General features: G+C 39.7%; 2 protein-coding genes across 6 annotated transcripts; one reads left to right on the top strand and one right to left on the bottom strand.

Moving 5' to 3' along the window:
• The first annotated feature begins 22,109 nt into the window (after window positions 1-22,109).
• Window positions 22,110-45,689, top strand: LOC131245917 (adenosine kinase 2). Its single transcript, XM_058245696.1, has 13 exons — window positions 22,110-22,358; window positions 31,070-31,123; window positions 31,946-31,992; window positions 32,110-32,141; window positions 32,241-32,342; window positions 32,463-32,530; window positions 34,669-34,745; window positions 34,838-34,935; window positions 35,020-35,090; window positions 35,177-35,243; window positions 35,330-35,452; window positions 35,532-35,592; window positions 45,294-45,689. The coding sequence occupies exons 1-13, from the start codon at window positions 22,276-22,278 to the stop codon at window positions 45,434-45,436; spliced, it is 1,026 nt and encodes a 341-aa protein (XP_058101679.1). The 5' UTR covers window positions 22,110-22,275; the 3' UTR covers window positions 45,437-45,689.
• A 5,800-nt stretch (window positions 45,690-51,489) lies between these two features.
• On the bottom strand, window positions 51,490-58,890 carry LOC131245916 (pentatricopeptide repeat-containing protein At2g13600-like). 5 transcript variants are annotated; one of them, XM_058245695.1, is made up of 5 exons: window positions 55,184-58,890; window positions 53,978-54,077; window positions 52,595-52,669; window positions 52,079-52,171; window positions 51,490-51,913 (listed from the first exon to the last, which is right to left on the bottom strand). In XM_058245695.1, the coding sequence occupies exon 1, from the start codon at window positions 58,281-58,283 to the stop codon at window positions 56,712-56,714; it is 1,572 nt and encodes a 523-aa protein (XP_058101678.1). In that variant the 5' UTR covers window positions 58,284-58,890; the 3' UTR covers window positions 51,490-51,913; window positions 52,079-52,171; window positions 52,595-52,669; window positions 53,978-54,077; window positions 55,184-56,711. The 5 variants fall into 5 exon arrangements, with proteins under 5 accessions (XP_058101678.1, XP_058101675.1, XP_058101677.1 ...); XM_058245692.1 differs by having other exon boundaries at window positions 52,595-54,077; window positions 55,184-55,446; window positions 55,578-58,890; XM_058245694.1 differs by having other exon boundaries at window positions 52,595-54,077; window positions 55,184-55,226; window positions 55,578-58,890.
• Between the last annotated feature and the right edge of the window lie 13,199 nt (window positions 58,891-72,089).

Genomic DNA, 72,089 nt, shown 5'->3' with positions numbered 1-72,089 from the left:
GTTGATCTCACAGAGAGATGATTTAGGAGAATGAAAAAATCAAATACAAAACTAATTAATGGGAAGTAAACAGATGTAATGATTTTGAAAGTTTGGAAGGTATGTCTTTTAAATGGAATTTAATTAAATTAAAAACAACACCCAAGCTTCAAAGTTCCACGCATAGGTTAATAATTCATAAATTATTATGACTTTAATAATATAATTAGGATCCGAATACTATGGTCAGCCTAATCGAAAAATAAAACAGTTCAAATATTTTTAGTAAATGATATAAGAGATTAGAGAATCATGGATTAACATCATTAACAAATATTCTCAAGCGCCGGTGATTTTAAGCATTCAATATCTATGAGATAATGAATCAAAGAAATGTACCAGATTGAAAACATCTCCCATCTAAAAAATCTAATTAAACCAGGTTAAGCCTATCCATCAATATGGATCTCACATGATGGAAATATATGGATCTCACATGAGAATAAAAAACATAAACCTAAATAATTAATAACATGCATACATCATTCATCTCATCATTAAAAACAATCAATCATCATAATTTATAAAATTATTAAACCAATGTGCTTCCCTTCTAGCTTGGGCTAGAGGGAACTAAAAACACATAACTAAATGGCAAATAGAAAGCAATAAGAAAGCAAGAAAAAATGAATAAAGATCTAAAAAATTTTAAAGAAAAATAATTTCAAAAACTATGAAACTTTAGAGCTCTTTAAAAAAAAACCCTAGATATCCTCAAAAGTCTTAGGGAACCCATATTTATAGGCTAGTTTTCTCAAAATCGCAAAACCGCCTCAAATTTATACACTTCGCGTAAATTTTGTGTAACTCTTCGATGTCATCGAAAACTGCATCTAATTTGTCTAACAACCAAACTTGATTTTCCTGTAATCCTTCAATGTTATCTAACAATGTTCGATATCATCGAAGACTTGTTTTAATGTCATCGAACTAGTTTGATGTCATCTAAACTCAGATCCTGCGAATTTCTGCACTTCCTTCCTTTTCTACTTAGTTTTCTTGAATCTTAAGGTATTGAAATCTCCAATCTTGGTCTCCAAAGGCTCATTCTTTGCCTTGGTGATTCTTGAGCATCAAATCCATGCTTTTAACATTCTTTTCAATCTAAGCTCTTAAACTCACCTTATGACACAAACATGTATAAAATATACCATTAAGCATTATCATGTTCATAAAACCAAGATATAAATGGGGAAAAATATGCAATATTTGAGTCTCAATATTGTGCATGTCCTTTAAACGCACAATACTTGGAAGCGATACGGTAAAGCCGGCAAAATTAGAAATGTATATCCATATCTATACAGGCCGGGTACCAGGGTAAGATATCAATCAAAGCCGTCCATCTTGTTTCCATTACTATGGATGGAAATGGTTCAAAATAATTAGATAGATTGATGTTGGTCATTTGATCAATGGCTATGGGAGAGATGGAGAGCCATGGCTATGGTTTAATATGCCAGGTTTTGGTAATACGTTTATGCTTGATACACAAGTCTGGCGACAATGGCAGTCTATGCCACTGTTATTACTGGATGCCGAAAATAATTTCGAAATCATGCCCTATGACCTAGATCTAAGTCTGAAAATCTATACGCAGACTATACAGATCTTGTCCTTAGGATTCTAGAATAGATTTAAAACTGAAACGATCTGCCATAAGCAATGCATAGATCACTCTAATACTAACTGTAAACTATAATGCAGAATTGCTAAGGATCGTGCTATGCATCAAGTATGGATATCAAATAACTAAATAAATGACGCACCTGATTGGGACGTCATCGTTGTATGCTTAATTCCATAGTCCTCCCCACCTTACATCCTTTAGAGAAACACCGGGACGGAAATAAAAGCTTTGGTCATATGTAGGCTTGGGTACTCAGCCATTTATATAATATACATGGGTGAAGAGTTTGAAACTCATCAAAACTCTTCTCCCTTCGCTCCACATGAATTTGACCATCTCAATCCAACCGAAGCATTGTGCATGTGACTATGTTTCAGCACATTATCCCTTATACTATTTTAAGTGTATCACAACTTCGCGGGGTCATCTAAACCGTAGATCAACAATGCGCATCTCATCGAAATCTTACATCAACATCGGAGTAATAGTGTTTTCCTCCGTAATGGGTTAGCCACTGCCTGTTGTGCGTCTCCTGTCAACGCCGTTGAGGGATTTCCTCGCCGCATGCCTGTTACAAAACTATCACAAAAGTTTCTGGTAATTACTTCAATGCCACTGCTCGCTGATAACGAAATTCTCGAACGCTGACTGGAGAACAACGAAAAGCGGGATAAACGCACGATACTGGGAAACGATACGATAGAGCCAGCAAAATTACCAATGCATATCCATATCTATACAGGCCGGGTACTACGGTAAGATATCAATCTAAGCCGTCCATCTTGTTTTCATTACTATGGATGGAAATGTTTCAAAATACTTGGATAGATTGATGTTGGTCATTTGATCAATGGCTATGGGAGAGATGGAGAGCCATGGCTATGAGACAGAGAGGTCAAAAGATGAGGAGAAATGAAAGGTAGCATCATGATGGAGCACTAAATAGTCAATACAGGCGGTGTAGTTAAGAAATAATATCGCTAGCAATAACCATACTGAATCCTCGTCTGTGTGTAAACAAGGCATTTTAGGGTGCGTTTGGGTGGCACCTACTTTTCATTTTTCATTGAACCTGAAAGTGACATGCATATGCAGGGAAAAGACGTTTTCGGAATATGAGGTTGGTGAGGCATTGAGGTTGGTGAGGCATTTCATCCTCTTGCAGGCCCTATTTTTTTTCACACGCGCACCCACATCGTAAATGTCGAAGCGCAAACTGCCCGAGCCATCGAATTGGATACACCACGACATGCCAGATAAAATGCGAGATGTTTTTGCAAATCCAAACTGTTCATCAGACTCAGGGTCCCAAATAAACACATTAATTGAAACACATTAGATGCTTTATGTGGGGCCCACTGTGACTAATGGGTTTTATCCATGTTATCCATCAAAATTTTCCAAATCCTTTTATGGTAGGAGCCCAAAATTGAGATAGATCCAAGGCTCAAGTGGGCCACACAATGGGAATTGAATGTCACCATTTATTTTTTTAGGCCCCACGAAAGTTTTCATGCAGATGATATTTGTATTTTCCTTGCAAATATGGTGGATGGCTAATAAATATTGGCACGGGTGAAAATGGACCGGTCAAAATTGTAAGGTCAGCTCAGACATCTATGTACTCCGCATGGAGCACAAATATAATTCTGAACAGGGAGCTCCTCAACTGCTAGAAGTGAAAGCCTACTGTTGAGAAAACTTAGTGCACATTAACCTCGATTATAAGATGATGAATTATCTCCGCTTCTACCACCGAGTTCATTCCAAGCTCTTATTCATTTCTAAGCTTCGGCTCAGATTATCTATTGGAAAGAGCCCCCGAGTTGTGATCCATCTTAAATATTTATTTTTAATAAGTCACTATAATTTAGCATAGAATCATGTAAATTTTAAAACTTGGATTTTGAAATCGCTCGATCCCCATGCAATTTTATCATTTAATGAATTTTCATATGTAAAAAAATAACAGTGATAGTTTCAAAATCTGGACTATATCTGTGTTAACTCCTTTTATATCCGTTATCTCGTTTTTTTTCTAGTGGAGAATTCCATTTCTAGTATCTTTTGTTCTCCCAGCAGAATATGTGCCCATGAGAGGAAATCAGATTACTTCCCACGAGATTCCAACGGGAATTAACATTCTACACGGAAATGTAATGAAAGGCGATTGATTAGAATGTCCACTGACTTGGATTTTGGGACGATCCTTGAATGCAGGGACTAATGTGATGTATATGACTTATATCCATGCCGTCCATCGGTTTTGAAAGTTTATTTTAGGCATGAACCCAAAAACGAAGAAGATATAAAACTCAAGTGAACCACACGACAGGAAACAGTAGTGATTGACCATTAATAACTTCTCGTGGGCCACAAAAGTTTTGGATCAAGCTGATCATTGTGCGGTCCCTTCATTCATATCCTTGTAACCTTATTAACAGGTTGGATGTCAAATAAACATTCCAGTGACCCCTAAGATGTTTTTAATGGTGAGTATTCAATCACCAATGTTCTGTCGTGTGATCCACCTAAGATTTGAATCTGCCTCGTTTTTGATATTATGCCTAAAATTAGCTTTGAAAACGGATGAAAGGAATGGATATGAGGCACGTAAATCACAGTGGTCCCTTCAGTGATAAGGATGAGAGCCACCCATACCAGAAGTGGGGGCCACCGTTTCACATGTGGGCCTTATCGGGAGATAAAATGCGAGTCCGTTCCGTGAAAAGATCCGCGTCATGCTCGGGAGACCGCATCTTATACCAGACGCGGAAGCGGATTGGTTGGTGTACACCACACCAGTGTAGGTACGTATCGTGCGAAGACGAGCATTGACCCTCCTCGAGCTCCTGAGTTGTACGAACGGTTCAAATGAGATCAAAATTACATGGGCGCACAGTTAAGTATTTATTATATTTATGTTGTTGATTTATTTTTACTGGTATTTCAAAGCATTATCCAAAAAACAAATCATATGCAAAGATCACCTGGATCACACTACAGATAGCCATGGGAGAAAATGATTTTCACTATTAAAATATTTGTAGGGCCCATCATAACCGTTTATTTTCCATCCAATCTGCGCATCAGGTCACGAAGACCTGAACGAAGAGAAAAAACCAAATTTCCTATTAATCCAAAACTTTTGTGATCCCAAAAAGGGTTTCAATGGTAGATGTTCAATCCCCTCGCTGCTTTTTGCAGTGTGGTCCACTTGATATGTTATATCTGTCTTATTTTTTGTCTCAAGCCTTAAGAAGATCTCGCCAAATGGATGGACGGTTTGGATTTAACACATATCTCATCATCAAACCCACATAACTTGCTAACGTCAACTCAGCAGCTATATACCTGATGTGAGGTACACCAGCCAATCCGCTTACGACGGACGCACGGTAGGTAGCCTCTCTGACTTTCACCAACCACGACATTCGGTAGTTTGCCCAACCATCTCGATTGGTGGCCTGTCTAATTCCCACCGTCCACGCACAGCGTCGGGCAACTCAAAACATTGGCCAACGTATATTTGTAGTAGGACGGTTGGGACTATTAAATCGGTGGTGCAATCTTGCATCATGCCTTACCCGTTGTGTGCCCCACCAAACGAACAGCCTCGATCACTTCGTCCATGCATCCAACAGTCCAAGTGTTACAGCGGCCTGGCATGTACTTTCCTTCCCTGCACTGGCAGAGTGTGATGGATAATACTCTTGAATTAATAAATGTCACTTGTACCTTCTTTAAGTGGCTACATGTCAAGCGTCCAGGGTATTACCACCCTTTTCATCTACTCAAGCCATTGAGAGATTTTTCTTCCGTAAATATTACCTTTTACCGCGGCTTTTCAGAGCCATCCAAACTTTACCGTCTCTACCTAAACCAATGCCTGTTTTTCGGCCGTAAATACCTTCACAATACAAATTTATTTTTTTAAATCTTCTCTCTTCTCTTCTTTATATCAAAACATCCTATCATTAAAAAAAAAAAAAAAAATTTAATTCTCTCTCCTCTTCGCAGCAGAATACCCTACTACCGAAAACCTATTTCTTAAAATCTTTTCTCATCTTCAAATTGTAATACCCTTATATATAAAACTCATTTTCTTAAATCTTCTCTCTTCTTCATACAAGAATACTCTTCTACCAAACTATTACTTCTTTTTCATTATTTTATTTTGTCAACAAAAGGCAAAAATAGTGCCTCAATTGAAGAAACAACGCACTGCAAGTATATTTAAATAAATTGTCATAAACCCTAAATCCTAAATTGAAAAAATTTGCACTTGCGATGCTCGGTTAATTTCATTTGAAAGATCGGTCAATTTTCCATGACAACAAACCTAAATGCAACATATTATTACTTATCTACTCTTTGATATCTCTTGTATTTACAAGTATTATTCAATTGTTTTGGTAAACATAAGATCCACTCTTTCAAGGTCGTTTTCCTTGCCTCTTTGAAATTTCATATCTCTAGTATGACATATCATCCACTTAGATTTTATTCATTCATATCCATCTAAGCTATAGTTGTAAATTTGAAAACTTTAACGCCCCACTTATTCTTTAGTTCCTTTAAATTTACATCATCCTCATATATTATTTCAGTGTGTTCTCGGTCATCTATTATTCAACTGACTTGTATCTTATGGTATGCTTCTATTGTTTAGAGATTCGTTGAGAATATGTCATTTTGTTTATTTTCAAATAATGGCTACGAGAATCATTATATGCTCTTATGGTAGGGAGTTAGCATGTGAAAATAATCGATACACATACAAGGGTGGAAAGTCAAAAAATATTGTTATTAGGGTCGAGACTACATATGAGGAGCTTGTATTTAAAACGTACATGATTATTAAGAGTACACCAACGGATTGTGATATTAATATGAAAGAATTATGCCCTTACTCAAACCAATCAATTTCTCCAACTAAAATCGAAGACGACGAAGATGTGAGAATGTTCTTGATAGCACAGTTGGAGCATTCGGATAAATTTATTCCTTTAATCATCGAGACCGTGCAACGCATTAATGAGACAATACACGAAGACCCTATGAGTGAGTAACATGGCGTGAAATTGGAATATATGGCATCACATTTACAAGTGGGACTAAGAAATACTCCACTGCTCGAGCCGCTTCAAATATCAAACTTTGTGACTGGTCAAGTGAGCTGGGCAGGTGACCTTAACCTCAAATATGAATACATGGCACCACCTTTATTTACAAGAGCAAATTTTTCTTCATCATCCACCACCAAATATGTAGTGTAAGCGACATTCCACTGCCCGAGCTTGCTAGAATATCAAACTTCATCACGGGTCAAGTTAACGTGCCTTTCAAAGATGCTGCATTCACCAATGCAGATCTGTCGAAATATTCGGATTCATTGGATAAGCCAATTATATAGCCGTTGGCCAAACTTTTAAGGACAAGAGTCGATGCCAGTATGTTTTTGTAAGTACTTATACTTAAGCACAATTAAGATTATCAAACTTCGTAGTCTTGAAAGGAGCACAAGAATTCATGAATATACACTTCGACAACTCATGAGACGTCATAAAGACTCGATCAACATCTCAATGAAGACTCAACATCTCAAACCTTTAAAGTCTTACTTGGTTTGAAGATCGGAACACTTTGTATATGTTAACCATTAGGTGGTATTATCTTAGATTGACCCTAGGTTAGGTGTATTTCACATAATCTTACGATAACATATTATTCTAAGTAAAATACACTAGAGTTAGGCCAACCCAACCTCAGGTTCGGCCAGCTTAACTACATTCGGCCAACCCCACATTATTCGAGCAAGTATACATCAAGACAGAAATTTTCCAGAGCAAGTTTGGCCGGCCCAACCTTGGGTTCGGCTAGCCCGAAGGATGTTCGTTCAAGTTTCTCGCGATATAAGATTTCAAATCTCATTGACATTCGTCCAACCGAACCATGTATTTGGCCAGCCGAATTTTGGCTTGGGCCAATCGAAGTTTTGAAAGATTTGATACCGTGAAATCCAAAGATCCGTTGGAACGCAATCGCTGAAATTCAGTCATCCAAATTTCCAATACCTTTGGCTATAAATGGAGGATTTCTCTCACTCTTTCATAGAACGAAAAACACAGATCTATCTTCTCAAAAAAAAAGTGAAACTCTAAGCCTCTTTAAGCTATTTGAGCAGTAATTCTTATATTTGATTTAGCTAATTATATTCTCTTTCTCAAGTTTGTTTAAATTATTTTAATAGAGTAATCTACACTCCACTTGAAACTTAGAGAATTGAATTTGCAGCATTAGGGTCTTGTTCATTTCATTGAAAATATATTAGATCCCTACATTCTTTTTAGGTTGAAAATATACACGGCCTCATCTATATCCCAAGAAAGAAGATCGCTACATTTAAAGCTACGAAGATGTGATATTAAATTTAGCTATAATTTAGATATATGCTCATATGCTAGATTCAGTTCTAGCATCAAAGTTTTCCATCAAGAAAAGTGTTTTGCAGCTATTCTTTATGACCAACTATAAGAATCTCTTTCTTGTTTCTCTTTTATATGTATTGAAAAGTCTTTTCGTATGGAAGGCAAATGTGTAACCAATTATCAGAGGACGAACCCTACCCTCTAACTAGCGCCTGATCATTTTAACATACTTGTGTGAGTGGTTGAATAAGTGACCGATCTTATTTGATCTTGGTCACATACTACATATTTACCTATCTTGCTGGAGTCATAGGTGTTCAATTTGAATTGAGCCACACATTCAATTCTAGCACACCGGCACTTATCACGTGACAAAAACTGTAAATGGAACCACAACAGGTATTTGACACACCTGGTGTGACCCTATCTTTAGATTATCGCCACGACATTGCCAATTAGGAATACAAATAGAAGGAGTAATCAAATTGCTAGGGTCAAACCCTCCACACCGATCACACTACCTCTGACTGAGGATGTGTCAGTTCAAGTGGCACCCGAAACGTCAAATTTGAATAACAGTCCGACATTCAGTACCGGAAATCAGGAAGGGGCCTTGACCTCTTGGACCATCTCTCCTTAAGAGATAATGATCGCACTCCGAGATGTACAACGGAGTATTTATCACATTTAAGAATATGGGAGAGTTAAGGCGGAGTTGGCGCATACTCATGCCGAGCAATTCTGTATTCAAACTGATAACACTAGTAGATGAATGGCTAACCAGACCGAGGCCATGCATCAGTTGACGGCCATGATCACCGAAAGTGCACATATAGTAATGCAACATAATGTTGAAGGGAGTTCTATCGGTAACGTGATACAGTCGACATCTATGCCTCCCCTGCAGTGAAATCCACTGTCGATTCCAATTCGGGAAGTAAAAAATGTTCTGTTACCTATTGAGTTTAGGCGACCAGCAAGGGAGGCTAGGAATTTCATTCATAAGATTCGAAATCATGGATTACTGGGAGAACAACCTTTCCAGCAATTCCTAGGAACCCGTTGTTCCACGAGGGACAAAATCGAATAGGTTTTGATCCACTGCTGATGGTTGAACCTCAGCGTGTGGATCGCAACCAAATCATGTAGATGGTTGAAGAGGTAGCAAGCCAAGTCCTTAGTCGTAGCACTATCCTGAATGGATTGATCGACAACACCCGTTACCAAGGAATTATCGATCGGATTTTGCCCCATTTTCAGGTGATCTTGGTCAATCGACCATCAAGCGCGTTGGTCGATTCACAATGCAGTGTGGTGAACTGGCTAATAACAATTATCATAAACTATAATTATTCGGTCATTTACTGACGGTAGTAGTCTTTACATAGTATTTTAATTTATTGCCAAATTCAATCTATACCTAGTAAGAGATTAAAGAAAATTTTCATGCTCAGTTCTTTTCTAAGGACAAGGAAATGATCATGGCCAATCTTGCACATTTCCAACAGTAACCAAGAGAATCTTGCAAGAGCTACATTGACTGGTTCAAGAGAGCGAAGAGCCGATGTAAGTTTATTATGAATGAGGTCGAATTTGTGCAAATTGCACCAAATAGCTTGGAATATAAATTTCATAAGAAATTTATCGGAACGAGTTCATGGATCTATATAACCTAACTAGGAATGTCTCCAAATATGAAAAACTTCTTCAAGAAGGAGCTAGGCAAAAGAATTTGTCAATTGAGACATATTATCATGACCTAAATTACGAAGTTGCAATTGCCGAAGTTAAGGTGAAAAAGCCGTTCATATGCTCGGCGCTAGTCAAGGCAAAATTAACCACGTTGGCAACACAAAAGGCCCAAAAATATATACTTTCGACATTACTTGGGCCAGTGAAATATTCAAAACTCTGATGGCCGGGAAGTTCATTAAGGTTCCTATTAACCATAAGATACCCTCGGCTGATGAATTGAAAAGGCCTGAATATTATAAATGGTATGGAACTCGTTCCCATTCAAGTAACAAATGTATTGTGTTCAGGAACATTATTAAGAATAACATCGATCGTGGGTTGCTAAAGTTTCCTGAGAAGGGTGAGGAAGCAATGTTGATCGATACTAATCTATTCCTGCCTAACCTGGATGTCAATATGGCTACAACAAACCTACAGAAGGCCGATTGACCACGATAAAGGGTTGATCTTGGGCCAAGTACAGTGATGAGGCACCGCGACAGCTAAGGTTGGGGTGACACCAACCTCCTACGTCGATCGTCAAACAGCCGAACATGGCTTTGCAAGACAGTCAATGTTCACAATTATATGACAGATGTGCCAAAGGACCATCCTGGGTTAAAGAGGACCACCTTGACCGGTGAGGCAAGTTCGACACGTAACACCGATGATGGCTGCAAAAGGTAGCAACCATCAACCGCAAGAAGTGTTCCTACCAACATTGTATTTGATGTTTCTAGAAATAACTTGTTATCAGCCAACACCAACTCAACCTTATCCTGGTTCTAGAAAATTTTGAATTAGTGCATAAATGACGAGATACATGGAGAAGAATGTATCCAATTTCTCCCTAATAAGGTATTGCAATTGAATAAGGTGTCAACCACGAAGAAAGTTACCAACACTTTCTTAGTCTCTTTCATCAACTCGATAGGCAAAACACCACGTGTTTTTGTTATTTCACCAGTAAATTTGCTAACGGTGACCTCAGTTGGAATTAAGTCAGCCTCAGTTTTCTTATTTTTAGCATAATTCTAGTAGGAAGAATACTCATAGCTGCCCCATTTCGACTAGGACTCTAGTACTAAACAACCTCCTAAATAAACTGAGATATACAACGGTTTCAAGTGTTGGGTCATAATAAATGCAAGCCTTTCTATAAGCACTTTTTCAAAAGATGCACCTGGTTCAACAGCCACTGTCGATGTATTTTTTGGCTCTCTCCTATGGGTAGAATAAACCATGTTGTATTATTACTGAAAGACTGATCTCCTTCATGTCTCTTACCATTTTATTAGGCTAAGATGGCTTGGCCCAAAAACTGGATAGCAGTGTGAGAACCATATTCCATTCCATCACCACTTGTGGTAGTGACCCAAATCTCATGACAGAATTTGGACATTTTCCCTCAGGCGCTTTCAAATTCAGTTTCCCTTCAGCATTTGTGCTAGTGGGTACGGTATTTGAACAATTCTCTGTCAGAGCAACCCCTGCCTTTTCAGGTTTAGGTGGAATTTCTTCCAGTAATCTTGCTATGGTAAGGAGCTCTTCGATCAACAAGTCGTTGTCCGAGAAGCACTCGTTACTAAGATACTTAGTCGAGCCCTCGAGATTTTCAATGTCTTTCCCATTTTTCATATCACTTTGTTAGCTTTCCGCAACCAAATTTCCCAAGACAGGTTTCACGACCAAATCAATCATGTTCATGTCCAAATCACCTCATGCAAGCCTATTCTCTTCACTTGACAGCTTATTGTCTTTACCAATACCGCTTCTGAGTATGAGTCATCGTTTTAGGTACATTCATGACCTCCTCCAATACTCTTATTAAGTAGGGAGAGGTCTGACCATCCTTTGTCTTGGGGATGGAATCGGCCAAGACTAGTAAATATGAGGGTGATATGTTCTCTACAATTGACAAGAGATCGATCCTTCGACTCTCTGCGAAAAATAGGGCTTGATCTACCTAGTCAAACTAGGTGGCAACTTGGTTGACCGGATTGCCCTTTGCGCATTGGCTGCACAAGTGTGGTTCGCGGTTGGTGTACGACATTGCTCTCGGCCACGCCTTTGTGCTTCTGATCGTTCGCCAAGACGTGTAGCATCTCTTGATGGATTGTCGTGCCATAACCTGGCGATCACATGGACCAAGGTCGACTTTCTGTCGCAATTAAGCTAGTTGCCAAAAATTGACCATGGTCACGTTGACCTTTAGATTAGGTGGAAACGAATCGGTATTGATCAACATTGTTTCCTTATCTTTCTTAGGGAATTTTAGCAATCCCCGGTCAATGCTATCCTGTATGATATTCCTGAAAACCACATAATTGCTAGTGGAATGGAAACGGGTTCCATGCCACTTACAATATTCGGTCTTATTTAACTCTTCAACCGTAGGTATTTTTTGGTTAATGGAAACTTTAATGAACTTTCCGACCAACATGATATTAAAGATTTCATCATCCTGAGTAATATCAAATGTGTACATTCCATGAGTTTTATATGTATTCGATGCATTGGCCTTAATTATAACTGATGATGAACATACAAATGGCTTCTTTGCCATTACCACGGCCGTAACCACCTCGTAGTTAGGATCATAGTAATATGTCTTAGCTAATGAGTTCTTTTGTATTACTCCCTCTTGAAGAAGAACCTCATATCAAGACACTTTCCTTATCAAATCGTGCAAGTCTACAAATTCCGCCCCAATAAACCTTTTATAGAGTTTATATTCCAAACTATCATGGGCGAGCTGTACGAACTCGATCTTAGTCATAATTACCTTATATCAACTTTTTGCTATCTTAAATTGGGTGATACATTTTTGACCAATTCACTAAATAGTTGCTGGAATCATGCAAGATAGGCCATAGAAATTTTTCTATCTTTGTAAAAGAAATAGGCATGAAATTTCTCTTTCATCTCTTACCAGGTGTAGATGGAATTTCTCTTTCATCTCTTACTAAGTTGGGATGGAATTCGACAACAAATTAGAATACCAAGTGAAAGCCACTGTAGTTAAAGAATGGTCAAACAATTATAACTTATGACAGACATTGTTAGCTAATTTACCACATTGCTTTGTGAATCGACCCATGTGCTTTATGGTTGATTGACCAGTATTGCCACTGAAAAGTGTAAAATCTAGTTGATATTTCCTGGGTAATAGATACCGTCGGTTGATCCATTCCACATATGGTTTATGATATATTGGGGTAGTAGTGCGGCCAAGAACTTGGCCTACCACCTCCTAGACCAATTGCATAACTTGGTCATGATTCATACGTTGAGGTTCAACCATTGGTGGCAGCTCTAAACCTACTAGATATTGGGCCCTATGGTAAGGCAGATTCCTAAGGAGAGGTTGCCTCCCCAGGCATTCCTTGATTTCGAACTTTAGGAATGAAGTTCCTAACTTCTTGCTCATATCACCTGAATTCAGCAGGCGGAGGCACAGTCCTTATACCCTGTATTGGAGCAAGATGTGCATTCCATGGTGGGGGAGGTATCAATGGTACTGGCAGTATCGACACCAATTTACCAACAAAATTACCCTCAATGTTCTGCCGAGGTGTAATAGGTGCCATTTCAGCAAGGATAACCACCATCTGATTCAAGTTATCGGTTTAACTGGTTATCCATCTATTGAAGGATTCTACCTAAATTTGTGATTGCTTTGCTTGAGCCTTTCCTTACTTCATGATATATTAGATTTCCAATTGCATATCATGTAGTCCAATCGAAATCATCTCAAGAGGATCAATTCAAGACAAGGATATCCGATCCTCATTTGGAGGATTGGGTATTGGGTTTGATGGTGACCCTAGGCGTTCAGGTGTTGGTTGCTCATGCATCTCCTCAAACGCAAGTAATACTGAAGGTGTTACACAATTGTTAGCCCCAAAAGAGTTTTGAGTAACTCTTCGATTCATATTTCTATAGTTGGATTGATTACACTTATATCATATTGGTATGTATATCAAATCAGATGTCCCACTGGGTGTGCCAAAAAATTGTTATCCCTCGGATCCAAAATTTGGTCACGTGTAGTACTTCCAGGCATGCCAAAACCGATTGTACAACTCGATTCCAACTAAAGAACTTTAACCCCAAGCGCTAAGATAGGCAGATGTGTTAAAACTGATAATATTTTACCGAGATTCGATAAGACCTATTGCCCATTCAACCACTCGCAAGATGATGTTTAAAATGATCAGGCGATTACCATAGGGTAAGGTTCATCCTCCGAGAATGGGTTACACCTTGCCTTCCGTACGAAAGAACTTTAAAATACTAAAGTAAATGAAAAGGAAACACTTACAGTCAACCGCATGAACTAATTACGAAGCACCTTTCTAGAAGAAGAACTGGTTATATTATAATAAAAATCTTCTAGCGTATGAGCATAGACTTGGATTATAATTGAGTATTACTGATACTCATAATGTAAGATTAGGCTACTTGGTTATGCTAAGGAACGTAAAAGATTGATTATGCTAGGGAACATAAAGGATAATTAAAAAATAGATTTGATTTATTTGTTTAATTGGGTTGATATGAGACACTTTGCTTTATTGAAATTTTTTGTTATTTATATTTTTCTTGGTGGTACTCATTTAGATGCTCCTCCTCCACGTTCAATTGATAAAACTCATTTCGGCACTACTTTGGTCTTTAATACCCTTCCCTAATAACTGCCTTAGCACCACTTTTCTCTCCACCACTTTTCTTAGACGTGTTGTATACTTCTTTCATTACACGTATTATTTTTTTAATTAGTTGTTCTAGTAACGATAAAAAATAGGATACAATATATCTAACCTCTTAATTAGAGGTGGGCATTGAGTCGAGTCGGACCGGATTGGGTCCAACTCGACTTAGTCCAAAACTTTCAATGCCTTGACCCGAACTCGATCCGATCCGGGACCAAGTACGGGTCCTCTGACTCGATCCGATCCGTCGCACTGCTGGCCTGACCCGAACCAAGTCCAACTTGATCAAGGAAACCGAGTCGAATTGGGTTGGGTATGGTTCGGATCGAATCCTTTTGTTTCAATGATAGATGTTCAACCCCTCACTACTTTTTGTAGTGTGGCCCACTTGATCTTTAGATCTGTGTTATTTTTTGGCTCAAGCCTTAAGACGAGCCCGCCAAATGGATGGACGGTTTGAATATAACACATACCTCATGATGGGATCCACAGAACTTGTTAACATAAATACACCAACTGGCCTGATGCATTGGTACACCTGTCAGTCTGCTTCACATACAAACGTTGAGAGGGGTTACGGGTTACCCTCCCATTAAAATATTCATGATCATTTTTTGGGCCTACCAAGGTGTGGTTCACAAATTAGACCATCCATTATATGTGTCCCACTTGGATGAGGGGTCAGACCAAGTTTCAGATGCATCTAAATTTTAGGTGGGCCCCATCAAGTGCTTTTATATGTTTTAGGAATGTCTTCACATGATTTTAGATGGTATGGCCCACCTGAGTTCCGTATATGATTAATTTTTGGGATATCCCATAATTTAAAGGGGACCCATCAAATGCACGGTGTTAATGTTCGACACGCATCACGATGGGGCCCACACAGCTCGACCTCGTGGGGAGTTCCCATGAGCTCGAATGCATATAACCATTTCACTGTCTTAATTTGTGTCAGAGCTCGGTGCTCGATGCACCTCGAGCCATGAGCTTAGAAGAGGGATTGGCTACTCCCCTGCCACCGACCAATGGATGATGGTCGGTGCTCTGTGGACCTACCATGATGTATTTATTTCATCCATGCCGTCCATCTATTTTTCTAGATCATTTTATGGTATTAAACAAAAAAAGAGGTATATCCCAATCTCAAGTGGACAACGTTACAGGAAATAATATTGAATGAACATTGTGTGGATCGGATCAGTTCAGATTAGCCACTCATCCGAACTCGACTCAATGTACGGTTGGATTTGAGTAGGCTTACTCAATCCGACCCGATCCTAGCCTTCGATTTGGAATAGATCGAGTCAGATTCTGTTTAATTAGGGCTCACTGCAAAGCTCTTTTTGGATCAAGGTGATATTTATGTTTTTCCTGCATTTAAGTCTGCCTGACCTAAGGATGGTAAATAAAGATTAGATTTTAATGTTGTGCGTTCAATTGCCAATTAGCATTGTTCTACCTGGCGTGGTTCACTTGAGATTTAGATCGGCTTTTTATAAATAATAAAAAAAAAAAAATTAACGTGATCATGCATAAAATTAGTTGGCAAAAAAAAAAGAGGATGATCTAGCGCATGGATAAAATAATGCAGTACATCATGGTGGGGCCGACCGTACGACCAATACCGTGACCTCAATAATCGGGGGGTGGGGGGTCGCCACCGAAATCCAGTCCTAATATGCAAGGACGAGAACCACACGAATCATGCTATTCCGCTCTACAGTCGTGCAGATCGCATCCAGTGACCGGATCAGTGCATCTGGAGGCGGCGTGCCGTGCCGGCTACCTCCCACGCGGATCGCGTCCTACCCCCGCCCGACTCCAGCTAGGGACCGGCAGGAGTTATTCGCGGCCACCGTGATGTATGGGTTTTATCCACACCATCTACTTACTTCTCCGAGACATCTACAAAATGAGACCAAAATTTAGAAATATCCCAAGGCTAAAGTGGACTGCACTACAGGAAGCAGTGGTGGTGGTGGTGTTGCTTACCGTTGAAACTTTCCTAACGCCCACGGTGATTTTTAGTTACCATCCAACTTATTCATAAGGTTACGTTAACTTGGATGAAGGAAAAGAACAGATATCAGCTACATCCAAAACTTCCGTGGCTTCTAATAAGTTTTCATCCGTGAAAGTTTAATTCCTATCATGTGGTCCACGTGTCTTTGAACTACCTCACTTTTGTACCATATCCTGAAATTATACCGATAAATGGATGGACGGTCTGGATAAAATCCATAGATTACGGTGACCACTCAGAGCTCCTGCCCGTTCCCAGCTGGAGACCGGCGTCTACGTTGCCATCGTGCACGAGAATATATCTAAACCGTTGATCTGACAGGCCAAGTGGTGAATGGACCATCAGGCAGAAATCATTTCAAGAATAATACGAAACCATAACTATTTAAACTCATCATCATCTACGCCTTGTCCCAACTAAACTGGGACATGCAAAGGGTAAAAAGTAAGCAATAGCTCACATTCAATACTTAAAAGGCTTATTTATTTGACGGTTATGATAGCCTGATGAAAGCAAGCCAATCACTGAAATGGACACATCATGCACCGTTAAAATCATCATCTATATGTGATACGCTTTCTTGGTATCGATTCCCTAGTGGGGTGGCTAACAGTGTAGTGTGAACTGACGGTAGGTGTACTAACAAGTTTTAAAAATGCAAATAAAAAAACATGTGACGCCTATGCTACGGCGTCAAGAGACGCGAAAATGCCGTGCCTCCGCTCCGCAGTGGATCAGCGCAGTATTCATGAATTTCCCCCTATTTCGGTAAAAAAGAGAGCCAGGTCGTGATTGGCAGCGAATCAAGGACCATTTTAATATTCAGTGAAGGAACGATGAGGCCGGTTTTACAAGGTTCTATAAGGTTTGTAGGACTAGCTTCCTCTACAACGTGATGCGACGATTCCATCTCGATATCTAATCCGACCATCGCGTGACCCCCTCATGTTTTCTTGAAACCAAAAAAAGCAATCGCTGTTCAAGATTTATGTAGGCCACACCATGTAAAAATGTGGCCTACAACCTTAAAATCCCTTGTTGTGGCCCACTTGCCTTCTGAACTGACCCGATATTTTCCGTGTATATTCTTCGGAACGGATTGAATGGCATATAAAAAACACGGTGAATTCCTTAAACAATCCAGAAGTTTTTAACGGTGAGCATCCATCACAACCTTTCCTTGCGGTGGACCCACCTATCTTTTGGATCGAATCTATTTTGTGGGTATTGAGTGAATTTGAGGGAATTCACCTTATAGACGGTTTAGATGCGGACTCTATCTTACGGTGGGCCCCACACATCGCGCTGTGAAGTTATCATTTCTACAAAACGTGGCAAAGGAACAGACCTCGAGGAATGTGACGGGAAGCGGATTGGCTGGCGTAGCACACACCACCAACTTGGCTAGTGTGTTGACGTCACCAAGTTCCGTGGGTCCCATCATGATGTATGTGTTATATCCAAACCGTCCGTTCATTTGGCAATCTCGTCTTGAGCCTTGAATCGAAAAATAAGACAGATATAGGGATCAAGTGGACCACACTGCAAAACGCAGTGGGGGATTGAACATCTACCATTGAAATCCTTTTGGGGCTCACGCAAGTTTTAGATCAATATGACATTTGTATTTCCTCTTCATCCAGGTATTTGTGACCTTATTAACAGAGTAGATGGAAAATAAACATTATGGTGGGCCCTACGAATTTTTTAACGGTGAAAATCATTATCTTGCTGTTATTTGTGGTGTGGTCCATTTTATACGCCTAATATTTGGTCTCATGCTCTAAAATGATCTAGCCAAGTGTATGAACGGTGTGGATATAATAAATTCATCACTGCGGGGCCATGTAACTTTAATCTACTTTTAGCCGTTCTTACAATGGAGCTCACACGAAACGTGCCCACACCAGCCAGGTCGGTGGTGCGTGGAACGCGAGCCAATTCGCTTCCGTTTTTTGCGGGTGGGAACTGATCCGGCGCATCAAAACGCCAGCCATTTTGGTGCCTCCATTACGACACACGTGTTAAACGTATATATGATCCAAACCAGTCATCCCGTGTACTCCACTATTTCAAGTGTTAAGATTGCCCAAAAGGTCTGATTTTGGGCTACGGCCCACTCACACGGACGGTTTCGATCCGCTTCATGTATACTACGTATACCGCAATGGCTCGGTAACTTCCATGCTTCAGTGGATGCGAGATCTCCTACCAACCGTATACTTTATTTATCAGATCTCACAGGTAGGGGACATCGATGTAGTGATGTTAACCATTTATCTGTTAAAAATCACATCCACCTTCAATTTGTCGCATGAAAATGAACGGTTCAGGAGAAAAGTATTGCTTCTGTCCGCATTCAATTGAAACAAATAAAGAGAAACGTTCAGAAGAAAAAAATACTGCACCTGTCCGCTGTCAACCGAAAAAGCAGAAAAAAAAAACGAAAAAGCAAAAAATCAAAATCGTTGGCAGGGCAGCAATAATCCAGTCTGGGACAAATTTAGCTGATGAAACATCCACAGTGGTTTCTGCGGACCAAATGTCCGGGGCTCAATTTCGGTAGTAACCCTCTACCGCATAAATCTCAGCACAGGTCCGTGGCGCGGGCCCCACCATGATGTCCCTGTCTATGCCCGTTCATCCATTTTGGCAGCTCATTTTACGGCACTAGCCTAAAAAATGAAGAGATCCAATTCTCAAGTGGACCACATTACAAGAAAGGATGGTGCTTGGCCACCACTAAAAACTCTATGAGGGCCACAATAGTTTTGGATCAAGTTGAAAATTGTGATTTTCCATTACCTATTCATACTTGTGTGACCTAATCAACAAGGTAGATGGTAGATAAACATTGCAGTGGGCCTTAATAAAATTTTAATAGTGGGCATTCAATTGCAATGTTTCTTACGGTGCAGTTCACTAGTTAATTGGATCTGCTTTATTTTTGGGCTCATGCTAAAATCAGTTGAAAAAAAAATGGATGGATAAACTAAGATAAAAAACATATGTCATGGTGGGGCTGTTCAATTTCATCATTGTAAGGGTCACTACCGTAACCCAAAAATCAGCTGAAAAATGGGCTTACAGCATGGATAAAACATATATATCATAAGCCCGCAACACCAAGTTTTTGGACTTGGAGGGGTCACCAAAGACCCTTCGGTAAGGGTCCAAAAGCTGTGTGGCCCACCATAATATACACGAGAAATCCACCCTTTACATTTGTTTTGCTACATTAGCTAAAAAATGTGAGATCTAAAACTCAAGTGGGCTGCACTAGAGAAAACAAGGGTATTAAACGTCTAATGTTAAAACATTAAGTATTTAAAAGCTATTATTTTTGTGTTCTTAGTTCTAGGGTTGAAAGCCAGCTGGTTGGGTCGGGTTGGTGCTCAACTCTAGTCTAACTCGAGGTTCCTGTATCCCAACCCTAACCCAATTTATTCAACCCAATCTTAGGTTGGAAATTCTCAACTCAAGCCCAACCCAAGCGAGTTTAGTCGGGGTTAGTTGGGTGGATACATGCTAATATTTCCATTATTACATTAGTATATTATATTTCAATACACGTCTTATTTTTTGTATTTATAATTTTATTAATTATATATGTAATTATTTATCGTAAATAACTTCATTTTTTCTAAACAAACAAGTTAAAATATATGACAACTACTCTTTAAAAAGTCGTGTTTTGTAGCACAAAATCTATTTGGTACAGAAATCTGGCATATCTTGTTAGCTTGAGTAATTGGAAATGACGTGGACCAACGAGACCCAATGGCATTGGAATTTCATATGCCTTCAACATAGACGATCCATGCTCGATTATAATTTATAAGCAACTTATATATTGATCAGGTCCAGGTTGAGTTGGGCAACCAGAGACCTAAATCCAAGCTCAATCCAAGTTTAATCAGGTCAGCATTTGTATAGCCCAAGCCTAAGATTGAACTCGATACATCCTGCCCGAGCCCAACCCAATGCCGGGTTGGTCACGGTCGGGTTGTATCCGCCGACTTTCATCTCCATTCAGTTCATCCCTAGTAAGAATGGTCTTCCCAAGGGTTTGAATGTTATATAAATATTACGGTGGACTAAGGGAGATTTCAACTGTAGTTACTTACTCACTTGTTCCTATTGCGTGGCCCACTTGAATTTTAGATTTGCTTTATTATTTAGAGATGTCATCTGACATAACGGATGAACTAGGTGGATTTTACCGAAAATATCATGGTGGCCCCACCTGCCTCTTAAGCACAAGAGCTGCATGCCACAAAGTTTTGCATAAGGGCCTGATTGATTTTGGGAGAATATGGAAATATTCTTGAAAAGGGTCATTATTACCTTTCCCCCCATTTGAAATTTCAAATGCATTTTCTTATCGAAAATTGGTCTAAAAAAGTTGACTTGCATTTGTGGACCCCCAATGTGATGTGCGTGACATATCCACATTGTCCATCTGTTTTATTAGAAGATTTTAGAGCCTAAGTCAAAATTGAGACAAATGAAATGCTCAAGTGGCCTATATCACAGGAAACAATGGCCTTAAATGTCTGCCATTAAAAGTTATTTTGTTTATTGGGGACATATTAATGTTTATTTGTCATCTAACCTGTTCATGAGGTCATAAAAACATTGATAAGGGGTAAACACAAATATCAACTTTAGCCAAAACTTCTACGGGCCACATAAATTTTTATATGGCAAACACTCAAATTCCACTGTTTTCTGTGTGTGGTCCACTAAAGCTTTGGATCTGCCTCATTTTTGGGTTCATGGCCTAAATCAGGCTGACGTATAGGATGATCGGTGTTGATACATCACAGTGGGCCCTATATTCATTTGGCAGCCATCCTCGATTTTATCTGTGTCCACCTGCGTCATGGTTGGAGTGGATTGTGTGGTATACCACACACCACCAACCTGGATGGTATGTATGTGTCGTGTGAAGACTAGCGTTGATGCTCCTCCGTCTTCTGTATGAACGGTTCAGAGGAGATCAAAGTTATACGACCTTATAATGATGTATTTATTATATCCACACCATTCATCCATTTGGTAATATCATTTTAGAACATGAGCTCAAAAATTAATCACATCCAAAGCTGAAGTAAACCATACTACAAATAACAGTGTAACAATTATTCTCACCAGTAAAACATTTGAAAGGTCTATTATAACTTTTATTTTCTGTCCAACCTGTTCATAAGGATGAATAGGAAATGCAAATATTATATTGATCCAAAACTCCTTGTGACCACCAAAAGAGTTTCAATGGTATATATTCAATCCTCCGCTGCTTTATGCAATGTGGTCCACTTGATTTATTGATTTATGAATCTATCTTCTTTTTTATATTAACTCTTATAAGGTTCTCAAAATATAGACAGACGGTTTGGGTATAACAGGTAACTCATAGTGGGGCCACAGAACTAGGTGACGTCAACACACCAGGGAGGTGGCCGGTGTCCGGTACACGGCCAATCTCCTTCCTGTCGCGGTGACCGAGCCGGCGTACCGACTTTCTCCGGCCAGCTTGCGAAGGGGTTGGTGAAGACACGACTGCTCTTCCAATTAACCCTCACTATAAATAGAGAACAGAAATCTCATCTCAGATCGCGCTTTCTCTTTTTCTCTGCATTCTCTCTCCCCTCTCTTTTCAGTCTTCTCCTCTCTCTCCCCGTACGAATCTCTGCAATGGCGTACGAAGGGATTCTTCTGGGGATGGGGAATCCCCTTCTCGACATTTCCTCGGTCGTGGACAACGAATTCCTGGAAAAGTAAATCCATCTTCCTTTTCTATATCAGCCACCGTCGCTCCAGCAGATCTCAGCTTGTAGGGACGCAAATCTCGTTGTCTGTCGCTGGAAGCTGCGATTTGCTGGATTTGTCGTTCCTTCTCATTGTTTTCTCGATTTCCTTTGGCTCGAGATCTACTGAAGTTTTTTCTTTGAATGTTTTTTTCTCTGCTTTAGCTCTGCTTTGTAATCGTAGATGCGAGATTTTTATTTGATGTTTTTCTTAACGTATTTTTTTTTCCAGTAGTCATGGATGAGATCTCGTCTGTTGATCTGATCCATATGGATTATTTGGCTTTTTTTCTTTTTTTCTTCTTTCGATTTTCTGGTTGCTAGGCTGTAGAATTTCATGATTTTGAGATCCTAGCATGAAGGAACACGGATCTAGTATTAGGATCTGTTGAACGGCTGTTATATCTCTAGTTTGCTGTTCCCACCACATTTTAGCTCTCCATGATTGTCCTTGCCAACTGTAGATTCGAGTATTTTGGTCTTTTCTCAAGTTTCCAGGTATTTATTATTTCCATTTCTTTGAAGATGAAACACATTTTCATGGTTGGTTTCGTGATCAGGATTGTATATTTTTACTTGCTGTAGATTTTATTTTATTTTTTTCCCTCAATTTGTCGTGGTTTCTTTGATCATCAAATGCTGAAAATCTGATCTTTTTTATGTATCCGCGTTGGTTGATTTTTTTAACTCAGAAAGAAAGGGTCTACATTTCAGCGGATCTTATTCCATTGCATCAAAGATCTGGCTTCTAGAATTTATTCTGAGTTTTTTTTTTTTTTTGGTTGCTAGGCTGTAGATTTTTATGATTTTGAGATCCTAGCATGAAGGAACACGGATCTAGTATTAGGATCTGTTGAACGGCTGTTATATCTCTAGTTTGCTGTTCCCACTACATTTTAGCTCTCCATGATTGTCCAACTGTAGATTCGAGTATGTTGGTTGTTTCTCAAGTTTCCAGATATTTATTATTTCCATTTATTTGAAGATGAAACACATTTTCATGGTTGGTTTCGTGATCAGGACTGTATATTTTTACTTGCTGCAGATTTTATTTTATTTTTTTCCCTCAATTTGTTGTGGTTTCTTTGATCATTAAATGCTGAAAATCTGATCTTTTTTATGTATCTGCGTTGGTTGATTTTTTTAACTCAGAAAGAAAGGGTCTACATTTCAGCGGATCTTATTCCATTGCATCAAAGATCTGGCTTCTAGAATTTATTCCGAGTTTTTTTTTTTTTAATTTTTTTTTTATTCTTTCGCACTTTGAATGGCTAAACTTTAATCATTTTCATGTTTTGGCTGCACACTTTTATTTATTTTTTAATATTATTATTATTATTTACTGCGAGGGTTCCAAAACTGCTTGCCTTTGATCATCTTGCTTATTTTTTGTGAATTTTCTGTAAAAGATGTTTTTTTTTTTTTCCTGATTTTGGGCAATTTATGAAAATTTTCATGGTTGTAAGACCAAATAGTTTTTGGTGTTCATCGTTATGACTTTTTTTTTTTTTTTTTCTTTTTGTGGTATCTGAAATTACTGCTGGTAGTATCTGAATTTACTCCTGGTATAGAAGCAATATTAATGCAAACCCATATGGGGAAGCAAATGGATTAATAAGATAATAAAGAGATTGCGGGAAAAGACCCAACAATCCTTTAGTCTTGAACTGCTAGAGATCACGAATGCAAGATTGTGAGAAAGCTCAACAGTCCTTTAGTCTTGAACTAGAGATCACTTTCTCACCCTTCAACATCTACAGTAGAGAATAAGAAAATTTCATAAAAGAGAATTCCATTCAACTTGTTTTATTCCACAGGCCATAGGCCTTATTTATAATCAAACCTTAAAATCTATAATAAAAGCCATGGACTTTAAAAATATGAGAAAATAGAAAACCACATAAATAACAAAGTATTGTATTTAAAAAAGTACCTAAATAAGAAGATGCTTAAATAAGAAAAATCTAAAATTATTCCCCTGCCTAATATAAAGATCTGATAGAGGAAATTTTCTAATATTGAGATTTGAAAGAAAAGGAAAGTAGAGATGAGTTAAAAAGGGATAGTGGGCATTTTCTTCTGCACACGTGCGGAGCGTGATTGCGTGAGATGCGAACCTTTTCATCAAATCTTGATCAATCAGCATATGTGGCCATTTGGTTGCATCAAATATTGTGTTTATTTGGTTTCTTGGATTTTCATTGGTATGCTGGTAGAGCTTTGTTGTTATTGTCGATTTGTGATCATGGTCAAATCATTGCAATCTTGTAAGGCTATCAAGACAACGTCATGTTTTTTTTTTTTTTTTTATTATTTTAAATATGAGAATAGATTAAGCAATTAGATTAAGGAATAAACTCATTGTAATAGGATTCAATGTACCAAATTGAATACGAATCACAAAAGAGAAAATAATGCAAGATTGTGGGCAAGCTCAACAGTTCTCTAGTCTTAAACCAGAGATTACTCTCCTTCCTCAACAACTACCATAGAGAAACAAGAGAATTGCTCAAAGAGAATATCATTCATCTATCTTATTCCATAATCCTGAGCCTTATTTATAATGAATGCTTACAATCTTCAATAAAATCTATGGAATTTAAAAAAGTATTCTTAGCTCATCAAGATCTGGAAATTAAGAAACTACCTAAATAAGTAAGTATTGAAATAAAAATCCCTAAAAATAAAAAATAAAAAACACTTTAAATAAGAGAGTACTTTAATAAGAAAATTTTAAGATTACTTCTTGCCTAATATAAAGATATGAAAGAAAATGAAATTTCCTAATGTAGAGATTTGAAAGAAAAGAAAAGTAGATATATTTCCTAATGCAGGGATTTGAAAGAAAAGGAAAGTAGAGATGAGCTAAAAAGGGAAAGTGGGCCTTTTCTATGTGTGAAATGTGAGGTGATTGCATGAATCCCCCCTGGCTTGATAAAAGCCGACGCCGTCTAGTTAATGGCAATGTACTCATCATAGAGCTCCGGGTTGATATGCTGGAAATCATCTCTGTTGAAATCCACTTGATGTCGGATCACAGACGGCCCTTTCACTTGAGAAGAAACTTCTGATACCCTCCTTAGTGCGTGGAAACTATATGATCTTCCAATACATTTGTAATGATTTTTTCGAGCTGGCTTGGTACCTCGGGTATCTAGATAGCTTGTTCTTCCATGTTCTTGTTTTCATGATGTCTAAGATAAATTGAAAGGTCTTCCACATAAAAAATGAGGCCGATTTTCAATTTGGGTGGAAGCTTGATCAAGTATGCATAATCACCTATATTCTTCAAAATATGATAAGGACCCACCTTTTTTGGGGTAGAGCTTTGTATAAGAGTCTACTGGAAACCTCGGAGAGAGTGATGTAGGACAATTAACCACTTGCTCTAAAAGCTCGAACTGATAGAGGCATGGCAAATTAATCCTTTTATCTCATAGCTCGACCCCCAAATCCATGGGTTAGGTCCTTAGCCGAACCATCATCGTGGACCCAAAATCTTTGAGTTCCGCCTCACACGAGCCACCCACCTTACACGGTCCCCAAATCCATGGGTTCCATGGGCCGTCCACCCCGAGTGTGCCCCTACATCCCATAGGCCTCCCCACTTGAACCCGGTGTGAAAATGCCCCCGCATTAGAGAGTCCTATAGTGTGGTTCACAGAACAGTTATAGGCAAGCTCATCTTGTGGTAACACGATGTCCCATGAGCTAATATGATCACCTACTTGACACTGAAGTAGATTCCCAAGACTGCGGTTGACGACTTCAATTTGCCCATCCGTTTGCTAATGATAAGCACTTGAGAACTTTAATATAGTTCTCATCTTATATCACAAGGTCCACTAAAAGTAGCTCATAAACTAACATCACAATTAGATGTAATTGTTTTGGGAACACTATGTAGATGAGCCACCTATTTGAAGAAAACATTGGCGATGTACAGGGCATTTGAGGACTTCTTACAAGGAATGAAATGGGCTATCTCCGAGAACCTGTCAATTACAATATAAAAAGAGTCATAGCCATGGCGAGTCTTAGTCAATCCTAGGATGAAATCCATGCTGACGTCTTCTCATGGAGCATCTGGCAAAGGCAGTGGAGTATAAAGACTAGTGTTATGCTTGCTACCTTTACCTAGTTGGCACACTCAACATTGACGAACAATGATTCTGCTACATCTTTCTTTAAACCCGATCAATAGAAATAGTCTTCAACCAAGGCTGTTGTTTTTTATCAATACCAAAGTGATCACTAAGGCTACCTAAATGAAGTTCTTGTATAATAAGCTCTTGCGAGGAACTTTTGAGAAGACAAAATCCCATGTCATATATTAAGTACCCATCATGAAGGCTGAATTGTAGGCACTCGGTGCTGGAGCTAGCAGTGAGTGTTGAAAATACCTTCCCAAAATCATCATTTGTTGCATATCTTCGTTTAAGTTCCTTGAACCCAATAACAGAGACTAATAAGGTAGATAAAAGATGTGATTTTTGGCTTAGGGAGTCTGCTACCTTATTGTTTATGTTGGCCCGATGTTTTAGGTTGAATATGAACTCCTGAATATGAGCACTCCACTTAGCATGCCTTGCACTAACTTCTTTTAAGAAATCAAATAATGTAATGGCTCGTGATCATAATAGAGCACAAACTCTCGATGAATAAGGTAATGACAGTAATGCTTCAAAGCTTGTACAATAGCTTAAAACTCCACATCGAATGTAGAATATTTCTTTCATGCCTCATTGAGTTTTTCGCTGAAAAAGGTCATGAGATGTCCTTCATGGCCGAGGACTCCTATGCCTATGTGGGATGCACCACAAGCAACTTCGAACTCCTTTTCAAATTTAGGAAGTCTAAGAGCTGAAGCTTCTGTTATTTTTGCATGATTTCTTGAAAAGCCTTTGTTGTTTCTTTGGTACACTCGAATGGACTAGTTTTCATACGTTCAGTAATAGGCACCATGATGGAACTATAGTTTCGAATAAAGCTTCAATAAAATGTCGTTAATCCTTGAAAACTATGAACCTTATGAATGTCCATGGGAGTAGGTTGGTTGACAATAGCCGTTATCTTTTCAGAATCGATCTTCACGCCTTCTGTTGAAACAGTGAACCCCAGAAAGACCACACTAGAACTCATGAAGGTACAATTTTTCAAATTGTCGTAGAGTTTCTCGTGGCGTAATTCTCTCATCACTTTGTAAAAAATGGTCCAAATGATCTTCTTGTGAATGGTTGTAGATGAGGAAATCGTTAAAGTATGCGATGACAAACTTGCTTATGGATGGCTATAGAATTTGCGTCATCACTTGCATGAATGTACTGCGTGCGTTTGTTAGGTCGAAAGGCATGATTAGCCATTCATACAATCCATCCTTTGTCTTGAAAGTGGATTTTCATTCATCTTCAAGACGAGTTCTTATCTAGTCGTAACTGCTTTGTAAATCCTCTTCGAAAAGATTGTAGCATTCGCCATCATGCATGAGTGGAAGCTCACTTAGTAGTTCATCAAGCGCCAAATCCTGAAATTTGGACAGAATGTCCCAAATCTCAGGTGGTTGAACAACAACATCACCAGTTGGATCGCTCTTGCATCCTACTACAACATACATGATTCCTAGTTCATGACTTTCCTCCACAAATTGGGTCATGCTTAAACAATGTCAAAGCCGATTTTGTCTCTTTGGGTTCATCATCCTCTATAGGGTTAAGAGTAATGGGCTTTCCCTTGCACATGAAGTCATATGTGTTCTTACGATGTTTATGAGTTTCCCTATTGTATATCCACGGGCACCCCAATAATATATGCGTGACCTTCATTGGAATGATGTCACGCTAAAGTGATTCTTTGTAACAATCCAGGAGAAGCACCTCTTGGTTACGAGGATGAGCGTGTCATTCACCCACACAATCTTGTATTGCATATGCTTGTGCGATTTCAACTTGTCCATCATGCTTTGTGGGGCCACGTTCATATTGTTGCCTTCGTTAATAATGACCTTGACAACCTTTCCAACACATGATAGGCATGTATGGAAGATATTGGTTTTTAACCAATCTTCTTGGGCCTCCTCTTTTGGTGCGATCGGAATCCTTTTGATCACCAATAACAACTTATTTTCATTAAGGTCATCTAAGCCTTCCTCAGGTTCCTACTCATCATCTTCTGGACTGCTTTAATGTTCACCTTCCACTTGGTCTAGGATGAAGTTTTCTTTGCACTATTCACCCTCTGCTCCCTCCCAAAATTGGATATTGCAAGAGGGGCATTAGGTCGCATAATGTTTATGACCACCACACTTGAAGCAAGTGTTGGTCGACCTCTCCCGAGTTGCTACAACAAACTTTCCCTTTATGTCAACACTTTGAGAAAGAGTTGGAGGCGGAGGTTTGACCAAATTTATAATTGCAAGGAAAGTTATCGCGAGATGCGACTGGTTCAAGACGCGTTGTGGAACCACTCGCAGTGGGATAGGTGGATGCATAGTCCCCGCCTTGAGGGCTACCATGTCTTATCACCAACTTTTGCTCATGCACTTTTTGAGTCATTTGATACTATTCGTCTACACTCTTGAGCCAAATGGTGATTGGTTCCCTTTGACTATCGAATTGTAGTCCATTATAATAACGCGCCACTTATTGTCTTCCAGTTTCTGTTAGGTGGCGACAAATAATTAAGTCATAATAACGTTGTGCATATAACTCTATAGTCAGATTGTCCTGTTGAAGCGTGAGGAACTCCTAAAAAGAAGTCATCTCATAGTCATAATCCAACGACAAAAATCCCTGCTTCAATTTTGCATTCATTGCCTTCCAATTGCCTATAGGAGGAAGGCCACATCGCTGCAAATCTTCTTTAATAGTGTACTACCATTCTTAAGTTCAAGGCAACAAAATATAACTTGACAACTTTTTCCATTTCGTACAAATGAAAATATTGCTCCATTAACTTTAGCTAGATATCGGACACTTTAGAATTCATATTACCATTGTCGTCAGGAATCTCAATCTTGACATGCTTAGCGGGACAATTTGGATATTTGGATAATTTGGATATTGCTGTCAGAGGCTGTTCATTCCTCTAGTTCCTGATTGCACATAGTGATGTTTTTGAACCCCATAGCTAGGCTCATATTCTTCTTCTTGGATATCACAATTCTGACCATGATGCCTTGAGTCAACATTCCCAGATTCTAAATCTCTTTCAAGGTCATCCATGGCTGTGTGGCGGTTTGGATTGATTCCCTTTCTTGCTTCTTTTCTTTAAGTATAGTAATGCTTTCTTCTAGAATATCCATTCTAACTATGAAATGAGTCTCTAGATCATCCAACCGATTTGTGATCAAATCAACAACTTGTTGCAAGATTGATACGATTCCATTTTGAGGTTTTGTAACCATCTCACGATTGTAAGTTGTCCATCTTCTGGTGCTCATATAACAACAGACTTTCGTAGAGTATGCGAGAAGGGTTTTTTTTTTTTATTTTTTTTTTTATTTTTTATTTTTAATTTTAAATATAGGAAATGAAAAAGGTTTTGGGAATGTTGGGTGTATGATAGGGTATGGGTTGTTTACTAGTGGAATTTAGGATAGAGTGATGGTTTGGGTGAGATGGAGATTATACATGGTTTGTGGTGGGGGGGCTGAAATAATGGGCTGATTTAAGGAATTGAGGGTATGTTTGGGATTAACATGGGGGGAAATTGTGGGTAAAAAGATGGAGAAGAGGAGAAAAGAGAAAATCCCAAGAGTAGAACTTTCACCGATACCAATTTGAAACAACTAGATCAAGGAAAAAAACTAATTGCAATAAGATTCAACATATCAGATTGAATTCGAACACAAAAGAGAAAAGAATGCCAAACTGGTGCAAGACTGTGAACCAGCTCAACAATCCTCTAGCTTAAACTAGAGATCACTCAACTGTCTTATTCCATAGGCCTAGGCTTTATTTATAATGAGTGCTCACAATTTTCCATAAAATATATGTAATCTAAAAATAGAATTCTTAGCTAGCTAAGATATGAAAAATAGGAAACTACCTAAATAATGAAGCACTTTGATCAGAATCTCTAAAAATAAAAAAGCACTTAAATATGAAAAATCTAAGATTACTTATTGCCTAATATAAAGATATGAAAGAATGGAAATCTCCTAATGTAGAGATTTGAAAGAAAAATGAAAGTAGATATTTTTCCCAATACATAGATTTGAAAGAAAAGGAAAGTAGAGATAGGCTGAAAAGGGAAAGTGAGCCTTTTCTTGTGCACATGTGCGGAGCATGCACATGTGGGATGTGAGGTGATTGCATCAATAGACTATCGATATTTTGGTTTATATGCTTATCTTCTCCAAAGAGGTTCAAGTTAAGGCTCTGGCCTTGTGTAATTTGTTATGCTGGTTGATCTCTGTTGTTCTCAATCTGAAAAGGCTGGCAAGCGGTTCCTCATTTGTAAAATTTCATTTATTTTCTTTTTTGATCCAGTGATTCAAGTGTTATAAATTGGTGGTTATTTGTTTGATTTGTGCCTCATGGCGTGGTTTTATGTTGTTATTGGGTTGATTTTCTCAGATTGAGGAATATAGTTTTTTTTTTTTTGCTGGAAACGAATATAATTTTTTCACTGGAGGTAGATATTCATGGTTTGGAAATATTAACTGCCTAATTGTATGCCAGATACGACATCAAGTTGAATAATGCTATTCTTGCAGAGGAAAAGCATGTGCCGATGTAAGTATTTAATTCAACCTTTCAAGTTCCTTTGTTTTTTATTTTGCTGTTTTGTTTCTGTAGAAACAATCTTGTAAACCCAGATTACTATTTTCATTTTATTGGGTCTGCATTCATTTGCTAATGACATTTTCTTTTGAAAAAGGAGAATTATGATACTTTGGCTGCATATGACGCTTGATTCGCAAGCACTTAGAAATAGTACACATGACATAAATCAACTAAAATTAAACCAACTAAACTGTGGATCCACTTTAGCCAAGTTACATTCTAAAATCAGGTTTGTAAAAAAGTCTAAGCTCTGATTCGTGGACACTTGTTTTCGGACCTGGTTTGTTGTCCAATGCAGTGGTTAGCACTGATACCCTTCTAAAGGGCTGAGAATTTGTAGGTCCACAAATCTTCAATTAATCCCAATTTTTTTGTGATGATATTGGACTTGATAAAGCTTTTATATACTAAGTTTGGGGTCAATCCAATCTGTTTAACCTCTTCATCATATTGATGCAATTTGGATCAATTTTTGGCTCCCGATACATCTAAACTGGCACCCATATTTTGAATGGTTTATTTTGGATTACCTGTATGCTATGGTTGTAATTTCTCAGTAATTTCTTACCGCCTACATATCATCCGTCACCATCTGCTAAAGTTTTAAAGTATTTCTCTTAGAAAAAGCCCTAAAAGTTGTTGTTTCGTGGAGACAATTATGTGATAGCTTTTTGAATCTCTTCAATTATAAGATGGGATGTACCAGTTCAACTGGCTATGAATATAATTGCTACCTTGCTCTGAACATGGATTCTTTTGGTGGAATCATAGGTATGAAGAAATGACCACAAAATACAATGTGGAGTACATTGCAGGAGGTAACACAGATTATATTGATGGCGGGGTTCTATGAAGTCATTACCTTTCTTTATACATTTTTTATATCCATTTACACAGACTAACATTTCAGTTTTATGCTATTTTGATATATCCAGGGGCTACTCAGAATTCAATCAAGGTTGCCCAGGTATGTATTTACTGATCGCTATTTTTATTTTTATTTTGTCGCTTATTATTCTGGGTAATTCATTGTTCAAATAGGTTGAGTTTTTAATGTGTTTTGCAGTGGATGCTACAAATTCCTGGCGCAACCAGTTATATGGGTTGCATTGGGAAGGACAAGTTTGGGGAGGAAATGAAGAAAAACTCGAAACTTGCAGGTGTTAATGTAAGTTCATTTCTCCTTTGTTCTTTCTTTTTGCTTCCATCACCTTTTGCCTTAATCATTTGGTGGTCGAGTGCATCTATCTTTATTTTTTATTTTTTATTTTTTATTTTTTGTATGAAGGTTCATTACTGTGAGGACGAATCTGCCCCAACTGGTACTTGTGCTGTTTGTGTTGTTGGTGGTGAAAGGTCAGTTTCTCCATGTGCATCTTCTGCAGTTATCTTTCTATACTTTGCTGTAGCTACACAATCTTGATTTGGTCTATCATTTTATGATAAAATGTTGCTACTGGATCTCTGTTTTCTATGCAAAGTGCTTCATATACAATGGATGAGGCTCCATGCATGTATCTAATGGAATGCATCTTCTCTTCAACATTGAGATATTGGGTCTGAGCCCCCTACCTACCAAAAAAGAAAAAAAGATTTTTTTTTTGAAGAATGCCAATATAGTTGTCTATTATTTCGTGATTTTGGAAAGAAAGGAAAAAGACTTCTCATCCTTTTTGTGACCATATCTCATTCTTTAATTCAAGATTCATTTGTCGTTTAATGATTTTTTGTTCTTTTGATGGGTAATGAAGTAGGGGTCTTATAATCTTGACCTTGCATGCCATACATGTGCCAAACATGCAGGTTGATTGGTGAAATCCAATTTGTGGCTCAATACATGGATGGCCATTTACAATCTGATCTTGCTATAGATTTTATTTGGCCTTGCAGCTCTGAAAATCTAGTTCAGTTTCGGAACATTGACATTGAGTAATAACCTTACTGAATTAAATTCTTTCACAGTGATGGATAATCAGATGAAGTGGATGACATCCTTTTAGTATATATAAGCTGAACAACGGAATCTTCCATATGAGCTGATAATTAATATTTAATCCTGGACTAGTGTATTTTTCTAAGTATTTTTTAATGGAGTTGCCCAGTTGAAACTTATTAGTATTGTCCATGTCATCAAAATTATGGAACAACATCTTTCTGCATAGGAGAGTGGAGTAGATTCATCTGGTGGTTGTTTGCACTTTCTTGTCATGGATACATGTATACTAGACTACCAGTAAGATGATGAATAGCTGCCAAGCCCATTTTCTTTGCTATATAAAGTAGAAAGATAATGTGACTCAACATCTCTCCTGAAATGATTTCCTTCTCTTACCGATTTGCATCTTTGTCAAACTGAGTCTCATGGCATGTATGAATGCTCCAAAGTTTTGAGTGCCATTCTGAAAGTGCATTTTTGCTGATTTTGGGACATGGCCTTTTTGGCCATCCCCGAGAATGAGAATGGAACAGAATACGCCCTGGCTGCATATTTTGCTGGGGGAGAGTCATTTTCTGCACCCTGTGAAATGTGTATGGCAGGATATGCCATACATTCCATACTCAGAATCTGTCTAAATGGAGAATGTAAAAATAATGTGTCAAGACCGTTATCATCACATCCTCGGGTTGGGGGGGTGTGTCTGCATTTTTGGGTATGCCTAACCTGGCCCTTAACATTTTAGTTGGTGTGATTGCATGTTCCCTTTAAAAAAAAAATAAAAAAAATATCACAATTTAATCAAGTGGGTGTAATGCGATGGTGTTGGTTTGCCGCATTAATATTAATGATAATTCACTGAAGATGTATTATCAGTGTTTGGGCCAAGAGTGTGTATCTTACTGTTTGGCTTTGGGTTTTTAGTTTATAAAAGTGCATTCCATGGCTTCGTAATCGAAATTGGTGACATTATAGATGATACACGAAAGCTGGCCAACAAATAGATTGTAAAGAAAGAAAATAGACAACGTGTCATATACAACCTATAAAAGGCCAAATATTCTATTGTGCGATATTCCAATCCATGGGATTTTTTTATGTGTGGCCATCCACAGAATGGTTTGAATCACTGAACAATGGGCCCCATTTGAACAAACTGAAAATGTGAACATAACTGTACAAACTTCTGACCTGAGCATTGCATGAAACCTCCACTGAATATAATGAATTTTCTTACTCCAGTGGGTGTAGTTCTCATCTTCATATTGTCATGAAAATTGTAAATAAGCATTATTCAGCAAGGAAATGTGTAGTATACTCGTCGCTTGGGAATGCTTTTATTGTGAATTCGCACAAGCTCACATTTTCTTGTCTTCCTGCTTCTTCAAAATATGCTAGGTTTTTTTTTTTTCATTAAATAAATAGCTCTGTCATCGTCATTTGCTGTGAGAGTGACATTTTATTAGTAACAGTCTTGCCAATGTCTATAGTACCAGTCTTGCCCATATCTGCCGCCATAGCATCTATGATGAGCATTGTCTGTATGAATGGTCAACAGGTCCTTGATTGCAAACTTATCAGCAGCAAATTGCTACAAATTTGAACATTTGAAGAGACCGGAAAATTGGGCACTTGGTACTTCCCATGCATTTTCTCTTCGCTCCACTTGATTCCTTAGGAATATGTTCTCTTCAAATAACAGGTTCATATTATTCTTATGTGGACAGTTGAGAAAGCCAAGTACTTCTATATTGCTGGCTTTTTCCTCACCGTGTCTCCAGACTCCATTCAACTTGTAGCTGAACACGCTGCTGCAAAAAACAAGGTCTTCACTGGTTTCATGAGCTAAATTCTCTTTTAGCCCTTGATTGTTTTGGTACTCATACAACATCTGCTCATTCCATTGCAGGTATTTTCGATGAACCTTTCTGCTCCCTTTATCTGTGAATTCTTCAGGGAAGCGCAGGAGAAAGCTCTACCGTAAGATTCTAATCCTTCTCATGATCCTTTCTGGCATTTCCTAAAGGATTGTCATTGCTCACATCTTCAGTTAATCTTGAATTCAGGTATATGGACTATGTATTTGGGAATGAGACTGAAGCAAGGACCTTCTCTAAGGTTCATGGTTGGGAGGTAATGGTCCATTGATGTTGAACTTGTGCATTTTTCTTGCTTCAAAATGATGATTTATGCTGATTGATGGTTCTGTTAATGTTTAGACTGAGAATGTTGAGGAGATTGCATTGAAGATCTCGCAATGGCCAAAAGCATCTGGAACCCACAAGAGGATTACCGTCATCACACAAGGAGCTGATCCAGTTGTTGTTGCTGAAGACGGAAAGGTTATGATCTTTGAATTCATCTAAATCTAATCTGTTTAGAGTGTCAAAGTCTGTTTTTGATGTCAAATTGTGGCAACAGGTGAAGTTGTTCCCTGTGATCCTGTTACCCAAGGAGAAGCTTGTCGATACCAATGGAGCAGGTACGTGCTCCGACTTCCCTGAATGAGCAAGCATTTGCAGTACTGATCTAATCTCTTGCTTTTAAACTGGTGCCTGTTGGAAATGACTACTATAGCCTTATCATCTTATTTGATTAATTAATGCATAAGAAGGAAATCTCCTCTCATTTCTCATGAGCATGATGATCAATTTACTTTTCCCTCAGAGAAAACATCATTTGCCACCTTCTGTTATTTGAAAAACCTTAGTCTGCAGGTCAAAAAGTATTGTGGTTTCCAATATTCCCGTGTTTACCTTGAAAGCTGGTATGAATGTTGACCTTTGGAAGGCAGGCTATTACCCTTTTGTCACTTAATCTATAAAATGCACATCCGAGGGTCATTGACTCTCGTTTCTGGATTCACCATGATTGCCTGTGCCATCATCTTCTTCTTCATCCCCATCGTTTTCTTAAATTTAATTTTAATCGCCATCATAATTCATCATCACCATTGGCAAACTATGTATGGACCAATGTTTTAAAAATTGAACCGATCTTCAATCTAGGGAAGTGTCCGATTTGGCCTAACTGGGTCTCCAATTCAATTTGGTCACACCATGACATTGTGCCAATGTCCATAAATAAATTATTTAATTGTAGAAATATGGAAAGAATAGTAGGAGAAACTAATATTTTGATTGCTGTTATCTTCTAATCTCAAGAGTTCCACTGTCACCACCCATCCACAGTGGGTACATGATATCAATGATGTGGATGGATGACGTAACTTGTTCAGTGGCACAGACTGTTGATCTGATGGTTCGGTCTAGTTTAAATCACCGGTCCAAACAATATGACTTGTCACTGAGATTGTGGAAGCTGTGATTTTTTATTTTTTTTGAAGTGATGATAACAAATTTTATTAGAAAAGAGGCAAAGGTTAAAAAATACAAAGAGAAAAAACAGATAGAGCAAAGATTTTACAACTCAAACCAACAAACCGGAAACTGCTCAACAGTTAAATATTAGCTGTATGCGCCCATTCTATTGCATCTTGCATTGCCCTATTGAGAACTTCTGTAGGATCGCACCTATGATTTTTAAAGCATCCTATTTCTTTCTTGCCAAATGCACCACAACCCTGCTAATAAACATAAGGACCAAACCCGTTTTCCAACTTTACTTTTGCCCCCTCTGCGCCAAGCCAAGAGAAGCCGATCCGCTGAACTTGAGAAAACCCATGAGACGCTGAAAAGGGAGAGAAGTCCTCTCCAAATAATTGATTGACCGACTCATTGTTGTAGCATAACACACACACGTTTGGGCTTCTTCTTCTTCTTGTTCTTCTTCTTTTCTTTTCTTTTTTCTTTTTAAACCACACATTTGGAATAATCATTCCACGCCTTCGTAAGTTGTTGACGGTATAGACCTTCTTTTTGCCCACCAACCACACAAATGCCACCACCTTGAATGGTGTTTCATAAAACCAAACATGAGCTATGAGTCATTCAACCTGCGAGATGTACCCCCCAACTAATTTCTTGTAAAGAGACTTCACTAAGAACTTTCAAAATTTGTCAATGAGCCACATGAAGGTATCTTCCTCTGAAAGTATTGGATACTAAGATGACAATAGATCTAAAGGCCATAGAAACTCCACCTCTTCATCATTATGGTTTCTTCTGCAGGGAAGGGGCCCAAATTGCTTCTTCACCTTAAATGGAGAAACATTCTTCTACCAACACATTTGCATCTATGGCTATACTTGCTAGACGAGGGAATAAAACATTTAGACTTTGATTCCCAACCCACACATCTGCCCAAAATTGGATCTTCTTTCCATTCCCAAGTAAAAATCTCATATTTTCAAAAATCATATTTTTATGAAGAAACCAACTTCCATAATGAGGAGGCCCTGTACAAAGAAGACTCTTTTGTCCATCTAATTCTACCCCCTTCCTTGACTCCATATTTTCTACCCACTACTTCTCGCGACAAGCTTCCTTCCTCTATGTCGAACCTTCACACCCACTTTTCCAATAATGCTTTGTTCATTAAATCTAGTTTGCGCAATCCTGCACCCCCTTGATCTGTCAGTTTGCACACTTCTTCCTATTTTAGCAATTGAAATTTATGGTATCTTCCGAATCTTTCCATAAAAAATCTCACATGATCTTGTCTAGTCTAACCACCATTGATTTTGTGACATTTGAATGTGGACAAAGTAGAATGGAAGATTGGACATTGCTGGCTTAATCAATGTCAGCTTCCCACCCAAAGATGTTTACTTGTCCAAGATGGAAATTTTCATTCAAATCTTTCAATAATTTTATCCCACATATGCTAAGCCGGCTTCCCAATGCATAAGGGAAGCCCCAGATATGAGGACGAGAAGGAGCCGGTCCTACATCTGAACCGAACTGCAAAACCACTAACCTCCTCCATGGAGAGGCCCATCCCCGACACTTCAATTTTGGCTGTGTTGACTTTTAATCCCCAAATAGACTCGAAACAATGAATTATTATTCTGAGGTTATCTGCTATCCTTTCATCTACCTCACATAAGAGTAGTATGTCATTCGCATATTGCAAATGTGAGATTTGGAAATCTGTGTTATCTACCCAAAAACCTTCTACTAATCCCACGACTCCCCTTGATCTAACATCCTCCCTAATGCCTCCATTACCGCCAAAATAAGCAAGGAGATAATGGATCGCCTTGTCGCAATCTCTAGAAGTTAAAAAAATATCATTTCGGTGCGTTGTTTATCATAACTAACAATTTTGCTGATCAAATACATACTTGCACCCATTTCCTCCATTTGTCGCCGCACCCCAACCATGTTAACATACAATCAAGAAACTCCCAATCCACGTGGTCGTGTGACTTCTCTATCTAACTTGCAAATGATTCCCTTTTTTCCTTTCCTCTTACATGAATCAATAAATTCATGATTTATAAGGGCACTATCCGATATTTTCGACCTTTCACAGATGCCCCTTGAGCCTTAGAGATCACCTTGCTTAAACCATATTGAATTTGGAAGCCAAGTTCTTTGCCAAAATCTTATATGGACTTCCAAGAAGACTGATAGGCTTGTAATCCTTTAACGTTTCTGCCCATTCTGTTTTAGGGATCAGAATAATAAACGTTGCCCCAAATTTTGTAGGCAAGTGCCTCAAATTTAAAATTATATATATATATATATATATATAAACCAAGTTAGTAACCATCCGGACCTAGAGCCTTATCCTTCCCTAGCTTTGAGACTGTTTTTTTTTTCCCCCTCCGAACTTGGGCTTTCCAACAATTCCGTCGACTCCATCAATAAAGAGGGAAGAAAGAGATATCAAGAGAAGGTCTTGACCATGCTTCCTTTGCAAGCAATTCTTTATAGAACTTTACAATAGCAGCACATACTTTCTCCTTACCTTTTGACTCTTTCCACTTCCACCACTAGACTTAATATTTTATTAACCCAAGCCTGTGCACTTGTCATAGCATGAAAAAAAATTGTATTGTTATCCAATGTTTTAAATATCGACGATATGGCATGGAATGGGGTCATTCTTCGAAAAATCAACCTGCAAATCTAGCGTATGACCATCCTAGCTATCTGGTGGGCTATTTGGCAAGAAAGGAACGAAAAATGTTTCAATAACCGATCGGCAACTGCTGCTGCGGTGGGGGCTAGGGCTAAAAGGATGATTTTAGAATGGGTTGTTTCTGTAAAGAAATTCTCTAGTGTTGATTTTACTTTTTTAGGTTGTTAGGAGCTCGTTGCTACCTCAGCAGTTCTGCTATTTGCTTTCTCTCTTTTTGCTTTGTTGCTGTTTGCTTTTCCTTTTAATGAATTCTCTTTTCGTTGCTTCTATATATATATATATATATATATATATATATATATATATATATATATATATATATATCCCACGATATATCTTGTATCCCACCAGTGTGATACGAAACGCACAAGTAGTGCGATATATCCCACATGTTCGATCTGGTGAGCATTTTCGAATTTCGATCCTTTATTTTCTGTAAACAATGTTAAATTAGTGTCAAATTGTTAAACATGAAAAATCATGGATTGGGAACTTCAATTTCGAGATTTGGAGGAGATGGGCCGAGTTGCGGAAAATTTCCCAATTTCTCGCAAATCGTTTGTGATCTGTGTCCAAACAAGTGTTTCAAATAGCGCCTGTAGCGTAGCGGTAGCAGGGCTGTAGTGCTACGTAGCGTCCCAAATAGCATAAATCCCTCGTAGCGTACGCTACATCTACGAAGTGCGTAGCGTCCGTAGCGAAAGCTACAGTGTATTTTTTTACTATTTTATTTTATTATTTTTTTTCATGTTTTCTTTGTTTCTAATGCTGAGGAATGTGACACTTGTATTGTACTTGATACTTTTAACCTATGAGATTTTTATTTCTTTTCATAATTGTGACTTATGGTTTCAATTAGACTTTATTAATTAAAGTGGTTTGCTTTGAAAGTCGTTGATGTGATAATTATTTGATTTGGCTTATATATGTGGATTGGCTTTTGATAAATGATAACTAATAACTTTTTTGAACATGCTTATAATTGATAAAATGAATCATCTTTTTAGCATTTTTATATTTTTTTTCCTTTTTTTTTTCACTATTTATTATATTTATCCTATTTTTAAATTAAAAAATATAAGTATCGTGTAGCGTACGCTACAAGCTACGTATTTACCCTACACGCTATAGAGGGCTAAGCGCTACGCATCATGCTACTGCTATTTAAAACACTAGTCCAAACATCAAATCAAACATGTATGTAACCTAATCTAGTGATTCTTCTTTCGCTTTTGAATGCATCACTTGTGTTTTCATACGTCTTCTTACATTTATAAATTGTATGAATAGACATTGAATATACTTGCATCAATTCGGTTAGGCAACTCATAGATTAGGACCCCATACAAAGAAAACCTATTATGTGTACTTGTTTTTAGTAATGTTTTGATTTATAAGTGTGTATTGATGTCTTTTTTAACAATCACCGAAGTTTCATTGAAAAATTCAACCAATTTCCCAATGTTTCCCCATGTTTTCAACAACAACAATACATTACACGATACAACCAATATATCTCATGTGATAACCGATACATATCCGTATCCCAAGCATGCAATATGTAACGCGATACCGATATTTCGAACACTGTTCTTATCTCACTCTTTCAACCAAACCGCCAGAGAATGTTGCCTCCATTTGATTTCCTCCTCTCTAAGCCTCACATTATATTTTGCCTTGTATATCTCCTTCCAACCCCGCTCCTCCACTGTCTTCCTTAGAATCAAGAACCTGGATCTCTTGAAGCAATTTCACGGATTCCTCTTCGTGGAGCTTCCATATTCCTTTTTCCACACCAATAATTTCTTTTTCAACAACTTTAGCATTTGGAATAATCGGAATCCTGCGTGACCTTCCACCTTGAAAGACAACCACCTTTCCCTAACCTCCACAAAACTTTCAACTGATAATCATATGAGCTTGAACCTGAACAGGTGAGGGCCCTAATCCTCTTCCACTTCTAAGATGATAGGACAATAGTCGGACATAGGTTTCGACAAACCTCTTTTGTGGACAAGAGGATATTTTTCTACCCAATCGGAAGAGACAAGGAATCTATCCAGCTTTGATTTAGCGGTATTAATCTGACCATTTGACGATGTGAATCTCAGCCCTCTCATTGGTAAATCCTCCATTTCATTCCTGGCTATCCATCGTGAGAAATCTTTCATTGTATGAGTAATTCAACCCCCCTTAGATTTTTCGTACGAGAATTGTGCTACATTGAATCACCCCCCACACACCACGGTAGGCTCCATTTATTCTGGAAAACATCTAGTTCATTCTATAGAAGTGACCTATTCGTAAACACCCACCAATAACATGAAGATAGGTCTTGTAAACATGAAAATAGGTCTCAAGGTCGACGGACCGTAAACATACATAAACACCGACCGATAACATGAAGATAGGTCTCGTAACAGCACTGAAACCGAGAAGTTGCCAATCCAACTGTCCTCTTTTGCCAAATATTAGTGTCCCAAATTAAAATGATTCCTCCCGCTGAGCCTTTTGCCTCCTGAGCCATCCATTCTTTTGATCTCCCACTCCGCAAAGAGTTTACCAAGAACTGATCTACAACCTGCAGCTTAGATTCCTGGAAAGCCACCATTTGTGCCTTGCACTTTTTACACAAGTCCCTCATTTGACATCTCTTCTGCGGACAACCCAAGCCTCTTATGTTCCAGCAGATTATCTTCATTGAGAAACTAACCTGCCTTTATTAGCCTGTGCCCCAAGTCTGGGAGAAGTCCGAGTCATTGAAACTGCGAACGTTCCCAATCTAACTGTTTGCCTCTCATTAGAAGTATCTTCCAATTCTTGACTGTATATATTCTGATGACTTAACTGGCTCCCTCTCTTTTCTACAAACTCACATAATTCTGCACAATCTTCTGGCCTGTCTCCAGCCGAAACTCCCACTAAACATGCAATCCGAAGCGTTACAATTTTAATCTGCTTCATCCCCTGGGCCACAGACAGTCTGCGCACCTGATTCAGAATGTTGCACCACCAATAATTGATGATCAGGTGCGGTTTGATTCTGCATAGCCAATGGAACTGCTTCTACAACCTCTGATAAGTTAGGGCATGATTGTGATGTGGGACCGATATTTTCCGAATGCATCTCTGGATCCGCCACCTAGCTCCTGTTAGAACCTGATATAAACTTGTACCCCTGTCCCACATGCAGATCTTCATTTCCCGGAGTTATTTTGGTTGGGATAGACATCTCCTCCATCTGTATTTCAACCCTGTTCTGCAGGGTTAGTTGTTGATGTAGATGCCTATCTCGGTCCTCCCAGGCCACCAGTTCCTTCCGAACTGAAAGAGTCTGCCGCTGATCTGCTTTTATTCCATTGACTCCTGCAAACAGCCCTCCATCGTTCTCGTCTCCCCTTTTGAAAAGACATTCCTCCAGAACTATCGAGCCACCTTCAGCTGTAAAGTTAAATACGTGAAGCCCTTCGCATGCGTAGAGTAACTTAAAATCCAGCATACATGTGAAGAATAAATAGCAAATTCACACGCTGCAATACTGTTACAGGGACAAAGTAATCGGATCGCCGGGTCTGGATGATATCCAGATCCGACTGGAATATCCAGACGTTACTCCGCAACGAGTCATCGATTCTCTCCCTTTACCCTCATTTATGTTTCCTGCAGTATTTTCAGTAGTGCTGTAGCGTAACGCGTAGCGTACGTATCGTAACTCCCAGGTAGCGTAAGCTACATGCACTGTAGCGTAGTGTGTAACGTAAATAGCATAAGCTGCCTGAAATCTCTTTTTTTTTTAAAAGTGTTTTTTCTATGTTAGTTTAACACCTACTTTAAAATGGCGATGACTTGAACCTATGACACGGGGCATTACATTAAACTAATCCGGATCATCCAAATTGTGGTCTATATCATGAATTTGTGATGTTTCAATATATAAATAAAAGAAGAAGTCGGAATTTGTGATGTTTCAATAAATAAATAAAAGGAGGAGTCACACTTAGAGATGTGAGGGAGGGACGGAGGGAGGGAGGGAAATAAGTGGTTGATGATAGAGGGCCAAACTCCATGCTATAGGCTACACGCTATTTAAAACACTGGTTTCCCATGCCATGTGTCAAATGAAGAAAGCAAATCGGATGTTTTTGCTGCCTTCAGAAATGTGATCTATCATCACTACCGGGCCAATGCATCCCCCTATCTTCAGAATAACCTCATTAATCCAAAATTCCAGTGGAAGATTCGATATTTGAAACCATATTTCTTCGTACCCAAAGATCAACCAATCTTCCCATATCTGAATGCCCTGGACCAACTTTTCTCTGTATAAGTCAACGGCAAGGAAGAATCGATCTGTATTGATTTGAGAAATGGGATGAACCCAAACTTCCCGATCATTTAGAGATTTGATGACCCACTGGTCTTTGTCTATATTACAGTTATGATAGAGCCATTTCTCTATTTTGTCTTCTGATGTTCCTGGTTTTACAGCCAAAACAAAGCTGTCCTTTAGTTCGTTCCAGGAAATTTCCAACTATTTTTGGGCTGATATATACTTCAAAACGTTTCTTCATTTGCTCTTTCCAGACGCACACATCTTCCTTCTGTTCTGTTCTTTTAGACTCCGGCATCATATTTTTCCCTTGCATAACCACATCATGAAAGGACCTCATTTCTTGCATCCCTCTATTAACATCTGCTCTGAACGTTGAAGAAGACCCTCCTTCAGTATGCTTCTTCATCCCCCTGCTTTCATTCTGGCTGGAGATCAGATTTATTAAAAAATAAAAATAAAAATGAGGTAGTATCGTTGTTGTACTTGGATTCTGCACCTTTCTGATAGTTCCTTCTCTGTTTTTTTTTAAAAACTTCCGGACCATATCATGCCTTCTGCACTGCAATAATGCTCATCTCAGAACTCATTCTGAGATGATATTTAAGATTGAAACTGCTTTCTCCACCTTCATCTCAGAACTCATTCTGACGAATGCAAAAGCCATTTAGCTGAGGAACTCTGAGATCAGAGAATGACCACCTCCAGCACCTGCCCGTGCTCTGCTAAATACTCGATCAGAGTTGATCAGGAACCACCCTTCTGGGAAAAGCTTCCATGAACAACGACGGGTGCTCCGGGAGGATACTGGGAGGTTTCTTTGAAACCACAGCTGCATCTTCTTTCTCAGAACCTCTGTCCATGGCTCCAGATTTTCTCTGTTCCTTATGTCTGCTGCACTATCTGTTTCTGTCAGCATCTTCTTTCCCTTGTCAGCTATTGTTTCTGATAGCACTAGTGGATGCCAATTTCCTTTGCCACTCCATTTAAGTCGTGAAAAATCAATTAGATTTTGGCTTTTTAGATCTTGTTGATTCGCCACCTAAATCATCGGGTGGGATCCAAACAGGCTGCAAAAACAGTTTCGGATCGAAACAAGCTGTGAAAATCTTTTATAACTCTTGTAAAAGAAAAAAGAAGGGTGGATATAAAATCATACTACTTTAATGTGGTCTGGTTATCTTGCAAGAACCCCCATCCACACACACTGCCTTTGATATACGCTCCTTGGGATGCAGAATATGCCAACCTGGTGAGTATGTTGAGCATATGAGCAGTGCATTAGGCAGGCTCTTCTGTGAAGAACATATGCAAAAATAAGGCAGCTCCACCAATCAGGCAAGGCAATGCACGGTGAACATGGACCGCTGGCAATTATATTTAAACCATACATTCTTTTTGCATAAAGGTAGCCCAGCCGATGGATATACCAGCCTGACTTACGGAATATAATCACCTCCTTTGGAGGTGTTGATTTGTTGTTGTGTTTTTTTTTTTTTGTTAGCTTGTTAGCACACTGTCAGATCACACTTCACTGTTAGCCACCCCCACTAGGGAATCGATGCCAAGACCTCGGTGTTGAAATGAGGTATCTTTCACTCAGTCTACCACTTGAGCTATGCATCTGGGTGTTGTTGATTTGTTGTTTCAGTCATGCTGACCTCTCTGATCAGATGGCTGCAATAATGTGTCATGCTGTAATCAGTGCAGGCATTTTGAATTAGCTTTTAATAATCATCACCTTCTTCTTCATGCTTCTGCATTTCTCTCTTGAATCTTTTTTTTTTTTTTTGTCCTTTTTGTAGGGGATGCTTTTGTTGGTGGATTTTTGTCACAGCTGGTGCAAGAGAAGCCCATAGAGGAATGTGTAAAAGCTGGATGTTATGCAGCCAATGTGATCATCCAAAGGTCCGGCTGCACCTACCCAGAAAAGCCCGACTTTCAGTAGGCTCTTTCCCACGTTTATTCCCTACTTGATTTTTGAGAGATAAGAGCTGGTATCATTTTTATTATTACGCCATGAAGATTATGGCCGGTTCTCTCGGGTTGTTATGTTCTATTTTTATGCTGGGGATTGCTGCCTTAACCCTTTTTATACTCAAGTATCGCTCTGTTTTTTTGAGTTGCAGATATGTTCACCAGCCTCTGATATTTCTAGCGTTAATGATGCTCTAATAAAATTATACACTGAGGTTCGGTCATGTTTGTCTCCCTCGGGCATGGTCTGGATATCATCCAGTACATGATACGTAACCCCTATGATAGATATGGCTGTACTGACCCGTATTGGCCTGAAACAGCCCCTTGCAGGGGTGACAAGACCACCAATGCAAGACCCACCACCGAAACCCATTAGCAACAAACCTTACCCATGACCATGGCTAATAGGATGGGGAATCACATGCTCTTGCTTAGGCCCTGGGTTTGGACTATTTGAGCTGGGCCTATTAAAACATTTTGATTTTTCTCGTTTTTCTTTTTTAATTGGCGCCCCCCACCCCCACACCCCAGCCCCAGCGCCCGCCCCCCCCCACCCCCCCCAAATAAAAATAATAATCTTTGGCCATACTGCTGCTCTTGCTTAGTGTTGGTAGAGCACTGGAGCATTTCTCATCACTTGTATGCGTCTTTACCGAGCTTTCCTATGCCCACTCGTTAACATAAGTCGGCTAATACACTCCCCACCACATAAGCCACTGTGTGACACAGGTGAAATATCCAAGCCATCCATCATGTGGGCCTCACCATTACATACTACTGGTGAAAGATAAAGTCAATCTGGACCCGAATTTCTAAACTGGCTGGGTCTCAGACCTATCAATTCTGAACCGGCCCGGCCTACACCCAACTTTTAAATAGGTTCAATTTGGATCATATTAAAATGGATGCGAACTAGACCCAAACCAGACCCGTCCTGTACATCAAAAAAGTAATTGAGTGAATATGTGGAATCATTGGTTAGGTCTGGGACCATTAAATAAATGGGTTTGGATATTTTTTACTTAAGACTAGGCCTAGACCCTACCAGAATAGTAATACATTGGGCTTGGGTCCAAAATTTTAACTTGCTTCTTTAATGGGTCGTATCTAAGCCTCCCCTTGATCCGATTCATTTGCACCCAATCAATTCTTCTATGCGTTGAGTTCTCAACAGACCGACCTGATGTTTGTACAAGCCCGAACAGCCCTATGATCTTGGTACCCTGCCCAATACATAAGGTCCAAGGCCAAATCTCAGCATTATCCTGCAGTCCATGCCCAAAAAACATCGGTTATAACCCGGCCCAACCTAACTCAGCCTGGAAATTGATGAAAATCACCATTCCCCAATTAGATGTACCCAACCTATACATTGTTAAAGTTGGCCACACGGGTGCAGAGGGAAAGACATTAGAGGAACGAAACCACTACATTCAAGATCCATGGGTTGCTAAACGAGGATTGGAATGGTGTATTTGTAGGAGTGAAACGACCTATTGGGCTAAGCGTAAAGAAACCCTTCGGACTCTTTTAACTGCCATCCTCGTCACTTAGGTCCACTGTGCTCAATGTAGGCTACCTTGAAACATTCATACTAAGCCAATGATCTAAAACATCAAGTCAGTGACGGTCCAGATTCTTTATAGAACATAGGTCAAGTGGTGTCTAGGACCATTGATTTGCTATGAATTTTTTGCACGATAATGAATAAACCTAATAGACGGCCTAGATTGGTGATGCGGATGCCAACAGTCCAAATGTAGAGGGCAACAAAATGGGCTGGGTTTGAGTTGGGCCTGCCAAGGTATGGGCCTGAGCTGATACTTAAATCCAAGGCCTGAGCCTAACCCAAGGCCTGCATGGAAAATTGCCTATTTTCCAACCTCAATGTTCCTAATCTATCCATTTATCAACTGGGACACGCATGCAAAAGAAATATACATTTTATAGGAATGAAACCAATGGTCTACATTCAAGATGGATGGATTGCCCAACCAGAATTGGAAGGCATATTAATTGGTCCAGCTGGGCTAAAATGACTTGAGACCAACAATCCCAACCCAGAATTTATATACATGTGGGGCCCATGAGCAGCTCATGGGCCAAGATAGTACGTCTAAGCCCGGCCAAAAATAGGCCGAGTTCGAGCAGAGTTTTCGAGTCGGCAGGGACAAGCGACATCATGTAGGCGGGGATGAGCGGCAGGGATGACTGGCACCGTGCAAGGCAGGGATGAGTGACGGCTGGAGATTTCTCATCAAACAGCTGCTTGAATCTCTAAGGGCCTGTTTGGATGCCTGTAAGTTGGGTAAGTGGGAAGTTACTTACAGGGAAGTCACTTACAGGTAGTGTTTGGGGGAGAAAAATCACCTGTAAGTAACTTACAACCTGTAAGTCACTTACAGACAAATCTACCAAAAAACTACAGGGGGATGGGGGTAGGAAGTCACTTCCCTGTAAGCCACTTACAGGCTCAACGGTCAGATTTTTAAAAAGAGGGGAAGAGGGAGAAACACACCAACCCACCAAATCTCTTTCCGTCTCTGCAATCTCTCGCTGCAATTACTACCTTTCGTCTCTTCTCCTCCTAAAACGGTAGGGTTTCATCTACTCTTTTTTTCTCCTTTGAAAATGGGAGTGGTTTGACGTTACTCTATAAGGTACGCAAGCATCCAAACAGTCACTTATACGCACCTGCGTATTTTTTCACACATGTCATGGGCCTCTAATCCGAACGGACCATGTGATGCAGCATCCCATGAAACCGTCAAGGACTGTGGCTTGTGGTTGGTGATCCTGTAGATCGTTTATCTAGATGGTCTCACTGTGGCCTGTGGTTGGTGATCCTGTGGTGTACTCGCAATGTTGGTGAATCTCTTAGATTGCACAGTTAAAATGCAAGTAATTTAACGATCTACATCAGTGTTGGTGAATCTCTTAGATCCTGAGCATCAAACTCCTTATCAGAGAATGAGAAAAACTTTGATGATAGAGTGGGATTGATGATGCGCTGGCCCTTGGAAATTACATCAAATTGCACAGTTGGAATGCAAGTAATTTAATTATTAGATTTTCTATTAATGTTTTTAAGTTTATTCTCAATGCTTAAATTGAGTTATTACTCCATATTATAGATTTTTTGAATTCATGGGCCCACCTGATGATTGGTTTAGCTTAATAATTTTCTCAAATATTCATCTTGATGGGCTTAACAAAATAACATATTTGATCCCATGTTTTTTTTATATGATTATAACATTTTAAAACGATTCCCCAATCTAAGCCATGCTCGATGTGAATATACAGCTTTCTACCTGTAAGTAACTTACAGGTTATCCAAACAGAAAAAGTAACTTACCTGTAAATGACTTACAACTTACGTGCAAGGCAGGGATGAGTGACGGCTGGATATTTCTCATCAAGAAGCTGCTTGAATCTCTAAAACCGCCATGAAGCTCGCTGTGAAGAAATTAGAGCTTCAAAAGCAAACATGCAAATTTCTAGGCCTCTTAAAAATCCGGAGCATTTCTCACAGAATCGCATGCTCAAAGCCGCTCCGTCTTCTCCATTAAAGCTAAAATAGCAACTCCATCTAACTAACACCAAAGCTTCAAGAACCAGCGGAGCTTCCAAACCTTGAGATTCCTCCCCAAATCTCCCAGCATTCTTCCAAGCAACTGCATTTTGATGAAATCGATGCGAGAGAGGGAGAGAGTTTCTTAAGAGTTCGACAAATGAGAGAAGGCTTTGAGAGAGAGAGAGAGAGAGATTCAGGCGTTCGGTAAATGAAAGAGAAGATGGCTTTTAGAGAGAGAGAGAGGTGGATTTGTTGTCCGAGTCGATTGCTGCCCTAAGACGGGCGCTGGGATGGAAGGGCTTAGGGTTTTTTGAACGGGCGCTATGAGAGGATAGCTTAGGGTTTTTTGTTTTGGTATAGATATATACCCTTGGTCGAGTACCGAGTCGAGCCAAGCCAAGTCGATTTCGAGTACTGTTCGAGTCGAGCAGGGTCAAGCTCGTGCTCGAACACAATTGGAGCACAAAAAATCAGCTCGTGCTCAGCTTGAACTCATTTCGAGCTGAGTCAAGCCGAGTTTTTCCAAGTCGAGTCAAGTCAAGCGAGTTACCAAGTTATCTCTACTCGTGCACAGCTTTACTTCCACCAAACTTCCCATGGAGGAAGTTCTTTTTTTTTTTTTAGTACACAATAGTGTAAGTTCACACTTCACTGTTAGCCACCCCTATTAGGGAATCGATACCAAGACCTCAGTGTTGAAACAAGGTATCTTTTACTCAATTTACCACTTGAGCTATGGATCAGGGCGTCGTGGAGGAAATTCTTGCTAAAGACTTTTGTTAGCAATTTGTGTTGGATTAGGGATTGTTGGTAACGCGTTAGTGGGCGTTGCCCTAACCATAAGGCCCACCTTGATAGATGTGTTGTACATCAATGCAGCTGTCCATCAATTTTTACATCTCATTTTTTTGGCATGGTGTTGAAAATGAAGTGGATCCAAATCTCAAGTGGACTAAATAGTAAGGATTCATTAAAAACTTTTTGTCGGCCACTGAAGGTTCTTTTTTTTTTCCCTTCATATGTGAACTTACCAACAGGGCTGGATGTTAAATAAATATTAACGGAGCTTAGTAAGTTTTTAATGGTAAGCATTCCAATGACCATTATTTCTTGTGGAGTGATCCACTTAAGATTTAGATCTAAATTTTTAGAGCATAGCTTAAAATGATCTATATAAACAGATGGACAGGGTAGGTATGCTGCAACACATACATCAAGGTGAACCTTAGTAAGTTTTTAACAGCAAACGTTCTGTGGTATGGTCCACCTGAGATTTGGATCTGCTTCATTTTTTGGACCCTACCCAAGAATGATCTAGAGAAACTGATGGACAGCTTAGATATACAGCATATATATATCCACAATGTCTATCCATTTGACCGATACTGTCATAAACACAAAAATAGGCAGATCTAAAGCTCAAGTGGACCACACCATGAGGACAATGATTCCTACCGTTGAAACCTTCTTAGGGCTCACCATTATGTTTATTTGTCATCCATCCAACCTGCTCCGGTTCAGGAGATTACAAAGAGATGAAGTGGAAAAAAAAAACAAATATCATATTAATCCAAAACTTCTGAGGCCCTAAGAAGTTCAGAATTTCAATCCCCACTGCTTTATGTGGTGTGGTCCACTAGAGCTTCCTATCTGCCTCATTCTTTCTCGTCAAATGGACGGACAGTGTAGATTAGATATGACACATACACTGGTGGGGCCCAAAAAACTTGTCGACGTCAACTCGGTGGTCTGTTGCACACCACGCAGTCCGTTTCTGTACTGCCTAGTATAGAACACGGCTCCAGGCCCGTATCCTGTTGATTTGGCAAAGTTCTGTACGTCCGTATCATGATGTATGTGTTAGATCCACACCATCCATCTATTTTTTCAGGTTATTTTAATCATAATTCAAAAAATAAGGTAGATAAAAAGCTAAAGTGGTCCACACCAAAAAAAAAAAAAAAAAGAGTAGGGATTGAAATGTCTGCAATTAAAAGCTTCTTGGGGCCACAGAAGTTTTGGACCAAGCTAATATTGTTTTTTTCCTGGTCTGTGTGAGCTTATAAACAGATTGGATGGCAAATAAAGACCATGGGATCCCTGGGAATGTTTCAATGGTGGACATCACTGTCCCCACTGCCTTTTGTGGTATGGTCCACTTCAACTTTGGATCTGCCTCGTTTCTTGGATGATGACCTAAAATGTTCCGAAAAAATGGATGGACGGTGTGGATATAACACATACATGATGGGACTCACAAAACTTTGCCAAGTGTTTGCCAGTGCGAGTCTGTCTCAAAGCCCTTATCGAAGTGACATGTAAAAATAAAATGGGTAAACTTGTAATTTACGAAAAAAAAAAAGAAGAAGTATATTTTAGTTTAAAATGATCAAAGATTTTAATCAAAAGCACTTACCACTTATGGCACATGCACAACCCCTGAATTAATTCCGTGATTAATTTCCATTAAGAATATTTTTTAAGTGTGTTAAACAAACATCCAAAATAGCATATTAAGTGGCTGAAAAAAAAATAAAATAGTTGGCTGAAATTTGATTTTAAGATTTCGGTGACATACAGACCAGCTCAAACCACGCCAGATTAAAAAGTAAAACCGTCACCAGATTAAAAGGAAAAACCAATATGCAAATTCAAAACTAAAGATGTCGTTGTCCTCCGTAGAGCTGAAGCTGGAGAAGTTGTGCTGGCTTTTAAAGGCTTTCAGGCCCCTGATCAAGCCCCGGTTCTAGTCTTTGGTGCTCTTATCATCTTTGATGCATTGGGCCTGTTGGGGCTGATTGTTTTGGTTGGATTGCTGAGACTAGAGCTCTGCATGCTTATCAGCCCTGACTAGCTTCTTAATCAAAGCTACAGAAATTTACAATCACAACAATTTACAAACACCGTCATACCTTCTCAATATATTTCATTCAAGCTCTTTTTTTCCCTCAAATTTTAAGATAACTATCATAGAAGCTAACAAATGATAGATGAACAGTTGCAGACGTGAAGACTTAAAAGTAGGTGTCCTACCAGTAGCAGAAAGTCATCCCAAGAGTATATTGTCAGACCAAACCTTTTAGTCTCCTCTTTGTTCAGCTGTAACCTTTCCAAAGCTCACAATTGCTGTATCAACAAATGCCAATTTCAATACACACACACAAGGCATGCACCAAGAATTTAAAAAATAAAAAATAAAAAATGCTGCTTGCTTTTCAAGAATTTGGTTGCATTAGGAAATGCTTTCAACATTAGGAAAAAAAGACAATTAAAAAAAAAAAAAAAAACAAAAAAAAGGTTGAAATTTCAACATATATTGCAATATAATCTGCAACATTTACAAAGTTCTTAGACCTCAAGTGTCAAACTTTTGATGATCTGTTCATTGAGGGCCCTAGTGCGAAATAGCTAAAAGCATCCATGACCTTAAAGACAATAACATGATTCTGTCCAAGTAAATGCTAATAGAAACTGACTCGCATCATTATAATTAAACATGATATATATAAAGTATTTCTCTCCTAAATGCAAACATATAACATCACATACCTCCTCAATCTTTTTTTCTTCCAAAAAAATTATTGAAACCTCCATGGCATAAAATAAATTCCACAGCACCAGCACCTATAACCATAAATTAGAAGCAAACCAAAAAAAAAGTCCTATAATCAGGGGATGTCCTGCTTATGCAAAGCATCTGAAATTTGTTGAAATAACTGTTGTTTGAGGAAGATGCACAATATATAAGCATAGAGAAACTTGGATAGTAACCAGTGAAACCTCAAATTCTTCTTAGCCTAAGCAAGAAACGTAAAATCTCATGAAGGAAACAATATTTAGCATGAGAAAATTATAGCAGAAACAAGGAAGATACAGAGCATCAGTTGAAGAAAAAACAAGACAAATGGTCATAGCAATTCGGGGCTGAGAGTACTAAGAAGTGGAAGCCCAGGACAAACTACCATTTTGCCTGTGAGCAAGCAATAAGCCAAGCAAGGTCACGATCCACACAAATATCTCCAAATATCACACAAAGCTTGTCATACTCAGGACACCCAGTCTTACGGAATTTAGATGCTCGTGGATTTATCTTTTGTCCTTGTGAAATAAAGAACTTCGCCTGCACTTACCTTGACAACAGTGTTGGCAAACTCATCGCCATCCCTACTGACATGAGGGTGCTGAATCAAACTTCTCCAACAGCATCTCCACATAGCATTTTGCAGGCATCATTGCAAGAGAGCCCGATCCTTTCTAATTAGCCTAACCTAAGTTTGGCTGAATTGATTCATTTCCAAGTCTTGAATTCATGACCGAGCACACTACCGAACTAACATTAATTGTTGTAGGAAGTTTACTACTAAAACCAAGTGGTTTGCCGGGGATTAGCTGAAACACAAGTTTGACAAGACTGTGTTTGTGGTTGCTCTTTGGTGCCACAAATCACCATTAATCAACAATTGACCTGATTTATCAAAGAAACAGAGACTTGCTAGTAGCCAGTTTGCAAAGTCTTGTTAGTTCTTGTGAGGGGGCCATCAACGTCTAATGGCCAGCATGGTGAATGTGATTTCATAACAAAATTCACAGTATTCCATCTTTCAATAAAAATGAAGGAACTTCACCCTGGCCAGAGTTCATTGAGGCCTAAATCATCATTACCACCAGCATTATCATAGTAAGAGTTATACGATGCATAAACAGATTGGTAGGACGATTCTGGGATGGTTTGTCTTAACCATCTGAAGATCAGTAGCCATCAGACGACTTCAGTTAGAATCATAAACAGAGTAGATGACGAATAACATCCAATGATCCAAAACCAAAGAAGAAAAATACTCAAGGAATGTGTTTGGATGCACTATCCAATCACATTGTGATTACCTTCCCCTGGCATTAATATTGAATGATTGGGGCTTGAATGGCAATTACATTACTTCCAAGTTGGAAAAGGAGGGAATGCAATTTGGTCATTTCATCTAGCTTTAGCTGACAGTTCTCGATTCAAGTCACTGGTGCATCCAAACGCAACCTAAAAGAAAAACATATGAAAATATAAATTTAAAAGATCTAGACACCGAAAGCCACAAAACACGAAGCATTGCAAGATCAAGATCTGGAGAGATATAATAAGGTTCTAGAAAATACACATCTTCGCAATTGGTGTCCAAACATACCCTATAAGTTTGCAAATATTCTATCAAATTTCAGCCCTACAACAGTAATCAAAGCAACAATGTACAAAGAAAATATACAATCGAAGACTGAAAAATCATAGTATAGCTTTTAGGGCTATAAATCTGAACAACAAGCATGATTATACACACAGGCATGGAGATTGCAATTAGGGAATTGTATTCAAATGAAATCCATCGCAAATTCAACCATACCCAAATGCTCTAAATCTTCCAAAACAATACCCAGATTCAACCATGATTATATAAAGCTATGGAGATTGCAATTGGAGAACTGTATTCCAACCAAGGAATACAAAAACGGTTATGTAACGGCAGTTATGTAACAGTAACAAGCATAACCGTTACGCAATACGGGGTCGTAATGGCCATTATAGGAAAAACTGCCTATAACGAACCCGTAACAGCCGTTACAGGAAAACTTGTCTGTAATGACCTGTAACAGTCCCAAAACAGGGTTTTTCAACAAAAAAAATGCCGTAATGACCGTTACGGGAGCTGTAATGGCTGTTACGGCCTGTATCGGCCATTATGGCCACTATTACCGTTATTGAACACTTTGATTCCAACCAAATCCATTGCGAATTCGAGCATATGCAAATGATCAAGATGAATCAAACCAATTTGCAAATTCAACCACGATTATACACAGCTGTGGAGAATGTGATTGAGCAAATGCTTTAATAGGAAAAATCATATTAAAAAAAAAAAAAAAAAACTGAAAACCTATTCATACATTCAAGATCTACAAAAATGATATAAGAAAAACAACAAAAGATTTTTTATTTTTAAAAAAAAAATCCCTCTTGAAAGACCATAATATACAGCTAAAAACTGGATTGTCGGTTCAAGATCAGATCCAAAAACAAAGAAAAAGAAAAAAAAAAGAGAGAAGGAGAAGAAGAAAAGAAGAAGAAACCATGAAAAGGGAGGGGAGACGCACCTTGTTCGTTGTCTCTTCCGTCCGCCTCTTCTCCGTTCAGTAGCTTTTAAGAAAGTAGAAAAGCCAAAAAAATAAAATAAAAATGTAAAAGACATTTTAAGATGAAAAGGAGTTTACGATTAAACCACTAACCAAACTTACGGTTTTTTAAAAAAAAATTTAAAGGTCACTTTTTTACTGCCATAAGTAAGAAAAGTAACTTATGGGAGTGTTGCCAAACGGGCCCTAAATGTCTTGATGTGTTTCCCCATTGTACCTTGGCGCTGGAACAAGTATCAAAAGAAGGATTCATAAAAATGACTGAAAATGCTACTGTGATTGCATCTACATAAAAACCGATACTAGCCGATTGTCATTATCAATAACCGCAGCATATGAAAATAAAGAAAATTACCCAATTCTGTTGCGAAGTGTTGCTGTTCAATCTTAAATATGCTTTTAAGTTGAGCATATCTGAACTGAGTACATATATGTTTCAGACCAATTCAAGTAGGAAGAGACAGAAGCTTGATGCTGATCTCCCTGTAGAATCTGAGAATAATGCCAAAGACAGAGCCAGAAGCATGTAGAAGGCAAGAATGTCAAGTTGCAACAGGAGGACTTTCTCAAGGGCAAACAGGAGGCCTGGAATCGCAGATGCTGCTACAAGGCAGAGGCATGAAGGAGGTTGGGAGGAAGCAAAAGGAAGAAGCAGGTACAGACGATGATTTTGGGGTGTTCTCATTCAAGTGAGGGCACTGAGCATCTTTGGTGAGGGTGAGAGCCAGGGAGGAAGAATGGCTGCCTTCTCAAGTCATGCCTCTACTTCTAGCTCAGATGAGAGTGGAATAATGTAGTTCACAGATTGGAGTTCCTTCTCCCATCCCAAATCATGCAGGAAGCCGCCTGACTTGACAATGAAAGTATGATGAGCAGCTGTAGATCCTTGTAATTTATTGTCTGCGCATCAGGCACTTCAAGACCTGCCCCTATCAGACAGTTCACATGATTATGCAAGAGCCTCTACAGTTTGCATGATTATGATCTCATAGCGATGTGAGAACATCTGGGATTCCCATCGATGACAGATTGGTGCACCTCAACCGTTCAGTCAGCAGTTTTTGCTGCATCTTGAGTGAAAGGGATGCTGGAAATTTCGGAACAGCTGTCTTGTTCTGCACGGGAATTGGGAAATGGGCTGTTAATAGATTCTGGGGTTGCAATTGTAATTCTAGTGTAAATTAAATTGTATTTTAAGACCGCTTATTTAAGCCTTTTTTTGGGGCATATTTTCTCCAGTGATTTGAAAGATTGGAAAAGGAAACAGGAATTGCAAGTAGTTAGCTGGAATGGTCTTTTTCACCCACAACTCTGGCATAATTGTTTCATTGCCTTTTTTTTAACTGATCACTTCCTCCTATCTCTCCCAGATATTCAAATTGTAGATTTATGGTGGGGCCCATCTCATCAACCGTCTGGATCGCCTTGCCGAGTGCCCAATTGGGCAAATTGACCTGAATTGCATAGTATATCTTTTTTGGCTCAAGCATCATTTATAATGCTCTTCATCCTTCAAGCATGTATTGAGTCTATTCAGAGTCCATAGAATCTCACCCATCTCAGGATGAGATGGGTCAGCTGTAAGGAAGACATGAATGCCATTTTTCACCTCAACCCAACTGCACCCAGGCTCTTTTTTGGTGTGAGCGCTCTTCATCTTCTCCCTGATTTTCAGTGTTTCTTTCCAGTCATTCCCTGCAGCATACATATTTGATAGGATCACGTAGTTGCTGTGATTTTCTGGATCCAATTCAAGAAGCTTGGCAGCGGCAAATTCGGCTAGCCGAACATCACCAAGCATCTTACTAGAATTAAGGAATGAACTCCATATGCGAATGTTGGGTTTCAGCGGCATCTGTTTGATGAATTCAAGAGCCTGAGCCAAGCAGCCTCTTCGGCAGAGAATATCAACCATGCATGCGTAATGCTCTGGTTCAGCAGGAATCAAGTCTCCTTCAGTCATTGATCTGAAATAATGCCAGCCCGAGTCAACTAGCCCTCCATGACTGCAAGCAGAGAGCATTGCCAGATAGGTAATCTTATCAGGCTTTACCCTCAGCTTGCGCATCTGTTCAAACATCACAATAGCCTCCTCGACGTGGCCGCATCTACCAAATGCTGAAATTGCAGCAGTCCATAGAACTGCATCCTTGAAAGGCATCAGATTGAAGACTAGCTTGGCGGAATCCACACAACCGCACTTGGCATACATGTCAACCAGAGCATTCCCTATTACCAAATCCGACTGGAACCCATTCCTAACAATGCATGCATGGATCTGAGAGCCTTGCGACAGTGAGGCCAAAGCAGCACAAGCATTGGTACAGATAGCATATGAGAAGTCATCTGGTTTTATACCTGTGGAAACCATCAAGGCCAAAAGCCCCAAAGCTTCCTCTCCCTGCCCGCATTGCATATAGCCTGAAATCATCTCGTTCCATGCGATTATACCTTTGACAGACATTAAATCAAACAACATCTGTGCACAATAGAGGCTCTGGCATTTTACATACATACTAAGCAGACTATTCTGCAGGATCGATTCAAGGACCAAGAGACCTGATACTACAACTTGGGCATGGATCTGCTTGCCTTGTCTTAAAGCTTGAAGACGGGAACACGCAGTCAATGCCCCGGAAAACGAATACCCATTTGGATTGGTGTCGCTTTCGACCATGCTCTTAAACAAACCCAGAGATTCATCATAGTGTTGGTGCTGTACGTAGCCTACAATCATCGAAGTCCATGAAACCACATCTCTGTCGGACATTTCATCAAACAGTCTCCGAGCGTCTGGTAAGCTGCTGCACTTGAGGTTGAGGTCCATCAAAGCAGTCATCAAGACCGTGAATCGGCAGAATCCCGACTTGACAATGATGGCATGAATTTGATTTCCATGGTTTAAAGATCTGAGCGCTGCCGATGTCTTCAGAGCATCGGCCAGAGCAAACTCATCTGGCCCGACAGAGCCTTCTTTCTCTTGTTGCATGCATCGATGGAGGGGGCTGCAACGGTTAGTTAAAAGCTTGGATTGGCTTCTTAAAAGAAACGGTTTTGTCATTCAAAAAGTCCTTTAATTTACCAAAATGCCCTTAATTTCGCTGAAAATGCCTGGAATAACCCTTTCTCCTCTCTACCTGAGAATCTCTTCTTCCTTCTTCTCTTGGGTCGTGGACAAGGCTCGGGCCGAAGATTTGTTCAGTACTTTGGGCAGCTACTCATTACTCGATGATCTAAATCATTCGTTGGATAGGTCCCACGGTAATTTCTCAGTTCGGAAATTTCTCAATAGATTTTCAGTTCTTGAGGTTTTTCTGAGGATATTATAGAAAAATCTTGATGAAAAATATAAATTAAAAATTAATGCTATTAATTAATAAACTATTTAAAAAATTTAAATAAACATATTATGGAATGTTAATTTAGATTAGAAAAAATTTCAGTTAATATTGTGGTAATTACGCGATTTTTATAATGGAAAATTTAAGAGTGTGGAGACTTTGAGATCTCGTGACATTTAAGGCAATAACATCAAAATATAGTGGTATTATCAAAATCTCACCTATATTTATCAATGGAACTCCCTGCGGATGGCCCACTGTATGAAAATCTTCAGGTAGAAAGATCCTATCCACTACTTTTTCCCATTGAATGCGAACTGTTGCTCTGTGCTTTTCTTCTGGAGTTGGCATCGAGTCCAGTTAGACCGAGTTAGGGCCCACTCGAAATAGATTTGTCCTGAACTCGCCCTGACTTGGTACCGACTCCGGCGTGCCTGACCCGATCCGAGTCCAGGTCTGCCCTGGACTAACCTAGACCGAGTCCAACCTGGTCACGGACCGGGTCAGTTTGAGTCAGCACCGAACCGGGTTGACTTGACGTCTTTTTTTCATGACGACCTTTAGGGCCCATTTGGCCGGGCGGATTGGAAGGGATTGGATGGTATTGGAAGGGATTGCAAGTTAAATCCTGAGATTGGCCGAGCGCACCAAACAACTGAGCGATCTTATCCCAAGATATAGCAATCCCATGGATCTTAAGGCAATTCATAGACAACACCATCATTACCTTTAAATCCCATCCAATCCACCCTAATCTTTTCAAATTTGCCTGGGACGTATTTGGTTTGAGGGATTGGAAGGGATAGGAAGGTTTAATCCGGGGATTGGCCGGGCGTGCCAAACAGACTCGGTATAGTAATCTCGGGATATAGCAATCCCTTGGATCTTAAGACAATCCACCGACAACACCATCATTACCTTGAAATCCATGCCATCCACCCTAATATCATTCAATCCCTTCCAATCCACTAGGCCAAACGGGCCCTTAGAGTTTAGGTTTAGGTTTATGTTTTGGTTTTAGAAATGGCTCAACCCGAGTCAATCCAAACACATCATAGCCAGCCCAAACCAAATACAAGCATCTAACCCATTCTAATTTGTTCATTCAATCCTAACCAACTTCAATTTCACAAAACTCCCAAATTAGAATACTCTACCATGATGTATTTCATAAGAATAGATGAAAATCATTAAATAGAATTATATAAATATTCATGAACACAAAATTACCTTAATTAGTTGATTTGGATAGGTAAGTGGTTGTTGAGAGTCGATGACGAGCGGTTGGGCCAGGTAGGTACAGACAAGCTGCTTAGTAGAGACGTGCGGCCGAGCTACCTTGTTGAGAGGAGAAAGATGAGGGAGGGAGCGAGGTCGGGCGGGTGTGGAGGGTAGGTTAGATTAGATTTAGGTTATACACACACACTACCCAAACTCGAGTCGAGTTGGGTTTCGAATAGAGTCAAGTCAGTACCAAGTCAAATTTTAGGTTGAGTTGAGTTGGGTTACAGGGTGACCCGGACTTGACTCGATTTGAGTTTGGATTTAGCGTAGTCTACTCTATTTAGATCGACACACACACTCGACATGGCCCGAGTCAGGTCGGACGAGTTGACTCGTCTTGTGCGCAGCTCTATTTTCTTCCTTACTTCTCGCTTGGCCGCCTGTTGAAGGATTTGGTTCGGTCAAGTTGAACTACCTTAAACACTGCAAGGTTGGATCCATATGGACATGGATTACATACTGAGAAACTCAATATGAGTAAAATCTATGGGGGCTGCCGTGATTTATATAGATTATCCACTATGTCCAACCATTTTATCAAATAATTTTAGGGCTTGAGCCAAAAAATGAAGCATATCCAATATTCAAGTGGACACACATCAAAAGAAAAAATGTGAATTGAACATCTATCGTTGAAAAATCATGAGGCCGCAAAAGATTTATATTTGTCTTTTACCTTTTTCTATATATTTGTGATCTCATGAGAAGGTTGGATGACAAATAAACATTATCGTGGGCCCTACGAATGTTTCAATGGTGGAAATCATTATTCTCACAGTCTCATGTGGTGTGGTCCACTTGAGCTTTGGATGTAGTTCAATTTTGGGCTCAACTGATAAAATGAATTGGAAAAACGGATGGATGGCATGGACAAACCACGTGTTCACAATGGGCCCAATAGAGTTTACTCAGCACGGTAAAAGTGTACTAAGTACACAATCCGATTTCTATATACCCATATGTTCTACATGGGGTCCATGTAGACTCTTATCTAAGCATTCTTTTTCTTAGCCGGTAAACTACGATGTGAGCCTACCTTTTGGTGATCCTAGCCGTTCATGCAGACCAATTTAGTCGAGTCCAAACTGGTGCGCCAGCCAGATTTCTGAGTTGTTTGGATACATGTAAAAGTTTGAAGTTGTAAACATTTTATACCTTAAAAAATAAAAAAAATAAAAAAAAGAAAAAAGAAAAAAAAAAGTGTAAAGTGTTTACAATTTTTCCTATTTAGCTTTAAGTTGTAAAATGTTACGGTTACATACTTCAAAATTTTATTTGTATTTGGATAACCTATCAAGCATTTACAACCTGTAAAAAATCTTTTAGAGTGTAAAGTGTTTATGGTATGTCTTATTTGGCTTTAAGTTGCAAAATGTTGCAGTTAAACACTTTAAACACTTAAATGTATTTGAATAATTTAAAAAGTGTTTACAACCTATAAGAAGTATACACAGCAGATACAATTTAGAGCAGAAAATACTTCTAAAAATTTTAAATAATATATATAATAGCTTCATTTAAAATGAATCATTAGGGTGGGCCTGTCTCAATAAAGCTTAGAGTCGAAGTCGATCCTTACATTAAACCAAATATTAGATAGGCAACAAAAGTAAGCTCATGGATTCAAATGCCCTTTATAAAGAAAAGTATTGAATGTAAATAATTAACCATAAACTATCATTACATTAATAGTAATTAAAAAAGTTTAAACATGAGTCTTTAATGGTCAACATACAAAATAAGTTTTAAAAAATGCATTTAGAAAAAATTTATAATGAAATATTCATCTTCAATCATATATGTTAAAGCCTAAACTGAATTTATTTATTTATTTTTAAATGACTAAATTTAGTCATCTCATAAGGTAATTGGAAGCCTTTCACATGGCATCCTTCGATTTTGATTCTCTTTCAGTATGTCCGTCTATTATGTTATAGAGGGTATCCAATCTTTGCATCATAGCTCCATGAGATTCAAATTCTCTTCTTCATCAAACCATTAATAATTGCAAAATGAATCAAGTGCTTGTCAAATCTGGCTGATGTTGTTATGGCTCTTTTACCATATAGTTACCCTTACACTCAAAAATCAATGATAAATCCATTGTGAGTTGTTGCAACTAATTTATTAAATTTCATATTTGCTTCCTCATTCCAAAACGTCAAAGACTTTTGAGACAAAGCAATCCACGCTAGCAATGTCTTGATCCAACATACTAACCTAACATTGGAAGAGTGTGATGGTCAATGTTATTGCTTATTGAATGGTTAAATAGTAAGAATATCTAATTTTTATAATTTAACAAATAAGACAATGACATATATATTGTGATTAGGTGAAAAGTTCATTTACAAGGTGGTTATATATATAATAACCAAAATTAAGCTTATTTAATTACCCATGTGATTCGTAGATAATTATTGGATGGTAACAAATGAAAAATATCCAATGGTCCTATTTTCACGAATAAGTATCCATGAATTAAAGGATAGGATTGTTTCACCAATATGATTTTGAGAATGTGACCTGACAACAGTGGTGACAGTGGGTTTCACCGATCAAATAGTAGGATTGTTTCACCGATTAGAACACGTCACGTATACAATATTTTAATATATATGTAATAGTCATCATATGCAGCTTGAGTATCACATAACTCCAAAAGAGATTCTAAAATAGGGCTGTCAACGGGCCAGGCCTGGGGTAGGTCCCCCCTGACCCGGATTTTGCTGTTTCGGGCGGGTCTGTCGGGGCCAATCCTACTCAAAATTCTTTGCAAGCCTAAGACCGGCCCATTGACACCCCTATTCAAAATATTTGTAAGTGTACCAAGGACCATATATGACATCCAAACCAATCAAATTATGCCCCTGATCAAGCCTATTGGACTCCCCAAAAAAATGTCATTCTAATGATGAGGTGGGCCACACCACAAGCAATAGGTAGGAAGGAGGCAATCATCATTAAAAATAGAGATGGGCATCGAGTCGAGTCGGACCGAGTTAGGTCCAACTCAACTCGATCCGGTTTTGCCAACTACATGACCTGAACTTGATCCGACTTGGGACGGAGTCTAGTAGGGCTGACTTAATCCGAACCAATTCTTAGCTGGCCTAACTCGAACCGATTTGGATCAAGTTGGGCACAATTCGGATTGAGTTGGGTACAATTCGTGTTTAGTAGCTAATCCGTGTCCATCCCGATCTAGGGCGGGCCACTAGCGGCCTACACGACTGCACTCGAGGTCCCGAGCCAGGGCGGGCCACCGGTGGCCTACACGGATACACTCGAGGTCCCGAGCTCGAATAAAAAATAAAAAATAAAAAACATATAAAAATAACCTACCTGATGGATGGATGAGGATGACCGGTAAAGATAGGGTGTTGGACTGCTGACTGGCCTGGATTCCGATCGAGTTTGGTGTGGCGTCGGCTCGGGTAGGATTAGGGTTAGGGTAGATGAGTGGTAAAGGTTAAAAGAAAAAAAGGAAAAAAAATTGACTTTATAGTACCCGATTCCGGATCGGATTAGATCGAGTTGCTACATGACCCGAACTCAACTCGGTTAGGCTTCAAATCCGAGTGGGTCTACTCGATCCAACCCAACCCTGGCTTTCGGTTCAGGTCGAGTTGGATCTGACCAATTTAGTCGAGTCGGATCCTGCCCACCTCTAATTAAAAAATTATTATTATTTGTTGAAGCCCACCGTCGATTGTATCGCCATCCAATCTAGTTTTATGGGTCACATGACCAAGATTATTGGCTAAAATAAAAATCAACCCATTATATTAGTTAGGTGGGCCATGGGCTACACTAAAAGGAATAGTCATGACACATACACTACAAAATAAAATTGTCTAAATTGGTGTTGTGGGGTACCTAATTTTCAGATTTTCCTGATTTTTGGGTTAAAGGAAAAAATCAAGGCAATAATAATAATGGACGGATTGGATGTAATACACAAATCGTGATGGGCCCTATATGATCCAAAGTTCTGTTGGGGGTCCATTGTAATGCCTGCATGAAATTCACTTCGTTTATTAATTCCCCAGCTCATGTTAGGATGGAGAACAAAAATGAGTCAAATCAACGACCTAAGGGCCTGTTTGGCTGGGCAGATTGGATGGGATTGGAAGGGATTAGAAGGGATTGGAAGATAGATCCTGGGATTGGCCAGGCGTGCCAAACAGATATGGGATCCTGATCCCGGGATATAGTAATCCCATGGATCTTAAGACAATCCACTGACATCACCATCATTACCTTTAAATCCCATCCAATCCACCCTAATACCTTCAAAATTGCTTGGGACGTGTTTGGTTCGAGGGATTGAAAGGGATTGGAAGGTTTAATCTCGGGATTGGCCGGGCGTGCCAAACGGACCCGATATAGCAATCCCATAGATCTTGCACCAATCCACTGACGCAATTATCATTACCTTGAAATCCGTGTAATCCACTATAATACCATCCAATCCCATCCAATGTGCCCGGCCAAACAGGCCCTAAGTGAATACATTATTTTAAACAGTGGGGAGGGAAACGTCCACCGCTGAAACCTTTGTGGGGCCATGGCCTCTTTTATTTTCTAATATGAACCATATGTAAGGTGATTCTCACTAGGATGAAGGGAAAACATAAATATCAGCCTGCTCCCAAACTTTTGTTGGGGCCAATAGGGTTTTAATGGTGGATGTTCAATCCTCATAGCTTCCTGTGCAATGGCCAATTTGAGTTTTGGATTAGCTTCATGTCTGGGCCCACATCCTAAAATGATCCGGAAAAGTTGATAGTTAGAGTGGACGCCGAACGGACATCATGGTAGGCCCCACACATCTTGCACATAGGGTGTTCGGTCCATGGGATTAAATGGTATTGAATTGTATTAGATGGGATTAACACCATTATTGCACAATGATTGCATGTCTGAAAATACCATGGTATTTTGCCCATCCAATCCTATGTTTGGGATAAAATTCTTGCTACACATATATAACCAGATTCATAGCGAATGTCAATCACTTGTAAACATATATAACCAGATTGTCACATGTAAAGGTTGTATATGATAGCATGGATAAACACATGCATCAATGTGGGGCCCACGTGTGTAGTGGATTCTAAATCCATGGAAATCCCAAATGGGATCAAATGCAATTCCGCCCCACTTAATCCCAACATTTCCCATCCTCTTCAAATGTCCGACCAATTTGGACGGGACCAAATGCGATTCCATCCCACTTAATCCCATCGAATACCATGCGCCAAATGCCCCTAAGGGCCCGTTTGGACGAACGGATTAGATGGGTTTTGAATGGATGGGATCACGTAATCCCACCGCTCGATCCCATGCGCGCGTTTGGGCACGCAGTTTTAAGGCAAACCGCCATATCTCATGGGTTTTAGACGGACTCGTACGTCCAAAGAAGGAATAACCCAGGCGTCCATCTTTTTCCTCGAGCCCATCCACCAAATCTAGCAAGGGATTTAGAGGCGATTTGAAAATGGTGTCTTTTCATTTCTCTCCGTCGCAGCAAGTCGTACCTGAAGAAGACGACCAGCATCCGGTCGCGTCTTCTATAAGCGATCCATCATCGCCTATATAGAGATGATATCGTCTCTTCCTTGTAGCTATGTATTTGTAGTGGAGAAGGTAAGGTCACTACAGATTGCTCCTGGGTTGGTAATGACAGGTATGTGCAGCATGTAATTTCTTTGAGTCAATGTTGTCTTCCCCAATTTCTCCTTTTTTAGGGTTTAGTGGTAGATCTGGCTTTCTATGGTGAAGGACACACCCGTGTCGGGCCCCTCTCGTTCTCACTGGACATTATTGGCATGCATATTATACCAAAAAGGGTTATGTGAAATGGGGTATCGAAACAGGGGTTTCATTCTCCTGATGGTGGTTTTGAAGCCCATTATATCGCAGAGTGCTTTCATTCAATGGAACAGTTTTTTCACAAATGAATTCCTAACCACCCTTTAAATGGTCTTTCTGAACCATTAACGCATGAGACATGGGCTCGGCCTTTCCTGGACACATCGTTGTTTTATGTTCCTAGAGTTCAAGAAAAAGTCAGCAGCATCTTGTATCTACTTTGTGTTATGTGAAGGGTTACAGGGCCATCTCTGTCCTCATCCTGTTTCTACCATTCTAATATAGATGAAATTTATGGTGTCACGCCCCAAACCTGGAAATCGGATTCACAGGAATCCCAATCGCCGAATCCGGTGCCGACAACCTCTGTAGTACCCCATTCTCGGCTCCTAGCGCCTATATGCCAGGTCCCGATCCTGGGATCCTACAAGGGAAATTTTTCAACATACATTTATCTTGTAAGAAGCATAACCACAAGTTTACCTAAATCACAAAAGCAATATCATCATCACATATCCACTAATATAAACTTTGAATACAATGCTGAAAAGGAAAATACATATGTCAAAATAAAATCAAAGCTCTGGAAGACAGCTGTACGCTCCAAGCTCAACGCCATTGCGACCAACGTCACCTACACGCATTTATCGTGCATAAGCTTATAGAAAGCTTAAAGGGTGGTAAAAGTGTGTGTGGAAGATAAGTGCCAAGCACATAAATACAACGTCATAATTATACAATGTCAGAAATGCCGGTAAGATCATGAATCATATGATATCTGAGTAAGCGGAAATACTAACAAGTCCATGAGTCAAACAATATCAGAGTATGCAATACAAATTAGCCATGCAAATAAGGAGTCATAAAGAGTCAAATATCAAATGCCGAGGATGTAGTGTAATATATAATTTCTGATGAGTTCACGAATACCGTCAGCCGTTTCTAGACCATATAGATGCAGAAACACAGTGACCCAAAATGCCATATGCCGCGGATGTAATGCAATATGCAATGCGAATGGAATGACCATGCTAGAGTGTGAAGTCGGGATAATAGTACGTAGTATCACAGGCTAAGGGGTCCATCACAAAGGACTTCTATCCAAACTAGTCTCATACCTAAATTTGGATAGTCAAACTGAATGTGGTAAACTCCTTATCTCAGGTTAGTCGTGCGCCCCAACCGAAATCTTGACCATTGCGAAGGCACACGTAACAAATAGTTATGCACCACCAGCCCGAGTGGATAGTGAATGAATAAGTGAATGACTATGCAACTCCCGCCCAATAAGTCCACATATCAATACTGTTCATCTATGGGATTATCACCGGGGTCTAGTACACTTTACATGCAAATCGCTGCCCACTGACGTGCGACATGCAAGTGGAAGAGACCTCACTATCCGCTTGACCAGTAGTCGGCCAATATCTACCCGGCACCTCGATAGCGGACTTATTCACGGGCTGGTCAAACTCAGCCTAGATATACCCCCTACTCTCGGGCGGGTAAGGTCACACCCCCTCCCAACCGACCACGACATAGTGGGAGACGCGACCTCCTTGTATTCGACACTCGAGCGCTCATGTATCCACTCGGTCTCGACGTTGGGGAGTCTCCTGGCCTCGGAGGTTTAGGGACTTTCACCCACGGACATTCAAAGTGCCCAGATGCTCGAACCAAATATTTTCGGCGTCCCATCTAGCCATTCACATCATGCCTATGGAGACTACAAGCCTAATGTCACTAGGGCATATAGTAATCAAAACACACAATGTAAGATGCATGAGTCATACAATCCAGTCATACATTAGTCCTGCGCATACCGTGCGCTCATTTGAGACAATCTCCACCTATCAGAGAGTCTCATAACAACCTGCCCAATGACATATGTAATGGTCAACCACATCTTATAATAAATATGCAGATGATGCGTATAGGCATGTACATGATGCTATGTTGTCACATACTCATAATCGGTATCAACAACCGACACCAATAATCGACGTCGACAATCGAAATTGGCCTCGACAATTGGAATTGGCCTCGATAATCAGAATCGGGCTCGACAATCGGAATCGGTCTCGTCAATCAGAATTGGCCTCGACAATCGGCCTCGGTCTAACAAATGGCTTAAGGGAAGGTCACAATGAGGACATTAAACCATCATTGCCCATTAAAGTGGACATTTAACCAGCATTGCTACTAAGGAGTGGCACACATAGAGCCAAACATATAGTGGGCCCAAAGCCCCACATAATGGCCCAATATACATCACCATGGGCCTCTCTCAAGTGCCTAATACACTTTATGATGGGCCTCACTCATGGGCTACATATACAACACATTGGGCCTCGCCGTATGGCCGGAATTATATCACAATGGGCCGCAACAATGGGCCAATACACATCACAATGGGCCATGACATATGGACCGGAAATACATCTCATTGGGCCGTAAATACATCACATCAGACCTTATCATATGGGTCTTATAGACAACACGCCGAGTCACATCACGTGGGCCCAATACACATCACTATGGGCCGCTCACACAGGCCTAACACACATCACTATGGACCACATCAATGGGCCTCATGCCTGGGCTGCATATACATCAAGTGGGCCGCATTACATGGGCCACACATACATCACATCGGGCCTCGCCAAATGGGCCATAGATACACCGTAATGGGCCTCGTCAAATGGGCTGGAAACACATCACAATGGGCCTCATACCTATGCCGCATATTCATCACTATGGGCCTCATAAATGGGCCTCAAATACATCACGATGGGCCACAACTCATGGGCCGTAAATACTCAATAGGTGGGCCCCATCACATGGGCCTCAAATGCATCACCTAGGCCGCATCACTTGGGCCTCAATTATACGTCGCAGGTGGGCCTCAAATATACATCATAGGTGGGCCTTGCAAATGCAGCAAGTGGGCCTTGGATGCTGCAGGTGAGCCCTGCACGCTGCAGGTGGGCCTTGCACGCTGCAGGTGGGCCCTACAGATGAACGGTCTGCATGAAACACATATATCACGATGGGTCACACCACGTGGGCGGACGTCGAAGATATACAATACATGCATCAATGGTAGGCCCCACATGGTACCGTTCAAAATGGACGATGTAAATATATAATGCATACATCTAGTGGGCCCCCACCTCCACACGTGTAACACATGTGGAGTGGATCCCACATGGACGGTTGGATATAATACATACCCCATGTCAGACCACAGAACTTGCTGGTATCAAAACAGTAGCAAATATAAATGGGGTCCCTAGCAAAATGGACGGTACAGATAAAACTCACTCATCATGTGTGGTCCGTCCAGATGGACGGTGGATACAACACATACATCATGGAGTCCACATAATGGACGGCTGAGATAAAACACATACCAAAGTGAGTCCCACCATACATCACGTGGTGTCCCACCATCCAGATGATGGACGGCTGAAATAAAACACATATACCAAGTGGTGTCCCACCGTCCTTTGTTGGATTGGATGGTGAGGATACAATACATAAATCACGTGGTCCCACCTGCTGGACCACGTAAATCATACATCGAGGTGGGTGACAGACCCACAGAACTTGTAGATGTCAATACAGCTGCTGTACACCAGCCAATCCACTACATGGAGGTGGGTCCCACGTGGGGCCCACCGTAACGTTTATTTTCCATTCAATCTGTCCATAAGGTCATGAAGACCTGAAAAAAAGAGACCAATTTCATATTAGTATAAAACTTCTATGTCCCTAAAAAAAGGGTTTTAATGGCAGACGTTCAATACCCCACTCCTTTTTATAGTGTGGACCACTTAAGCCTCATGTGCGGCTAATTTTTGGGATATCCCAATGCCTAAAGGGGACCCATCAAATGCACGGTGTGGATGCCCCACATGCATCATGGTGGGACCTGAGGTGGGACCCATTCTTCCTGGCAGTCCTAAGAGGCAGATGCTGCCTGCTGACGTCGATGTCAGTAGCAACAGCGTTCAGAGCCCTTTGTTTGATTTTTTATTTTTTTATTTTTGTGAGGATTTTCATAGGTGGGGCCCACATCAGGAGGATTCGCCCCTCTAGTTGGGCGCCTAGGCTCATTACAGGCATAACAAGCCCAATATTGAATATATTTTGGTGTGTAGAAATATTACAGCAAGCCCTAACAGTTTAAATTACCCAAAACCACTGTTTTCCACATTATAGCCCACCAGATATTCGGATTGGCTTCATTTTTCGGCTCAATGCCTAAAATGAACTGGGAAAAAGGGTGGATGGTGTGGATCAGATACATACATTAAGGTAGGGTCCATGTGAGTGAGACCCGCCCGCTTTTGAATTAAAGCTGATAATTGTTTTTCCCTTTATACAGGAATACATTCATCAGCCACATACGTAGGGTCACGTATGGCTCATCAGCCACATACGTGGCTCATCAGCCACATACGTTGAAGTGGCCCCAAGCACACGTGACCCAGATATGGATGGTGGTGTTGATATAGCACATACTTCATGGTCAGCGCCCATTGATGGACGGTTTGGATAAAACATACCTCATGTGGGTCTTATGAGATGGACGAAAGGTGTGGATGAAATCCACACGCGGGTGGGTCCCCCGGCATGTACGGCGTGGATCAAGCATCAAGGTGGCCACGAAAAGGGAAGAGAGAGAGAGAGAGAGAGAGAGAGAGAGAGAGAGAGCCATGAGTAGTGGAGGGACCCCGCTACTATGGGTCCCTCTTTGAACAATGCATACATCAAGATGGGTCCCACCATATGTGGGCCCTCAAATCATAAAAATCATCGGTAAAAAACCTAAGATCACCCACCTTTGATCTTCTCAGACTCCTTCTTCCACCGATGTGATCTATAGCTCCAAGGGGTGGATTTGAACAGTTAAGATCGGCTTTGAAGGGTTGGATTGAGTGGTAGTGAGTGGGCCACACAAAGCTTGTCTTATGGAGGTTGGGACATTGGATTGCTCTCATGGAGCTTGGGAGAGAAAAAATTGAGAGGGAGATGAGAGAGAGAGAGAGGTGATGTGAGTGATGGAGTGATGGGGAGAGGGATGGATGAAGTGATGGAAGGTTGACTTTTGGGGATGGGTAGTTGTACTTGGGGATGGGTGTGAGTGATGGGAGTGATAGAATGTGTACTTGACATTTGATGGGACATATTCTCTTGGAATTTTCAATGCGCAGCATTTTTTCGAAATGAACGCAGGCCCACATCTTTTGGCTCGGGTATCGCCTCAGCGTGCGAGATGCGACATTAGAACCACGGCGACGGCATGATCGCAATGATATAAGTCTCGGGTCGAGCCGACTCTGGAATATGAAATATGAATTAGGGTCGTGCGCAAGTGCTGTCTACGCGTTGCAAGTCGCCGGAATTCGACCGGGAAAACCGCGGAAGCCTACGGAACAGTACAGGCTAGGATACGGGTCTTACATATGGTCTCAAGTCTTAGAAAATATATAACTTGCAAAGGAATAGGTCTATGTATGTTTGGGCCCATGCTTCATTTGCCTGTTCTCTTGGCATTGCTCAAAATTGAGGTGTGTCAGGTTCCTCAAAATCTCGGGATTTTCTAACCAGCCCAAACAGCCCAAGGAACTTGTCTCAGGATATAGCAAAACCATGGAACTTCAACCCATCCACTTTATCATCATTACCTTAAAAACCATCCCATCCCTCCTAACCCCATGGCATTCGGCTGGCCAAACACGCCCTAAGGGGTTACAAGCAACTCATGTCCTTTCTTGACAAACCCTCCTCTTCTTTAACACCATCTATCATGCTGCTCTCTCTCTCATGGTGAAAAGGAAAAACACAGCAAAAAAATTGTTTTACTTGAAGTGGCAGCTCGCCCAAAAGGATACAAATAGTAGCACTCATATCATACTGAGTAAACTCTGTTGGGCCTACCATAAATGTACGTGGTTTATCCATGCTGTCCATCCTTTTTTCCATGTCATTTTAGGGGTTGACCCCAAAATTGAAGCATATCCAAAGATCAAGTGGACCAAACCATTGGAAAGAGTGGAAAAAATGATTTCCACGGTTGAAACCTTCTAGGGCCCACAGAGATGTTTATTTGTCATCCAACCTGTTTATAAGATCACAAAGACATGGATGAAGCAAAAAAAATACAAATATCAGCTTGATTTAAAACTTTTGTGGCCCCAAAGATTTTTTCAATGATAGACGTTCAATTTACATTGTTTCCTGTGGTGTGGTCCACTTGAGCTTTGGATATGCTTCATTTTCGGGCTAAAGTTCTAAATTTATTGATAAAAAAGACTAATGGAGTGGATAAAAATAAATAAATCACAATTAGCCTCACA

Source organism: Magnolia sinica, chromosome 5, assembly GCF_029962835.1.
Source record: "Magnolia sinica isolate HGM2019 chromosome 5, MsV1, whole genome shotgun sequence".
Lineage (NCBI taxonomy): Eukaryota > Viridiplantae > Streptophyta > Magnoliopsida > Magnoliales > Magnoliaceae > Magnolia > Magnolia sinica.
Note: the sequence above shows the minus strand (reverse complement) of the source record. Positions and strands in the feature narration are given on the sequence as shown.

Bases quoted from the DNA above. Each gene is read 5' to 3' on its own strand.
- LOC131245917 (XM_058245696.1), top strand. From the start codon at position 22,276: ATGGCGTACGAAGGGATTCTTCTGGGGATGGGGAATCCCCTTCTCGAC. The intron at 34,746-34,837 runs GTACTTCCCATG...TTATGTGGACAG, and splicing joins ACCGGAAAATTGGGCACTTG to TTGAGAAAGCCAAGTACTTC. The intron at 35,593-45,293 runs GTACGTGCTCCG...TCCTTTTTGTAG, and splicing joins TGTCGATACCAATGGAGCAG to GGGATGCTTTTGTTGGTGGA.
- LOC131245916 (XM_058245691.1), bottom strand. From the start codon at position 58,283: ATGACAAAACCGTTTCTTTTAAGAAGCCAATCCAAGCTTTTAACTAAC.